The 72,089-nt window shown below is 41.5% G+C and overlaps 1 protein-coding gene across 1 annotated transcript; it reads right to left on the reverse strand.

Moving 5' to 3' along the window:
* Positions 1-31,298: 31,298 nt before the first annotated feature.
* Positions 31,299-60,291, reverse strand: ipmk.L (inositol polyphosphate multikinase L homeolog). The gene is given in 6 exon segments (NM_001094242.1): positions 31,299-32,694; positions 33,770-33,851; positions 41,710-41,882; positions 48,035-48,131; positions 51,088-51,173; positions 60,006-60,291. Coding segments are annotated over 6 exon segments (1,209 nt in total). The 5' UTR covers positions 60,154-60,291; the 3' UTR covers positions 31,299-32,071.
* Positions 60,292-72,089: the final 11,798 nt, after the last annotated feature.

Genomic DNA, 72,089 nt, shown 5'->3' on the forward strand with positions numbered 1-72,089 from the left:
CCTATGCTCCCCGTGTGTGTCATACTCTGCCTGCCCTATGCTCCCTGTGTGTGCCATACTCTGCCTGTTCTATGCTCCCTGTGTGTGCCATACTCTGCCTGCCCTATGCTCCCTGTGTGTGTCATACTCTGCCTGCCCTATGCTCCCTGTGTGTGCCATACTCTGCCTGTTCTATGCTCCCTGTGTGTGCCATACTCTGCCTGCCCTATGCTCCCTGTGTGTGTCATACTCTGCCTGCCCTATGCTCCCTGTGTGTGCCATACTCTGCCTGTTCTATGCTCCCTGTGTGTGTCATACTCTGCCTGCCGTATGCTCCCTGTGTGTGTCATACTCTGCCTGCCCTATGCTCCCTGTGTGTGTCATACTCTGCCTGCCCTATGCTCCCTGTGTGTGCCATACTCTGCCTGTTCTATGCTCCCTGTGTGTGTCATACTCTGCCTGCCGTATGCTCCCTGTGTGTGTCATACTCTGCCTGCCCTATGCTCCCTGTGTGTGCCATACATTTTTGCACACAAGAAAAAGAATAAATTGACGTCTGCCAACAAAAAGTGGAACAAATCAAAAATTTCTGCCCAAATATTAATTAATTTTTTTTCTTGTTTTTACGGTATTTGTACCAAACAACCTGCCTAGAGTGAACCTGGGGACTGACCAAGCATCATGTCCGAGGAAGCAGATAAACATAAAGTAAGGGCTAAGGAGTTAACTGGCGCTTTAATGGAGGATTAATGGCCGTTTATCAGCTCTGTGTTTTCATTGCACAGGCAGCCATTTGTTTGTTTCATTCCCTTTTCATCTTTCCTGCGCATCATTAATTCCACGTACTCTGCTCGCTGCGCTGCTCTCATTTACACATTCATCAATACGTCGGCATCAAAGTAAATAAATGCCAATGGCGGCAGGTAGCCGCGGCAGGGAACCTGGAATTTGGAGCAACAGAACTCATTAGGACGGAGTCCAAAGAATCCTCATTCTTCGTTGTTGTACCAGGTTAAAAGAATTAACGAGCGCTTCTCTGCCCTGGCTACAAGCTATTTAGCTCCCAATTGTTTTAGTTCTGTTTGTTTTATGTTGTATTTATTATTCATACCTAGCACTCGGTATAGAGCTTCGATTCATGTCAAAGAATAGATACCACTCGTTTCCAACTGATCGTCGCAAACATCATGGGCCTCATTTACTAATAGTTGGGCTCAGTGTTATGTACAACAACCCCTTGTAGAGAAGACTCCCACCATTTCACTTTGGGCACTACCATGGAGCCATATTTTGAAATAAACTTCATAAAATCTGTGTGCATGTCCACATTAGGGTTAAAGTAAGTTAAGGTTTGTACACAGGGTCGGACTGGGCCGAAAAAACCCATTGGGCCCCTGGCCCCGTCCCCATGGGCCCCTGATGTTCCCCCCAGGGCTGCCATCAGGGGGGCACAGGGGGTACAAGTGTCCAACCTGAAGGGGGGCCCTTCACAGCTCCGAACAGCCGAAGTCCCAAAGTGCAGAAACGACCCGAAGTCACGAAAACAGTCGAAATTGAAGTCTTGAAGCCACAACTTCAATTCTACTGAACACCAATGTGTGGTTTTTTTTTTTTTTTTTAATCCCCTGGCAACCATTGTATTATTTTAATACTCTAAAGATCCCTGCCACCAATTTTTTTTAAAAAATATTCTCTGGGGCCCCAATTTTTTTTTTACTTGTAACGGAGGCCCCGGCACCAATGTTTTTTTTAACTTGTAGGGGGGCCCTAACCACCAATTTTTTTTTTTTTAAAAAAAAAAAACTTTTATGGGGGGCCCTGGAGCCAATGTTTTTAAAAAAAAATATTCTCTGGGGCCCCAATTTTTTTTTCTGTTTGAAAGAGGGGCCGTGGCACCAATGTTTTTTTTTAACTTGTAGAGACGCCCTAATAACCAAGTTTTTTAAAAAAAAACTTTTATGGGGGGCCCTGGCGCCACAGTTTTTTTTAACTTATAAGGGGGCCCTGACCATCAATAGCTTTTTATAACTTGTGTGTGTGGGGGGTTACCTTTTTTTAGTGCTGATGTCTGTGTGGTCTTTTGGGTGGTGTCCAGTGGGCGGGATCTGGGATGGGGCACCCCACGGGGCCCCGTGATTGCTAATGTCTGCCGTGGGTCCCCCACCAATCATGGCTGCATGGAAAAATAAGCACTCGCTGGCGGGGTTGGGAAGGGAGCAGAGAAGAGTTGCAGGTGGGGCGTGGGCTGTGGGGGTGGCATGATAGCAGTTATTTTGACACATCGCATGCAACTGCGATTTCTGGGAGAAAAAACTGCATTGTGGGGAGGTAAACATGGCAAACTTTGTCTGAAAACCTCACTGACTGCATCTGGAAAGTAAATCAACTCTACTGCCAAGTCCATGGTTGTGGTGGCTCCAGGGTCCCTCAGTGTCAATAGGCAATTGTGCATGAGGCAGGACTGATGCATTGGTGCTCAGCGCCAACTGTGGAAGTCCAAGAAGTGTGTTTGGCCACAAGTACCACAAATATGCTCGTAAGGAGTTGAGAAAGAACTTTTATTTTTCATGTTTAAATAGTTGGGCAATTGGGCAGGGTCTGTGCACTTCCTCTTTGGCCCAAGAACACCAAGCAAAGCAGGACTGTCTCGTGCACCTAGTGCTCACTAACTTAAAGGGATACTGTAATGGGGAAAAAAAAATGAATCAGTTAATAGTGCTGCTCCAGCAGAATTCTGCACTGAAATCCATTTCTCAAAGGAGCAAACAGATTTTGAGATCTGACATGGGGCTTTGCCCCTGGTCATGTGACTTGTGCTCTGATAAACTTCAATCACTCTTTACTGCTGTACTGCAAGTTGGAGTGATGTCACCCCCCTCCCTTTTCCCCCCAGCAGCCAAACAAAAGAACAATGGGAAGGTAACCAGATAGCAGCTCCCTAACACAAGATAACAGCTGCCTGGTAGATCTAAGAACAACACTCAATAGTAAAATCCAGGTCCCACTGCGACACATTCCGTTACATTGAGAAGGAAAAACAGCAGCCTGCCAGAAAGCATTTCTCTCCTAAAGTGCAGGCACAAGTCACATGACTTGGGGCAGCTGGGTAATTGACAAAATGTCTAGCCCCATGTCAGATTTCAAAATTGAATATAAAAAAATCTGTTTGTTCTTTTGAGAAATGGATTTCAGTGCAGAATTCTGCTGGAGCAGCACTATTAACTGATTTATTTTGGAAAAAAATTTTTTTCCCATGACAGTATCCCTTTAAGATTTCACTATCTATCTTTTCCTATCTGCCATTGACTCTCCACTCACCGACCAGTTGATGTTCCTTCAGCCACGCCCTCCCATTAAGACAGCTCAGCTTGGGCGGTGCACCTCCTTTTATAGCCCTTCTGTGTCCTACAATGGCCTCTAGTGGCTGGGGCAGAAATTACACTTAAACTAAACTAAAACTCTAAACACAAATTACACCCAAAAATTTGTCACTCAAAAAGATAACATTCCACTCACATAACACTCTCATCACTTTACCCCCCACCCCTTACAAGGGAATTGAGAGCATTCAGGTGGAGGTTAGAGGGAGCCTATGGGGCTGGAGTGAGACAGACTGGGGAAGCTTGTGAGTTGTATGTGGACACCAGGGGCTTAACTATAGAGGAAGCAGACCCTGCAGGGGGGGCCCAGGAGGTATAGGGGCCCCATGAGGCCCTAATTCATATACAATTTCAATAAATATTGGAGAAACAAGTCAACCTCTAAACATTTTGGGGGCCTGAAAAATAATTTGCTGTGGGGCCCAGTAATATCTAGTTACGCCACTGGTGGACACAACAGAGAAGAGTAGAACCCTAGAGTGACTAAAGTAGAAGAGTCCATGGAACGGCTAACGCTAGTGTTCTGTTCATCCACATGACGTGACACTGGAGGCTTAGTAAGAGGAACGCTGTGTGTGAGAAATTGAGAATTGTAGAGAAATTTTGGCAAACTGTTCATTGTCAATATCCCACAAATGCCCCGGTCTGTAACCTGCCTCCCTGCAAGAAGCTCTTTTCAATAAAAGTGTGGCCCTATCCCATGATTGTGAATATTTCCACTTCTTACAGTAAAGGCCGTACACACACACATCTGTCTGTAACGACTAAAGGAAACTTCTCCCTAACGACCTGTCTGGGCTTTTTATAATTGATTTCATTACTAAATAACCCTGATCAGCCTGGCGCATGTCATGGTAAGCGCATTATGTTTATCTCACCTATTACTTTTATTATTATGACATCCCCTGCCATCTTTATTAGGCCTGAGAATTTAGATTGCCGCATTATGCACAGAGTGTGAATTAATCTCCATGTTTCTTGCTTGACTTCCCCCGACAGCAGCTCACAATAGGATCCTTTATTATTCCTTCCCTCTCGTTCACAACTTTTTGCCTTGATGCTCTGTTCTGTGTTACCGTCTTGTACTTTGGCATCAGCATTATAGGAAAGGAAAGTGCTGATTGGAGGACTAACATTGGTTCTGATTTATCTATTCAGCGATCCCCAACCTTTTTCACCTGTGAGCAACATTCAGAAGCAAAAGGAGTTGGAGAGCAACACAAGCATGAGAAATGTTCTTAGGGTGCCAAATACTGTAAGTGATCTCTAATCTCTCTGCTTTAGTTAAAAAATGTGTACAAACCGGACTGTGTGCAGTGAAATTCTCCCTTCATTTACTGCTGTGGATAAGAATTGTCAGACGGTCCCTAACTGCTCTGCAGGGAAACAATCATACTTATGAACAGCAGGGGGAGCCCTTGCCTTACTTCCCAGCCATGCAGAACTCAAGCAGCTTTGTTTGTTTCCCTGTAGAGCAGTCGGCGACTGTGTAGAGATTTGTATTGGATTTTATTTTTGCCTTTACATCCCCTTTACTGTTTCCAACTCCAGCTGCAGGGACAAAGTTCATGGAGCCAGATTTAAACAGATAAACTGGGATTATATTTGGAGGATTATTTTGCTGCAGCCACTGGTTCTGCAGAGTTGGAGAAAGTTTGTATTAAACAATACAAAAACTATAAAATCCACATTAGATCACATGACAACACAGGAGCCAGTGCAGTCTGTATATTCTGATTATTAATCAGTCTTGTTGTATCGGCTTCTGGCAGATATTATTTGACTTGTGCTGTTCTGATAATTTATGACCCCTAAGCAGCCCAGACCACACTGAGCATGTGCACAGTCTTGGTCTTGCAAAGATGAGTTACAAGATGGTGACCCCCTGTGGCCAACTTTGAAAGCATACATTATTTGTTTGATTAGGCTTGTGGTGCAGTAAGTTCATGTTTATGTTTAGTATACAAAATACAGCATTTCTAGCCTGATTCTATTTTAGACTTAACTACCCTGTTAAGGGCTCATATACATTAGGTGCAGAATTGCAACCTTTTAAAGTTAAATGTTAGGATGTTTTAGAATGGCAGCAACTTTCCAATTGGTCTTCATTTTCTCTTTTTTTATAGTTTTTTAATTATTTGTCTTCTTCTTCTTTCTCTTTCCAGCTTTCAAATCGTGGGGGGGGGTGGTCACTGACCCCATCTAGAAAACAAATGATCTGTAAGGCTACATTACAATACAGGAGTATGAAAGATAGCTCATAGTCAACATATCTGCTGTGAAGATTATATTATTCGGTAGTACCAACAGGAAAGATCAGTATGCCCAAGTGTACTCAAATGGCTGTTGACCCCAGCTATTGTTCAATGAGAAGACTAGTCTGGCATCAATCCAAGGTCCACCAAGGAAGTCACTAGGTCTAAAACTCATAGCAACCAATCAGTGGGAAGTATAACTGGACCCCTGTTTAAAATCTAACATGATTGGTTGGGTATCTAGATGTATGGTCCCTCTAAGATGGGAGACCCCAACCCTTTTTACCCATGAGCAACATTTAGATGTAAAAAGAGTTGGGGAGCAACAAAAGAATGACAAATGATCCTGGATGGTGCAAAATAAGTGCAATGATTGGCTATTTGGTACTGTAAGTCCTATATGGCCTGGCAGCCTACAGGAGGTTTTATCTGGTTTTAAAGGAGAAACAACCCCCTTATTATAAAAAAACCCTACCCCCCACCCACATAGACCCCCCTACCCCCAGCCTAGCTGCTACCCCCCGGCAAATGCCCCTAACTTTATACTTAGCCATTGGTGCAGATTCAGGGATTGGGGGTTCACGGCAGCCATCTTCCGGATTTTGGTAATCTGAGAATGAGACTTGTGGAGCGGCGCATGCACGGTTGGAACAATTTCCCGGTTCGTGACAACTGTGTGTGCACCGAAATGGACAGAAATTGCCGAATCGCCGGAAGAAGACACGAAGACTCAGAAGATGGCCACAGTGAACTCCGATCCCTGAATCTGCATCGAGGGGTAAGTAAAAAGTTAGGGGCATTTGCCCGGGGTAGCAGCTAGGCTGGGGGGAGGAGGGAGGTAGGTGGGAGGTAGGATTTTTGTTAAATAAGGGGTTTGTTTTTCCTTAAAGCAACCAAAACTTGCTTTCAAGCCATTAATTCAAAAATAAGCACCTGCTTTGAGAGCAACATCCAAGGATTTGGTGAGGAACATATTACTCATGAGCTACTGGTTGGGGATCACTGCTCCAAGACGTAGATCGGTTCCATTCCCTTCAGTTGCTTCCCTCTTGCCTTCCAGAGCTTTTGGTTATTTGTAGCAGCTGATATACTCAAGGAGAACCTAATGAGTTCCTCCACGTGATCACAAAAGTGATTTATTCACTTACAACGGTTTCCCGGCCTTTAACCTTCCTCTGAAGTCCTATTCTCAGAAGACCCTCCACACCTCCAGTTTGCCGTTCAGTTCAGCGAGCAAAAACTAAAAGAGCTGACGCGCACTCGGCAGGAGCAAATGTGACAGTATAAATTGGGCTTTTTGCCTGGCAGACAAAACTCGTCTACATTTGCTTCCTTGAACTACTTCACCCTGTCACCTATCAGAAACACCGGCCTCTCATTAAATGGAAGATATGTCTGAGACTGACAAAGCCTTCCTGGGGTAAAGTGATACATGTTCAGCAAGGCACATTGTGCTATTGTGAGACTCATTACTGATTAGAAGCAACGGAAAAGGCTAAGGGGGGAAAAAACACTGCTGCGAGGCCCTGCGGACTTATTTTACTGTCTGGTATCATGAATTTGTGCTTGGAAAGGTGAGGCGGAGACGGAATTCTTCCCCTCCTTATACTAATGGAACTGGCTTGAGTTGCCATAGATACCAGCTGCCCCCCCCAATAAAAAAAGAATTTCTTATTGATGAATTACTGCTGGTACCATGGAATAAAATAATAATAAAGAAAGCTCAAGTTCTGTTCTGTAATATTTGTAATATACTGAAACAAGACTTTAACTCTTTACACGTGAATTAAAGGATAAGTAAACCTTAAAAATAAGTGACTGTAAAATTAATGAGGGTGCTCTTCTTAGCACTTTTGCAATGCACACCCTTTATCTATTTTGTTTTAATTCCAAGATATTAAGGGATACATGTACTTTTAATATGAATGAACTTTGTTACAACGGCGCCACCTGCTGGTTATTTTCTGACCATTCTGACCACCAAGTAGTCAAGGAAGTTGTCAGGAGAAAGAAAGAGGCTGCTCTGATGTTCTTCTGCTTAGGAAAGATTTGAGAAAGGTTTCTAATTTTATTCCTAAGCAGAAGAACATCAGAGCAGCCTCTTTCTTTCTCCTGACAACTTCCTTGACTACTTGGTGGTCAGAATGGTCAGAAAATGACCAGCAGGTGGTGCTGTTGGAACAAAATTAATTCTTAGGAAAAAAAATAGAAACCTTTCTCACTTGGTGATCAGAAAATGACCAAAAGGTGGCGCTATTGAAACAAAGACAATTCATATTAACAGCACATGTATCCTTTAATATCTTGTAATTAAAACAAAATAAATAATAAATGTACATTGCAAAAGTGCTTAGAATAGCCCCCTCATCAATTTTACATTTACTTTAAGGTTTACTTATCCTTATCCATTAAGGATACAGGTTGAATCTGTAAGATAAAAAGGTCTGTTTTTTTGCTCATTAAAATCACGTTTTACAGGAAGAAACATCTCAGAAACCTTTAAGGGGCTCAGGGAGTCGGTATGTGAAATAAAACCACAGTAGGACCTTTTTAAGTTGATGGTGATCCCAAGTCCAAGATCTGTTAGTAAAATAATTCCTTTAGTGAGCAAAGAAGAGTCATCTGATGTTTCTCTAGTGAGTTGTACATCACTAGATGTTCCTCTTCTGACCAACTTCATTTGCCGGCAACTATGGGCGTTTGACTGAAATGTACAGCAGGTGGCGATGTTGTTTCAGATTTTCATTAAAATCCCATTTTATTTTAGGAAGGAACACGTCAGAAAACTTTCAGGGGCTCAGGAGTCTGTATAAGGAATAAAACCCTTGCTGTTAAAGCTTGTCCCACAGTAGGGCCATGTTACGATAAGATAATAATAACAATAAGTCTATATTTTTCCTCATTATAATCACTTTTCAAAGGTAGAAACCTTTTAAGTTAATGGTGATCCCAAGTCCAAGATCCATTAGTAAAATAATTAATGTAGTGAGCAGAGAAGAGTCAAGATGTTTCTCTGGTAAATTGTAAAGGTGGACGTAGGCAGGCCGAGAAAAGCTGGCGGGTTATTGGTCAGTATACGGAGCCCTCTGGCAGGCTGAAATTTGGCTTACAATTCCCAACAGATGGAGGTCATTGATGCGGTCCTCAATCCCACCCTTCTGCATTCCCCCTTAGGGCCCATGATTGGATCAGTCCAATAGCTCCCACTCAAGGTGTGATATTCTGAGACAATTTGCAAATGGGTTTCATTTTATTTTATTATTTGTGTTTTTTGAGTTATTTCGCTTTTTATTCAGCAGCTCTCCAGTTTGCAATTTTAGCAGTCTGGTTGCTAGGGTCCAGATTCCCCTAGCAACCAGGCAGTGATTTGAATAAGAGACTGGAATACGAATAGGAGAGGCCTGAATAGAAATATGAGTAATTAAAAGTAGCAATAACAATACATTTGTAGCTTTAGGGCTCTTACACACGGCGTTTTTTCCTGTGCTCCCCTGCATTGCGCTTTCTTCCGTTCAGCCGCAGGGGAGCGCAGGAGTAGACACAGTCAATTATTATGAAGGGGGCTGTACTCACACAGACGCATGTAAGTGGCAAATGCAGGTCGGACGCAGCATGTTGCATTTCACCTGCGTTCGGCGCATACATGCGTCTGTATTCATAATAATTGACTGCATCTACTCCTGCCCTTCCACTGCGGCTGAATGGAAGAAAGCGCAACGCAGGGGAGTGCAGGTAAAACCGCCTGTGTGTAAGAGCCCTTAGAGTAAGGGAACACAGGCAGATTCGGGGAGATTAGTCGCCCGGCGACAAATTTCCTCTTCTTCGGGGCGACTAATCTCCCCGAACTGCCTCCCCTGCCTTCCTGTCGGCTAAAATGTAAATCGCCGGCGGGATGGCACTCGGAGCGATTTGTTTTCTGAAGTCGCCGGACGACTAATCTCCCCGAATCTGCCTGTGTGCCCTGACCCTTACAGAGCATTTATTTTCCAGATGGGGTCAGTGACCCCCATTTAAAAGATAGAAAGAGTCAGAAGAAGGCAAATAATTCAAAAATATATATATGTATATGTATAACATACTAAAAGTTAACTTAAAGGTGAACCACCCCTATAATTTCCCAGAGACCTTGGCTTTCACGTTCATTATATACAAGATAGAGAGATAGAAGAACATCAGAGCAGCCTCTTTCTTTCTCTTGACAACTTCCTTGACTACTTGTTGGTCAGACTGGTGGGAAAATGACCAGCAGGTGGCGATGTTGTAACAAAATTCATTCATATTAACAATACATGTATCCCTTAAAGGGATACTGTCATGGGAAAAATAATTTTTTCAAAATGAATCAGTCAATAGTGCTGCTCCAGCAGAATTCTGCACTGAAATCCATTTCTCAAAAGGGCAAACAGATTTTTTTATATTCAATTTTGAAATCTGACATGGGGCTAGACATATTGTCAATTTCCCAGCTGCCCCAAGTCATGTGACTTGTGCTCTGATAAACTTCGATCACTCTTTACTGCTGTACTGCAAGTTGGAGTGATATCACCCCCCTCCCTTTTCGCCCCCAGCAGCCAAACTAAAGAACAATGGGAAGGTAACCCGATAACAGCTCCCTAACACAAGATAACAGCTGCTTGGTAGATCTAAGAACAACACTCAATAGTAAAAACCCATGTCTCACTGAGACACATTCAGTTACATTGAGAAGGAAAAACAGCAGCCTGCCAGAAAGCATTTCTCTCCTAAAGTGCCGTTACAAGTCACATGACATGGGGCAGCTGGGAAATTGACAAAATGTCTAGCCCCATGTCAGATTTCAAAATTGAATATAAAAAAATCTGTTTGCTCTTTTGAGAAATGGATTTCAGTGCAGAATTCTGCTGGAGTAGCACTATTAACTGATTCATTTTGAAAACAAATTTTGTTCCCATGACAGTATCCCTTTAATATCTTGGAATGAAAAAATAAATAAATAATGAATGTACATTGCAAAAGTTTTTAGAATAGCACCATCGCGATTTTTACATTCACTTTTATTTTAAGGTCTACTTATCTTTTAAAGTCTAACTAAAGAAGTAGCTTGAAATGTTGCACATGATGTTTTGTGCTTCTGAACCAGCCCAAGGCAACCACAGCCCTTTAGCAGTAAAGATCTGTGTCTCCAAAGATGCCCCAGTAGCTCCCCATCTTTTTTTCTGCTGATTCACTGCACATGCTCTGTGCTGCTGTCACTTATTGAGCTTAGGGACCCACTTAGAATATACAGTACACATAGAATAGAAATGCCACAATATAAGGCTGATTAGTAATTAATACACATAATTACTACATGGCAGCACAGAAACCAGTGCAATTAGCATCAGAATTTAATAATCAGCAAACCTGTAGCATCAGCTTATATTACAGCCAGGGAAGCTCATTTTCTGCTGGATAATTAGTGACGAGCCCTAAGCTTAGCTTCTCAACAGCTGCTCAGAGCCCACTGAGCATGTGAGTGTCACAGACTCTTTCCAAGATGGTGACCGCCTTTGACAAGTTTGAAGTCCTGGATCATTGCTGCTATTGACAAGCTGAAACTTTAGCCTCGTGCAATAAGTTCACTATATAAAATATGGCATTTTTAGCCACATGATTTTTTAGGGTTTACTTCTCCTTTAAGCCAGCATTTCCAGGCACGTTACTAAGGCCCTGGAATGATACATGACCGTATGAGATGAGTCCGTCATTTATTTATTATGTTGCTATCGACTCCTATGAGGCCACACACAGCAGCATCTCCTGCACCCACTGGGGACCCCCTGCCAATCAACCTGGGAAAAACAGATCCATTAATCAAGTGCAACACATAGAGAACTGGCTCAGAATCCAGGACTTGTTATACAATATCAATAAGAACAACACCCGCATCCATAGCGAGAATTAGTGTAATATCAGAGTGACAGCAGGAGGGCCCTCGCTGCTCCAACCTTTTTATTGTTCTGTGTGTTTTCCTGTAATATCAAGTTGCTAATTACCCGCCGGCCTCTAGAACTCATTAGGATCATGTGACTGATGATATTGCAAGTGACTACACAGCAGTATTTTACACGGCAGCGGATACTGAATACTGTGATCCATCATAGGACAAGTATCGACTCCTCAATAAGGCCAAGCTGGGGGTATTCCCATCTCATGTCCCCTCTGCATCGACAATGAAGCACAACTGTTTGCACAACATTCTCATTAGGTGACACTGATATAAAGATATATGTAATAATAAAAGTACAAAGTTTGCTACAGGTGTAATCACCAATAACAACCAATCACCACCAGGTATAATTTAATAGTCACCTGACTGAAAGCAAACACCTTATTAGTTACTACGGGTACTTCTGGGCAAATGTTGTGCCTTGTATTATTTATGGGGGATAATGTTGCTGTTGATATCTTGCTCTACTGTTACCATGTTGTGATTCTGTCAACAACTGCCCAACTGTTACCATTTTGCCTACAGTCAAATTTTTCCCCTTTTTGACATCTTTCCGTACTGTCAATTTGTACTTTACTGTTAATATCTTTCTCTACTGTCACCATCGGGCCCTACTGTCACCTACTGTGGACATCCTGCACTACTATCACCATCTTGCCCTATTGTCAACACCTTGCCCTACTGTTACCATTTTTCCTAAGGTCAGTAACTGCCCAGCTATTGCAATCTTGCCTACTGTCATCTTCTTTCCCCTTTTTGCCAGTTTTGCCTACTGTTACCATTTTGCCCTACAGTCACAATCTGGCCCTACTATCACCATCTTGCCCTAGTTTCACCTTATTGCCCTACTGTGGATATCCTGCCTTACCATCAGCATCTTGCCCTGTTGTTACCTTCTTGCCCTACAGTTCACATCCAGTAGTACTGCTTCCATCTTGCTTGGATACTGTCACCACCTTGCCCTACTGTCATCTTTTTGCCCTATTGTCACCACCTTGCCCTACTGTCACCCACCTTGCCCTACTGTCATCTTTTTGCCCTACTGTCACCAACTTGTCCTACTGTCACGTTTTTGCCCTACTGTCACCACCTTGCCCTACTGTCATGTTTTTGCCCTACTGTCACCACTTTGCCCTACTGTCAACTTTTAGCCCTACTGTCACCACCTTGTCCTACTGTCACCACTTTGCCCTACTGTCAACTTTTAGCCCTACTGTCACCACCTTGCCCTACTGTCACCACCTTGCCCTACTGTCATCTTTTTGCCCTACTGTCACCAACTTGTCCTACTGTCACGTTTTTGCCCTACTGTCACCACCTTGCCCTACTGTCACGTTTTTGCCCTACTGTCACCACCTTGCCCTACTGTCATGTTTTTGCCCTACTGTCACCACTTTGCCCTACTGTCAACTTTTAGCCCTACTGTCACCACCTTGACCTACTGTCACCACCTTGCCCTACTGTCATCTTTTTGCCCAATTGTCACCACCTTGCCCTACTGTCACCACCTTGCCCTACTGTCATCTTTTTGCCCTACTGTCACCACCTTGTCCTACTGTCAACATTTTGCCCTACTGTCACCGCCTTGCCCTAATGCTATCTTTTTGCTCTACTGTCACCACCTTGCCTTACTGTCAACATTTTGCCCTACTGTCACCACCTTGCACTACTGTCTTTTTGCCCTACTGTCACCACCTTGCCCTACTGTCTAGTTATGGGCGAATTTATTCGCCAGGCGCCAGTTCGTGGCAAATTTGCACGATTTGCCACCAGCGAATAAATTTGCGAAACGTCCGCGAAAATTCGGCCGAAAAAATTCGACGGCATCAAAAACGGACGCCGGCGTCAAAAACGAGACGCCAGCGCCGTTTTGCAAATTTTTTGCTGTTTCGCGAATTTCGCGTGAAATTTGCTAATTTTGCGGCGAAGCGAAACGGCGCAAATTCACCCATCACTACTACTGTCATGTTTTTGCCCTACTGTCACCACCTTGTCCTACTGTCAACTTTTTGCCCTACTGTCACTATCTTGCCCTAATGTCAACAACTTGCTTGTCACTATCTTGTTCTATTGCTGCCATCTGGTCTACAGTCACTTTTTAGCCCAATTATACCTGCTTGATTATATTTTCCTACCACTATGTGGTCACCCCTGGGCTGTTGCCCCTATTGGGACCCCCTTAAGACAGTTGTGTGTTGTTAGTAAAGGGGTGGGGGGGGCATTATGATTGATATAAAGCGTAGCTTGAGTTGAGTATAAATGTCAGAATGACATGTAGAAATCTTGCCATGAAGTGGTAGGTCGCTGTGAAAGATGATGATTTTCTATAAGCAGACTCACTACTAGAGATGTTTTTGTGGCTGACAGAGAAATATGAATTATATTTTATATACTATTATATATATGTAGGTCTCAGAAGGCAGGGGTGTGCAAGTGCAGACAGGATGATTAAGACTAAGGAGTGTTGAGATGTGGGACTGTTGCTGCCAGTTGTATCATTAGGGTTAAGCAATCAATAGAGAGAACATCAGCGCATGCATCAGGCTCATCATTAGTATGTGAAGCTCGTCACCAAGTGTCTCGGAAGTAACTACTTGTAAAGCCCACTGATCAGAGAGCTAACAAGGCCTTCCTAAATGTCAGCCCCGCTCACGCCGGCTTTTATTCCCTTCGATTTCCCGCAGTGTCGTAAAGGACACTTTGTTTCGCCTCATTGATGGACAAGGGGGCCTGCGGGGATGGCATTTTACCGAGGGACGGTATCAAAAGGTTTAAATGACTGGAACAAAAATCAGGTTGATCAATATAAATATTCCGGCAAATGAAAGGGATGGAGAGCAGAGGAGTTTATTTATCCACCGAGAGATTCTCGTCTGTAGCTCGCGAGGAGCGGCTAATGCATGTCACACTGAGAACGAGAACGTTGGGCAGGACATTGTTAGTGGAAATAAAATACATTCATATGGGGGGGGGACTCCTAATGCTGTTGCAGAACTATAATTAACTGAATTAGAACCAACAGCAACCTGCAGGCAATATTCCAGGGCAGTGATTCCTTGCTGGAAAAGGAATAGGGGTTAACTTGACCTTTCTTAAAGAGATGGTTCCCCTTTACGTTAACTTTAAGCATCTTATAGAACAACCAATTGTAAGCAACTTTTCTATTGGTCTTCATTATTGTTTTTTTTTTATAGTTTTTGAATAATTTGCATTCTTCTTTTGACTCTTTCCAGCTTTCAAACGGGGGTCACTGACCCCATCTTAAAAACAAATGCTCTGTAAGGCTACAAATGTATTGTTATTGCTACTTTTTATTACTCATCTTTATATTCAGGCATCTCCTATTCATATTCCAGTCTCTTATTCAAATCAATCAATGTTGCTGGGGGAATTTGGACCCTAGCTACCATATTGCGGAAGTTGCAAATTGGAAAGCTGCTAAATAAAATGCTAAATAATTGAAAAGACACAAATAATAAAAACCAATTGCAAATTGCCTCAGAATATCCCTCTCTACAAAATACTAAAAGTTAACTCAATAGTTATCAATCCCTTTAATTTACCAATCCCAAACATATATTAAGCCATTGTAGCCATTTCTAGCCTGCAATTACCAGCACCCTCCCCAAAAAGGGTTAAGTGACTAATACTCTACAACTAAAGCACCCCAAGAGTCTGTTCACCCCATTCTCCTGTTGCAATAATCACTCAATAAGGGACCTATTGCTCTTTTTTTTTTTTTTTTTACAATTTTGTACTTTTCTGTTTTTTTAAATTCTCTAAAACTGTTAAAATGCTTGATTTATTAAATGTACAAAAACCATGAAAAAATGGCACCACAAAACATCGCCAAGTAAAATGAGTCAAGGTCCAATAGAAGTCAATGGAAGCTGCGCTGATCCCACCATAGGCTTCTACTTGCCTTCGTCCTATCAGGCTTTAGATTGTCCTCTTCCTACAAGGCTTCTCCTTGTGCTCTTCCTACCACATTCTTCTTCTTGTCCTTTTCTTATCAGGCTTTAGATTGTCCTCCTACCACCAGGCTTCTTCTTAACCTCTTCTCACCATGGGCTTCTCCTTGTCCTCTTCCCACAACAGGTTTATCCTTGTTCTCTTCCTATTAGGCTTCAGATTGTCCTCTTCCCACCACAGCCTTCTCCTTGTCCTCTTCCCACCACAGGGTTTTCCTTGTCCTCTTCCTATCAGGCTTCTTCTTGTCGTCTTCCCACCACGGGCTTCTCCTTGTCCTCTTCCCACCACAGGCTTCTCCTTGTCCTCTTCCTATCAGGCTTCAGATTGTCCTCTTCCCATCTGGCTTCTTCTTGTCCTCTTCCCACCACAGGCTTCTCCTTGTCCTCTTCCCACCACAGGCTTCTCCTTGTCCTCTTCCTATCAGGTTTCAGATTGTCCTCTTCCCACCATGCTTCTCCTGGTGACTCTTTTTTCCACTCTAGTCCTTATCTTCAGGGCACTTCACATCCAATTTAAAGGGAATCTAAACAACAGCTCTTAGCAGGCAGACCTGTGCCCGACCCAAACCCACTGACCAGCATCCTGACCTGTACCCAATATGTTCCACTACCTAGACCCGCTACCCGACCTGGCCCACAAATAGTTAACTGACATTCGGACCTGGGAGCCCACAAAGCCAGACATAACATCACTGTGAGCTGGAAGTGACATCACACCGGAGCCTAATAAGATGGGTAAGGGGACAAATTGTGCCTCAGGGGGAGATGAAAGGGACCTTAGCCAGATAACCAGGTGCGTCACCCGCTGTCTGCCAATAGGATAAGGTAATCTGAACTTTCTGCCCAAAACCCGACTACTTTTCAGGAATTCTGCAGGCACCCGACCTGCTGCAAGACTCTGATCAAAGCTACATCACATTCACATTTTCTAATTTTCTTACAGTTTGTGAGATATTAGCAGTTTTAAACTGCCATTACTAGGCTTCCAGCCCTATAGCGGGTGTCGAAGGTCAGAGTGTCAGCGACCCGAATTGTCCAGGCACTTCCTTAATTCAGTTAACCTTTGGGTTGCTGACTCTTACTTGAGCCAGAATAAGTAGAATAAGTTTAAAACTGCAAATATCTAAGAAACTGCTTGAAAGAAAAAATTAAGGTAAACTGCAAACCTGCTCAGGGAAGCACCCTGAGTAAATTTACTTCAATTCTATTTTGGGGGGGGGGGTCTTATCTACTGTTTCACCCTCAACCTACTAGGAGCTGGTAATTTGCTGGGTCCTGGACACTCACCATATTCTGGGCCCCCAAAATAATACTGTTCTATAGGCATTGATTGAATGACGCCCACCATTACCTAAAACAAACCAGTATTGTTCCTAAGCTCTCAGCTAAGGATTCTGGGTATTGTAGTTAAGCAACAACTGGCCCTAGTAAACTACTGGTATCACTGCCCACGACCAGGACCAAGAAACAACACCCTATACATTACAACGTACAAGAACTGACATTCAGAACATGCAGGAGAATATTAATTCTAGATGACATTTGGCAGATCATGTAATACATTTGGCACACCAGCTAAAAAATCTTGGATCTCATTCAATTTTGCCACAGACGTAGCCTAACGGCCACATAACGTATCGTCTCTTTAAATAGACATCAATATCCGACGACTATAATTCACCCTGATTAGAAAAATCCAAAGGAACAAATTAAATCAGATCAGTTTGAACGGGAAATATTTTTTATGATAATTTATTAGAGATTGTGAAATGTTATTAAGAGGCGTATTTATCATTTTTATAGGGGGGGGGGATTTGTATCATTGCAGCGCAGGGTAAAGCAGAAAATACAGTTACATAAGGGATGGTGGAGTTAATGGTCCTTTATGGAGACACAGTGACACCTAGTGGTAACTGACAGCAACAGCCTGGAAAAAAACATGGTTCTGTTTTGTTCAATGTAGAATTCTGAAATAATGAATATCCTCATCTGACCTGTCGCCTGTCAGTTCTGAATGGAATTCTCTGCCGCAGTTGTAAAGCTCATCATCATTCCGTGACTAGTTCTGTACAAGGAATTATGTCCTGTATCATTGCAGGGAGACGCTGGTTTGTAACCGACGTCATTTAAGTGGGATAAAAGAAAATATTTCCAGAAAAAATATTTTAAAATGCATGCATGGCGAGGGGATTGGATGATATACTTTTTAATAAACCTCTCTTGAAACTGGGGGCCACCTCTCCCCTACACTATAACCAGCACTTGCTCAGGCACCCCAGGGTTATGGACTCATGATAAAGGAAGGTTCTGAGCCAAAAACCTGGTATGTGCATTCTAAAAACTTTAGGAGAAAGATGTGAAGTTTCCAAAAAGTAATTAAAAGTAAAGATAATTTTTACTAGGACATAGGAAAACATGGCCTAATGCATTTCGTGCCTATCGGGGCACTAATTCATAGCCTACTTATATCCTACGACTAAGTGGTCAAAAGATGGACTAATGCATTTTGTGACTATTGGGGCACTTACTCATAACGTACTTACAGCCTATGAGTAAATGCCTCAATAGGCACAAAATGTGTTAGGCCATCTTTTGGGCACTTACTTATAGACTATAAATAATCTATGAATAATTGGACTATGAATAATTGTTCCAATAGTCACAAAATGCGTTAGATGGCCTAACACATTTTGTGCCTATTGAGGCACTTACTCATAGACTATAAGAAGCTCGTGAGTAAGTGCCCCAATAGTCACAAAACGCATTAATCCATCTTTTACTCATAGGCTATAAGTAGGCTATAAGTAAGCTATGAGTAAATAGGCTATGAGATGGCCTAACACATTTTGTGCCTATTGAGGCACTTACACATAGGCTATAAGCAGGTTATGAGTAAGAGCCCCAATACCTACAAAATGCATTAGATGGCCTAACACATTTTGTGCCTATTGAGGCACTTACTCATAGGCTATAAGTAGGCTATGAGTAAATAGGCTATGAGTAAGTGCCCCAATAGTCACAAAATGCATTAGATGGCCGAACACATTTTGTGCCTATTGAGGCACTTACTCATAGGCTATAAGTAGGCTATGAGTAAGTGCCCCAATAGTCACAAAACGCATTAAACCATCTTTTGGACACTTACTCATAGGCTAAAAGTAGGCAACAAAAAAGCTCTCCAGTAGGCTTGAAATGCGTTACGCCATCTTTTGGACACTTATTCATAGGTTTTAAGCAGGGTATGAGTAAGTAGGCAAAGAGTAAGTGCCTCAATAGGCAAGAAAACTGTTAGGTCATTTATTTCTATGTCCTAATACATTTTTTTATAGTTATAATTACTTTTTCCCTTGATTTTTTTGGGAACTTATTTGTTGAGTTTTTACCATGAACCCTTAGAGATACCATGAGATTCTTACCAATGTCTTCTCCGCTGCTCATCTTTGAAGTTATTATGTTCATTCTAAAACTAAAATCTCAGAAACCACTAACAACAGAATCTGATTGTAATGTAACTGCTCGGAGGAGCACCCTAGATGCTGTGCTTACTGCCAGGGCCTGTTACATGATTGATAAACCTCACAGCACTTTAATCCAAAATATTAGGGGCCCTTTAATGGAACAAATAAGAGGCAAGTGGTGTAACATCCCCCCCCCCCACCAGCCAAGTGAATCCATTTGACTGCGGTTACAGAATTCTCACTGCGCACAAACAGTCCATGAACTGAACTGAATAAATACAAATTGCTTGTCTGATCTAAGCTGATAATATTTTGCCTTAAATACACATTTAGCATGAGAAACAATCACTGTAACCTGAGCCTCTGTAAATATCTGCACAGACTACTGAGCTTCTCATCATCACATACAGAAATATATTCTCTACTATCCCTGAGAACTAGTTTTCTCACATAAAAAATTATATATATAGATAGATCTGTCCAACCTGTAGTTATTTAACTACATCTCACTATACCTGCTATCCCACAGTCACACTCCCTTCCCAGAGACTATTTTACCACTGTTACTATAGGCTCCATCTCTCCCTACTATACCTGCTATCCCACAGTCACACTCCCTTCCCAGAGACTATTATCCACTGTTACTATAGACACCATCTCTCCCTACTATACCTGCTATCCCACAGTCACACTCCCTTCCCAGAGACTATTATCCACTGTTACTATAGGCACCATCTCTCCCTACTATACCTGCTATCCCACAGTCACACTCCCTTCCCAGAGACTATTATCCACTGTTACTATAGGCACCATCTCTCCCTACTATACCTGCTATCCCACAGTCACACTCCCTTCCCAGAGACTATTATCCACTGTTACTATAGGCTCCATCTCTCCCTACTATACCTGCTATCTCACAGTCACACTCCCTTCCCAGAGACTATTATCCCATTGTTACTATAGGCACCATCTCTCCCTACTATACCTGCTATCCCACAGTCACACTCCCTTCCCAGAGACTATTATCCCACTGTTACTGTAGACACCATCTCTCCCTACTATACCTGCTATCCCGCAGTCACACTCCCTTCCCAGAGACTATTATCCCACTGTTACTATAGACACCATCTCTCCCTACTATACCTGCTATCCCACAGTCACACTCCCTTCCCAGAGACTATTATCCCATTGTTACTATAGGCACCATCTCTCCCTACTATACCTGCTATCCCACAGTCACACTCCCTTCCCAGAGACTATTATCCCATTGTTACTATAGGCACCATCTCTCCCTACTATACCTGCTATCCCACAGTCACACTCCCTTCCCAGAGACTATTATCCACTGTTACTATAGGCACCATCTCTCCCTACTATACCTGCTATCCCACAGTCACACTCCCTTCCCAGAGACTATTATCCACTGTTACTATAGGCACCATCTCTCCCTACTATACCTGCTATCCCAAAGTCACACTCCCTTCCCAGAGACTAGTATCCCACTGTTACTATAGACACCATCTCTCCCTACTATACCTGCTATCCCACAGTCACACTCCCTTCCCAGAGACTAGTATCCACTGTTACTATAGACACCATCTCTCCCTACTATACCTGCTATCCCACAGTCACACTCCCTTCCCAGAGACTAGTATCCCACTGTTACTATAGACACCATCTCTCCCTACTATACCTGCTATCCCACAGTCACACTCCCTTCCCAGAGACTAGTATCCCACTGTTACTATAGACACCATCTCTCCCTACTATACCTGCTATCCCACAGTCACACTCCCTTCCCAGAGACTATTATTCCACTGTTACTATAGGCACCATCTCTCTCTACTATACCTGCTATCCCACAGTCACACTCCGTTCCCAGAGACTATTATCCACTGTTACTATAGGCACCATCTCTCCCTACTATACCTGCTATCCCACAAGTCACACTCCCTTTCCAGAGACTATTATCCACTGTTACTATAGGCACCATCTCTCCCTACTATACCTGCTATCCCACAGTCACACTCCCTTCCCAGATACTATTATCCACTGTTACTATAGGCACCATCTCTCACTACTATACCTGCTATCCCACAGTCACACTCCCTTCCCAGAGACTATTATCCCACTGTTACTATAGGCACCATCTCTCCCTACTATACCTGCTATCCCACAGTCACACTCCCTTCCGAGAGACTATTATCCCACTGTTACTATAGGCACCATCTCTCCCTACTATACCTGTTATACCACAGTCACACTCCCTTCCCAGAGACTATTATCCCACTGTTACTATAGGCACCATCTCTCCCTACTATACCTGCTATCCCACAGTCTCACTCCCTTCCCAGAGACTATTATCCACTGTTACTATAGGCACCATCTCTCCCTACTATACCTGCTATCCCACAGTCACACTCCCTTCCCGGAGACTATTATCCCACTGTTACTATAGGCACCATCTCTCCCTACTATACCTGCTATCCCACAGTCACACTCCCTTCCCAGAGACTATTATCCCAGTGTTACTATAGGCACCATCTCTCCCTACTATACCTGCTATCCCACAGTCACACTCCCTTCCCAGAGACTATTATCCCACTGTTACTATAGGCACCATCTCTCCCTACTATAACTGCTATCCCACAGTCACACTCCTTCCCAGAGACTATTATCCCACTGTTATTATAGGCACCATCTCTCCCTACTATACCTGTTATACCACAGTCACACTCCCTTCCCAGAGACTATTATCCACTGTTACTATAGGCACCATCTCTCACTACTATACCTGCTATCCAACAGTCACATTATCATAAGCTTAATAATGTCCCTACTACAGATGACAGACTTACAGCCAAACTAGGACTGTGCAGTAATTGCCTGATCTGCTAGTTAGTATTCAAGTCAAGGAAGGGGCAATTGCCAATATTTAACAAACACTTGTTTACCTGGGAATCATGTGCCGTTGGCCTTACATAATCTCCCTGCAGTCTACAATGGCTTCAGAAATGCCCATTCATTCTCTCTTACTGTCTGCTCCTCGTATATTTATATATGAAAGTTTATACCTGCTCCTCGTATCAAGGGGGCAGATTTATCAAGGGTCGAATTTCGAAGTGAAAAAAACTTTGACATTCGACCATCGAATAGTCCGACATTTAAAGTCGAAGGATTTTTAAGAAGGTACAATTCGTACGATTTTACAAAAAAATCCTTTGACTTCTCAAAACTTAGCCAAGTACTGGCTATAGGTTCTAGGAGGTCCCCATAGGCTAACATAGCAATTCGGCAGGTTTAAGGTGGCGAAGTACTTCGATTTTCGAATGCTCGAATTTTCAATTACAATCGAAGTCGAATTTGGCCTATTCAATGGTCGAAGTACCCAAAACTTACTTCGAAATTCGAAGTTTTTTAAATCTAAAATTCACTTCGACCTTTGATAAATCAGCCCCTATGTGTTGAAGTCACTTCTTTAAGGTGCTAAAGTCAGTTGTTTCTCAGTCAAGTTTTTTTTTTAACAAACAATAAACAGGACACTATTATTGTTCTCTAACTTGCACGTCTGTGTAACTGATTTAGTGAGCTTCAGGCCTTGAACTGATTTCAACCCAGCAGAAGTGCATTCCCTTATCTGTTTGCCATAGATACTAGTGAAATAAACAGGGCAGGATTGACTTGGCTTTTAATTTACGTTATAAATCTGTCCAACATAGAAGGACATTTCTAAAAGTGGAGTTAGGAGTTAGTGGGCTGGGACACCAGGTTATGGTAACATTACAGAATCTGATATTCTTGGCAATTTTGTGTTTTATACTCTGCGGCACCAGTTTGGAATATTTTCTTTTTTGTTTCAGCCCAATAACGCCCCCCATGCTCAAAGCCAGGTCCATATAGAATGGATTGAGGAGATGGAAGTCAAAAAACTTGACTGGTCTACAGAAAGCACTGACATCATATAAATGGAACACGCCTGTGGAATGAACTGGAAGCCAACTGTGATTCCCCAACATCAGTGACCAACCGCACTAATGCTCTTGGCCTGAATGGAAGCAAATCCCACCAACAATGTTCCAACATCTAATGGGAACCTTCCCAGAAGTAGAGAAGATAACATTCAATTTATAAGGGTGAATCTGCCCAGGAAGAAACCTTACCACCCAGCAACCCAAAACACTGTTAAATATTATTTTCTGTAGTCCTTTAAGAGGAACCTGCCATGCTTTATAATTTACTGTTTTTACAATGGCGTCTCCTATCGGATAACTAGGTGGTGTAAGGGATTTTTACAATGGTATCTCCTATTGGATAACTAGGGGGTGTAAGAGAATTTTACAACGGTATCTCCTATTGGATAACTATGTGGTGTAAAGGATTTTTACAATGGTGTTTCCTATTGGATAACTAGATGGTGTAAGGCAGGGGTCAAAAACACTGTAACCAAAAGGATGTGAGGATCTCCAAAAATAAAGAAGCAAATGTAAAAAGTAGAAACATTTATTAGGACATGAAGACCTAACGCGTTTCGTGCCTATTGGGGCACTTACTCATAGGCTATAAGTAGGCTACAAGTAAGCTATGAGTAAGTAGGCTATGAGTAAGTGCCCCAATAGTCTCAAAATGCATTAGCTGGCCTAACACATTTTGTGCATACTGAGGCACTTACTCATAGGCTATAAGTAGGCTATGAGTAAATAGGCTATGAGTAAGTGCCCCAATAGTCACAAAATGCATTAGATGGCCGAACACAGCCTATGAGTAAGTGCCCCAATAGTCACGAAACGCGTTAGGTCTTCATGTCCTAATAAGTTTTTCTACTTTTTACATTTGCTTCTTTATTTTTGGAGATCCTCACATCCTTTTGGATAGTGTTTTTGGTCTTTACACCTTGGGACTGAGGTGAACTGTGAGTGCATTCTCACTTATTTTTTTCCATTATATTTTTGTATTTTTATTTAATACTTATTTGTTGAGTGGTACCATAGATATTTTTTGCCAGGTGGCAGTAGCACAAACCTAAGTATTTTAAGTAAGGCAGGGGTCCCCAACCACCGGGTCGTGGACCAGTGGCGGCCACGGGCTTTGCCCGAACTGGCCCCCCCCCCCACTGGTCCCAGCTGCAGTCTATAATAGTTGCAAAAACAATGAAAAAGGCCCTAATTACCTGCAATCCGAGCTGTGCGAAGTCAAAGTTGTAAAAAATCGTAAACATCGTCTTGCTTGAAACAGGTCCGTTGTGCAAAAAAGGTTGGGCACTACAAGTGTAAGGGATTTTACAATGTGTCTCCTATTGGATAACTAGAGGGTGTAAGGGATTTTTACAATGGTGTCTCCTATTAGATAACTAGGTGGCATAAGGGATGTGTACGTAGAGGAATCCTTCAGGGACAACAGGTACAGAAAAGGGGTACATGAGCAAGATCAGGGTGATGATGACGAAGAGTCTAGGTCTGGCAGAATAGGGATGCTGTGGCTGAAGAATCAAAACATGTTTAAGCGGATAAGGGATGGAGCGAGTGAAGAACCGGTTACAGGAAGGACTAGGAACAGGACTGGAATGGAGCAAGAACAGAACAAAAGCAGGAGTAGGGAACAGGTCAAAAACAAGGTGATGGTATAGACAAAGGAAGAAACAGAGTGATAGGGACCTGCCACAATGCTGATGTACATAGGCCAATACTCAGGCCCAGGAAGTGATGAGGGGGGTCTTATATAGGATTTAGATTGGCTAACCCTATCCAACCAATAAGGTAACTGGGACCAGATAGAGTACAGAGCCAGAAATCAAGAGGTTCCTGGTTTGAATCCCAGCAGAGCCGTAAAGGTGGCCATATATGTCCATGTCCAAGTAGATGGAACGCTACCAGTTAACCAAAACTTTCTTTTGGAATCCGAAATTGTTGGAGAAACCCCAAAAACCATACAAACGCCAAACAAAATCAAGGACAAGGTTTATTTTATAGATCCTCTGACATACATTGTGTTTATACACCTTTAATAGCAATGTAGATATGCCAAATATACAGCTATTTTTTTTTTTTTGCCTAAATATCACGTACATTACAAAAGTTGATTCATGGTCTGTTAAAGATTCCTTTCGAAAAATAAATGATCCGTTTAGTATACGCTAATATCGTATATATAGGTACATGTAGTGGCAATAAAGAAACGTCACCCGAAAAAAAATCAAGAGATCACAAAAAAAAAAATTATATTACACCAAGTTAAAGTACACAACGTACATTCTTTTATCAAGTACGACATATTTTTAGTACTGCAGTTTTATGAACAGTTTCGGAGAAAGATTCCGGTGCAGCTCCCATCTCTTTCATACAACTTCCAGTACATGTCCCAGAGTATTAAAGTGTCTGTGTGCACGCAATTTCATCATTTAGGTGCAAACATAAACCTTGAATCGTTTTTCACGAGAGTTCTATAGTAAACAATTCCATGTTAGCATTTTTTGCTTAAAAATCTTAGATTGAATTTAATAAAGGGTAACTGTTCTTACGTTTCCAGCAGATCAAAGCGCCCTAGAGAAATGGAAAAAACATGATGCTACAAAAGCAAGTAAGAGGGGACTTACAACATGTTGTAGGGTTGAGCCTACTCCAGGCATGGCCAGAGATAAACAGAATCCATATAAGAAAGATAATTACTCATTGATGTTCTATAAAAATTCAGAGTCCTCTATTCCTTAACACAACCTCCAGCTAGAGCTGTAGTACCGCTACTATTTAGAGCCATATTGGTCCATGGTTCGCAGGATACATTTCACAGCTCTGTTGAGTAGCCTTAGAATTAGAAATTCAAACTAAAACGCAAGTGTTTGATCAACTTGGAGGTATGGGGCTTCAAAACAAGTTGTTGCAGTAGACCTCAAGGTTGCAACTGACCCTGGAAATGTGTTGGCCAATGGAAGCAACACAACAAAGGCTCTTGGGGATTACTACATATATTTGGAATTGGGTATAGATTTGTTCTACTTTGGACATTGTATTCATCAATAATCACCAACTGCAATACCTCTGAAGCTTATAGAAATAAAGATATTTTATTAGGTAAAGGAGCTTTTTTTTCTTTCTATTAACTACTTGTATCACGTAAGAGATACGCAACATCAATTGAGTTCAGTTTTTGGTAACAACGAACCAGAAGGCACTGAAAATTGGAAGAACGCAAAATTTTTCTGCTTTCTGCTTATTAAAAGACAAAATATCATATTAAGGTCTGACCTTTAATTAGGTTTAAAGAGAGACTTAGGGGCAGATTTATCAAGGGTCGAATTTCGAAGTGATAAATACTTCGAAATTCGACCATCGAATGGCTTTACTTCGACTTCGAAAATCGAAGTCGAAGTTTTTTTCACCGAATTTGACCGTTTTGCAGTCGAAGTAACGATGAAATCATTCGAATCGAACGATTCGAAGGATTTCATCCGTCGATCGAACGATTTTTCTTCGACTTCCAAAAAGAAGGTCCCCATAGGCTAACATCGCACATCGGCAGGTTTATTTTGGCAAAGTATTGAAGTCTAAGTTTTTTTACACAGTACTTCGATTATCGAATGGTTGAATATTCGAACGATTTTACGTCGAATCGAAGTTGAAGTATCCTATTCGATGGTCTGAGCATCCAAAAAAATTACTTTGAATTTCGAATTTTTTTTACTTAGAAAATTCACTCTAATTCACTTCGACCCTTGATAAAACTGACCCATAGTGTGACAACAGATTCTCATCACACAGCAAAAAGTTGTCCAAAAATTGGTCTTTTCAACTTTTTCCGGTTTCTAAAGTACTTATGGCTCTGCAAAAAAATACTATAACAAGGAGCAGAGATGGGGCAGCCATGGAAAGAACTCGGCACCACTCTCTTTTGGAACGCGTCCTTTGGTTACAAGACTGCTAGGTGGTGTAAATATATACAAAAACATACAGTGCCCAGAAGAGAGTCTATCCAAAATAAAGATGACCTTTTGATCGGACGACAATGAACACTTGAGCTGAATCTTTCAAAATGTAATAGATTATGTACTAATTTCTCTCTATGTGCAGGCTTTATGACCACAGGTATCAGATCTAACCGTCTATTATTAAAAACGGACTCCGGCCCAAAGCCTGAATGTAGAGAGAAATATTGGTGAAAGGGGGAAAGTGAAGAGCACCTTTATGATTTTAGAAACAGAATAGAATGTTTAACAGATCTCTATGTGCAGACTTTAAGACCACAGGTATCAGATCTAACCGTCTATCATTAAAAACCGACTCCGGCACAAAGCCTGGATATAAAGACAAATATTGGTGAAAGGGGGAAAGTGAAGAGTAACTTTAGAATAGAATGTTTAACAGATCTCTATGTGCAGGCTTTAAGACCGCATGCATCAGATCTAACTGTCTATCATTAAAAACCGACTCCGGCACAAAGCCTGGATATAAAGACAAATATTGGTGAAAGGGGCAAAGTGAAGAGTAACTTTATGATTTTTAGAAACAGTATAGAACTTTTAACATATTTTATTTATTTCTTATTTTCTTGAGATGAAGCCTGTATGAAAGTATTTTCATTAGTAAAAATTTTTGATACATAGTCCAACACAACCTGCCATCTAAAGACATGGTTCACGCAATATTTTAGGCATAGACTGTACATAAATCTGGCCATGTTTCTCCGAAACCCAGCCAATAGGAGGATCTAGCTGATTTGGCTACAGACACCTGCCCCATATCACTGGCATGTGCTAGTATCATACACATAATAGTGGTCTATAGTTGTTTTTACCCTATTTGTAATTAATGAGCATTGTTATGTGAAGAAAGCAATATGTCTGACAAAGGGCTGGTGACTGGCCACTCAATGGGCAGCAGTTGGTATCTGGCAAAATAAAAAGCTAATTAAAATGAACGAGTTAAGACTTCACATTTGGCCGACTAAAGTAGAAGTAAATGTTTTAATAGGCCAAGTATTTGTTTTATGATAAAAAGGGTTTGTTTTCAGCTAACGCAGAAAAAAATTACATAATTTAGAACTAAGTAATTCCTGTTATAAATTCCAGAGTAACTTCACTTTGTAAATGGACATCCAAATCCAAGAAACACATTAAAATGATCCCCTCTGTGCTCCTATTTGCAACACATCTTTTCAAACATGACTGCAGAAAAACGATCGCTGTAGTGTAAAGTACCGGCTAAAAAGATGGAAAAAAAAAAGGTAGAAATATACATTTTTACATCTTAAAAAATAAAACTGTTTCTCGGCCTTATAAAGATCATTTCCTCTGACCTATCATGAGTCTAAGATCAGAAATCACCATTATCGTGTTACCACATTATAAACTCTGGAAAATGATTCTCGATAGTAATTTCCCCAGACAGGAAGACATGTTTTTAAAAAGAAACTCAAATCATAAAATAGTGGAAGAACATGCAAAACCCCTCAAGATTAACATCATCATTAGGTTAGTCTTTAACGGAGAAGGAAAGGTTAAAACCAAGTAAGCTTTATCAGAAAGGTCTATATAAATACACAAGTAAACCCTCAAAGTAATGCTGCTCGAGTCCTCTGTCTTCAGAAACACAGCATTTCTTTCCTTCTATTGTGTACTCATGGGCTTCTGTATCAGACTTCCTGTTTTCAGCTTAAACCTCCAGGGCTTGGGCCTGAGCATGCTCAGTTTGCTCCTCCCCTCCCTGCTTTAATTTGAGCTCAGATTGAGCAGGGAGAGACTCAGGCAGGAAGTAATGTCAGGCTAATATGGCAGCTGCTATCCTAAACACACAGCGACAGTGTCTAGAGCTGTTTCAGGTATGGAAATGCATTCTAAAGAATAAAAATGGCATTCTAGCTTGGACTGCTGTTGCTAATATATTGGCAATAAACTGCCTTGGTAGCTTTCCTTCTCCTTTAACAATGAGCAAATAAACAAATATGGCAGAATATATTTACAATGCATATAGATACTTTGCTATGTAGTCAATGCTTTTCTGCCCATATATGTTATCTTATAGTTTAACCTGTATTCAGACAGAGCTCTGCTATACAAGGTCACACTTGCATGCCCCATGTATTAGATGCCCCTATAGCAGTGATCCCTAACCAGTGGCTCTTGAGCAACATGTTGCTCTCCAAACCCTTGGATGTTGCTCCCAGTGGCATGAAAACGGATGCTTATTTTAGTAATTACTGGTATGGAGGCAAGTATTAGTTGTATATAAATAGATGTACTGGCAGACAGTGCCTCCTATAGGCTGCCAGTCCACAAAGGACTACCAAACAGCCAATCACAGCCCTTATTTGAACCACCCGGGAACCTACAATTGAAGGTGGCTCATGGGTAAAAAAAAAAGTTGGGGACCCCTTCCCTATAGCATGCTTCATCTGGACATCAGTTTAAATCTGATGTTTTAGTCCCCATTGAAATAAACATTTAATTAAAGAAAACAAAATAAAACACAGAAATGCAAAGTTTGTCATTCATGAACTGGGACTATTAAACATTAATCTCTTTCAGAGGTAGAAATTCCCTGCTCCAGTTTTTCAGGGAGGAAGTGGGGGGGGAGCCTGTATTCAAGTACAACTCATACTAAAAAAAAAAAAGTAGGGCTGGATTAGAGAACAGATGCTCCATTGTTTCGCCTCTGTGGTATATAGAATCTGTGCCTATGCAAAGTCACCGTTTATTTTCTTTGGAATATCATACTGAGATGACGGCAAATAGGCCTATTGAGAAAAGGCAGACGGGTATCTGTTCTTTGGAAACAGAAGACTAATTTGTCCGAATTGTGCACCACGCTGCCCAAGGCCTGTCGGCACGACTACGAAAGCTCCTTAGAATACATGAACCCCTCATTCATTTTCCAGCAACTTTGGCGTCCATGATCCTATTCGGAACATAAACATGAATTTTGTTGCATTGGTTTGCTGGTACAGGTATGAGATCAGCTATCCAGAAACCAATTATGCAGAAAGCTCCGAATTACGAGAAGCCCATCTCCAGTAGACTCCACTATAATGAAATAATTAGAATTTTTAAAAAGGATTTCCTTTTTTTTCTGTGATAATAAAACCGTACCTTGTACTTGATCCCGACTATATAATTAATCCTTATTGGAGGCAAAACAATCCTGTTTGGTTTAAATAATGTTTAAATCCTTAGACCTAAAGTAGACTTTAGGTATGGAGATCCCTTATCTGGAAACCCACAGATAATTCAGGATAACAGATCCCATACCTGCACAAGCAAACGTCAAGGATAACTAAAGCTCCAATGGACAATCTCTTCTATTTGCAACATAAAAGGGGTAGTTTACAAGCAGGAAGGCAGTGTGCAAAAAAAACTAAACATTTTTAAAAAATGTGAGCAATCCACCATTGTTTTGCACTTCGCTCTCTTGCTTTGATAACAGGTCTCAGTTTTGGAGCACAGAGACAAATGGTGGACACCCTGATGGACACAGCACTGTATTCAAGTGGGAAGGATGGGGGAAGGCAAGTAGGCATTACCCCTAAAAAAGTGTCACCCTGCCTTCATGTTTTATTTTCCCCTATTTATTTGTCTACTGGAAATATTAAGAGCCGATGTATATATCATTCTCTGATTTAATCCACCAAGCTTCTATTATGGGCTTACTGGCTCGGTACGCCCTATGGAACACAACCCTTTCTGGTATAATGAAAGAAACATTCTCTTCATCGAAAAAACCCCAATTAAAATACCAGTGAGAATCACAGTAACACAGGGATTCTGGAACAATTCTCACCTGGTTTCCGTTTTTGGCATTTTCATGCATTTCCGCCTTTGCCTGCCCAACTAGGAGGGTGCAGTCTGAGGGCTCCGATGTTGTATTTTGAGCAGAATAAATAAATTGTTGCATGCCATAGTCATGTATTGTCATTCTTAATGCTTCGGTTGTGTTAGCATTGCTTATAGCCCAGTTAGTAGATGAGTGGCATAACAAAAATGGTCCGATGTCAGGGGAAATTGGGTCAAACAGAACCCCTCAGTGGTAGTTATAATAGCCTAGGTATTCCCATATTTGGAGCCTCTTTAAAATATGCACCCCCCTTTCTCAAGTTCAGACTGTGGCATCATTTTTGTGCCGTGAAGCACAGCATGTTGTGTGGGTTTTTAAGCTCCTGGATGTCCCTGCTGGTGGGCTCCAAGAAACTTGGACAAGCTGGGGGAGAAGTGGGAACTAAGCTAACCGACCAAAACTTGAAGTGGCTTTAGGATCCCCTTGATTGGACTTCTATATAGAGCTATAAAGTACAGACAAATGCAAAACTATTGAATTCTTTTCCAGTAATATTAGAAGTCTTGTAAACAGTAGGAGGAAACCCAAAACAAAAAGTACAGTGGTTCCTAATGGCTCAGTATAAATGCGGTCAATTTCATTACAAGAATACTATTGTCAGCAAAGAGCAGAGATTGTTATCCTGGGGTATTCCTACAATTGGTGTAAGACACTTCCCAGAATTCTCCAGCAGCTACTAGGTTAGCAAACCCTTACCGAGTGGGACACCTATACATTTGGTGCGGTGAAATGAGAGTTACTGATTTCTTTTCCTTTATAAATATAAATAAAATGAATGAAGGCACAGCTTGTTTCCCCTGGGGAAAGACAAAAACAGCTAATTCCGAGCGGTAAACTAAACGTGGTACTTCTGATCACCGATATTGTTTTCAGTTAGAAGAGTGGTCCCAAACAGCGATTTATCTTACGTGTCAGAAAGGCAGAGCTCTCCATAACGTCCCTTCAACTCCAGTCTTTCCTCTTTGTTTCAATCAGCAGCCCACCGGAAACCGTTCCAAATTCCAGGTCAAGCTGCTTTTCTTGACGAATACAAACCAGTTCATTTTTCCTGAGTAATATTATAAAAGGTAAAACCCTTCCACCAAAGATTGGAGAAAAAAAAAAAAAGGTTAGAATATATTTCAGAATTACGATTAAAAACCCAGTTTACCACAATTACAAGTGCAAATATTCTGAACGGCGTATTGTCCATGATTATCAGGTCATTGGCCACCTACTAAAAACAAAAATCTAAAGATGTGTTTTCAGTCGCGCAAAATACTTTGCAACACTGAAATTAAGCTTTTGAGACCATAAATGTACCCCCCGTCTTTTCCGTTACTCGGGAACACGTGAGCGAAATCGATCATCCGCACATCCACCTGAGGGCCGTCCTTCAGATCAGTCGGAATATGGCAACGTACGTTTTCCAGTTTGGATACAAGGTTTCCATTCAGGTGTTCGTGGGAAAGGTCATTTTGACTTTTTGTGCTGCCGTGGTCTCTACTTTCACCCTCTTGAGACACTTGGCTGTGGTGCCTCTTGGAACATGGCTTTCTCTGAAGGGCACAGATTTCGGCCATGTTTTTTTCTACAGATTCTTCAGTCCCTCCATTTGTTACTGAGCTAAACATGGGAATGTTATTGTTACACTCGCTGTCTGTAAACTGTCCTTTCGGGACTGCCCGTTTCTCAACCAGAGTGCCATCGATCAATCGTTTTGTGGTGTGCGGAGAGGAGCCTTCATAGACAAAGAGCAAGGAGCTTGCATAAAAATGATAATTTTCCTGAAGTTCGAACCACTGCAAAATGCTCTGAACTTTCTGCACGCATTCAGCCACAGCATCTTTTCTCAAGCGAGTACCATTATGAAAGAACTTCGACACCCCTACAAAATAAAAGCATAATGACAATGAGCTGCAGGAGAAGGCCTGAGCTGAGTTTTGCAACATGTAGGGCACAGAATTGCCACATCTCTGATCTACAAGTGAAAAAAAGAGGAAATCCAAAATAATCTAAACAAAATGATTTAAGGGGGTTATTTATTTAAGTTTGAGTTGTGTTTTCCAAGAAAATTCGAGTTTTCCAGTTTATTTTTTTGGTCATTTCGGAATAAATAAAAAAAAAAACACTTGAATTTTCAAGATTTATTATACCTCGACCCTGGAGATTTTTCGAATCCATCTAAATTCATTGATCCATCTAAAACCTGTCGAGGTCATGTGGAAGTCAATGGCAGATGTCCCTTTTGAAGATGTTAATAGTCTGCATGATGTTCGAGTTTTTTTTTCACAGGGTCTTGCTTAAAAATTCGAACAAAATTAGATCGATTTGAGTTTATTCTCGCGGAAAACTCGATTAGTTTTTGGGTTTCAAAATTCGAACTCACAGTCAGGTTTTTTCCACGTCAGAAACCATTTGAGTTGTGAGTTCATTCAAGGTATAAAAAAAAAATCTAACATTCGACCTTTGATAAATAACCCCCTTAGTGTTGGACTCTACATAACATATAGGAACATTGAGGGTTAGGAGAAGGATGTAACCAAAACAGTTGTCCCATGCATTATAGAGAAGTAAATCAGAGCAACCATCCTGAGAAGTGATGAGGTCTGATTAGGACCAGATCGACACATTGATGAAGAGTCTATAGACCCCACCATATGATCTGGTCCGTGGCCATCAGGCCAATTTGGCTACCCACACAGAACCTACAGACTCGTCAGAGGAGGACCACCTTAATGTGCCAATGATCCAAACCAGCAGATCTTGAAGTGTATGGCCAGCTTTAGGGTAAAGGCCAATGGGGAGATTAGCAGCCCGTCATAAATCTGCACAACCACAGGCAACTAATTTACCCAAAATGCTTTCCCATCGGTGATCATGTAAATCGCTGGTGGGAAAACACATGCATCAATAATTAACCAACGTTTACTCGTAACTGTTAGATTAGTAACAAAACCCACCTTCTTTTACGGTCTCCTTTGTCAAGCTCCTCCCATAGTGCTGGTTTTGCGTTTCGTAGCTGTCAGAAAGGACATTATAGACCTACAGGCAAAAGACGAATATTCAGTTAAATTTCTACATTCTTACACCTGGCTGTTTAATATCAATTCCTATAATACACAGCTTGTTAAACAGATAAATGTAACTATCGGCAAGAATTCGATTTTGTTCACAGACAGGGCGCCTCTTGTACTCGCTGCTTTGAATGGGGCAGAGTCAATAGCAGCAGGATTCTAATAGCCTCCCTCCATAAATTTCCCAAAGCATATTACTATTAGCTAGTGTTCCAGCCGATTGCATGAACCCCTCCTGCTAGGAAGGGAACTTTAAAACAAATTCACGGAAAGACAATTTAAATCCTAACAAGAAGAATAAAGCATTTACAACATAAGTCCATGAAATATTATTATACTCGGATGCCGGGAACAGTTGCCTGGTAGGGAACAGTAGCATAAATTGCTGGCTATGTGGCTGTACTGTCTCAAAACAGGTGCACTAGGTACTAGAATATTTACAGGAACCTGGAAATATTTCACTTTATATACCGAATTTCTTCCACCTGGAAATACAAAATGCTGCTAACTGGTTGCTACAGCCCTCAGCCTAAGACACTATGCCAGGTTATGATTGTATAAAAGCTCATTTAATAAGGTAAAGCCTTATTTACTGAACATTTATGAAGTAAATATTAGCATCCTGCTTAAGCACCAAACCGGATCTGCTCTTGGGTTGCTTGTGAATTATCATCTGCTGCAAGACTCGCCTTACAATAAGCGGGCAGTCCGTTGATAAAAGGTGTGTATTTATACAATCCACGGCCTGTGCCAATGTTCACTTTACATTGGCAAACTCTTAGTTGTCTTATCCTTTATGAAAAAAAAATAAATCCCAAGGCCGCAGGTTCATGTCACATCAGGAGATTTGTCATCATGCAATGGTTGCAAGTTGGTTTGTCATCGTTGAATGGTCACCAGTTGGTTTGTCATCGTTATCGTGGAATGGTCACCAGTTGGTTTGTCATTGTCATCGTTGCATGGTAACCAGTTGGTTTGTTATCATCATCGTGGAATGGTCACCAGTCGGTTTGTCATCGTCATAGTGGAATTGTCACCAGTTGGTTTGTCATCAGCATCGTGGAATGGTCACTAGTTGTTCCTATTGTGGACAACGGATATGGCAATACAACTGGTATTGCCAGCAGGTGACAACCATGCAAGTTCACCATACATTTACCAATGGCAGTTGTCCACAATGGTAGTTGTCCACAATAGAAACCAACAGAAAACTTTCATCTACTTTTCCCATGGCATCTGATGCTATGGAAATCATCTGATGGAAGGGTCTATAACAGACCCCTCAGTGGTGCCCGCCAATAAGCATTAAAAAAAACTCCTTCAGTCATCTATAAAATTGCAACCTACTTTAAGAAAACTAGACCCCTATGAGCTCTACAATAAATTTGAGCTGCCCAAGACTTGGGCTCAATCGCAGGAATACACTTGTCTTGAGACATGGCTATGGGGGTTTCTTTGGACCCTCTCATACCGCTTGAGCTTTACGCCAGCATTGCAAGGGGTTCATTGTAATTGGCTGCTCAAAGAAGTAAAAGATTGCCATTAAAGGGATACTGTCATGGGAAAACATGTTTTTTTCAAAACACATCAGTTAATAGTTCTGCTCCAGCAGAATTCTGCACTGAAATCCATTTTTCAAAAGAGCAAACAGATTTTGTTATATTCAATTTTGAAATCAGACATGGGGCTAGGCATATTCTCACTTTCCCAGTTGCCTCCAGTCATGTGACTTGTGCTCTGATAAACTTCAATCACTCTTAACTGCTGTACTGCAAGTTGGAGTGACATCACCCCCCCAGCAGCCTAACAACAGAACAATGGGAAGGTTATGAGATAGGGGCTCCCTAACACAAGATAGCTCCCTGGAAGATCTAAGAACAGCACTTAGTAAAAGCCAAGTCCCACCGAGACTGATTCAGTTACATTAAGTAGGAGAAATAACAGCCTGCCAGAAAGTAGTTCCAGGCACAAATCACATGACTGGGGCAGCTGGGAAACTGACAAAATGTCTATCCCCATGTCAGATTTCAAAATTGAATATAAAAAAATCAGTTTGTTGAGAAATGGATTTCAGTGCAGAATTCTGCTGGAGCAGCACTATTAACTGATGTGTTTTGGAAAAAAACATGTTTTTCCATGACAGTATCCCTTTAAAGTTCAGTAAGGTACTGTGACTATAGTTTTGTTCCAAGACAAATACTAATTTTCTCACACCCAAGTCCTTATGTAATTCACAAGGCATAATCTGCATTGAAAGGCCAAGGCAGCACTTAATACCAAAATGTTTATTGAAGCTTAGGTCTGTGCCAAGATTACAGCCACGTCAAGTTCAGTCAAGGAATAATCAAAGATTTACCCCTTTCTCGTGCAAATGTCTAAGGAGATTGACACTCATTCAGGTGTATATGAAGTGTTACATGGCTAAAGCTGTATAGTTTATTTTAATCTCTTTCTAAGACAATGTTTTCTTTCAGGGAAGGGCGTCTTAGGCGTAGGCTCAGACATAACCATCTAGCTCCTACACCTTCCTTAAGCCATTTATCTGGTCCAGCATAGTTCAAGATAACTTTTGTAAACATAAAACTGAATAAACATGGGCCTTCACGAATATTCCTCAGAGAAAGGTGCATGACAACCATTTGTTTGGCACCAATGTTGAACAAGGACCTCGCTCAACCTGGACTTCTCTCATTGACAGATGGGGTTGGAAAAGAGATCAAGGTAGTGAGGTCCTTCCTCACTAGAACATAGACATGTACATGTAGTTGTAGTTGTGCTAAAATGTTAATTAGCGTCCAGGATGTTAAATCAAAGTTTTTCTTAGTCAATGAGGTGACTGTTTTTCTTAAGATGGCCATAGACCCAAAAGATAACGTTGTACAAATCTTTATTTTTCATGCCATGGCGATCAGATGTTTAGTCGATTTTAGAGACTCGTGAAGTCAAGCTGTGTAAACCGCCCCAAAGAAGTTGAACCACAAAGCAGGCTTGTGACATCTGACCAATTTGTGTAGGTTGGTAGACCCTTACAAATGAATCATTCTACAAGTACTATCATCAGTTATATCTTAATGAACATATTATACAGGGCTTTATTCCCCAGAAGTGCATAAAAAAGGGAGGTTGGACAATAAACCTAAATTCATGTTTTTTAGACTGTGGAAGGACACTGGAGCACCAAGATGGAACCCACACAAATAATGGAAGAACACACAAACCCCCTGCAGATAGTGCCCTGGTCAAAATCAAACATAGACCCCAAGTTGCACCTACATACTTTTAATAAGTTCAATATCAGTTCAAACATATGACTGCATTTGTACATACTGTCCTGTAAAGCTAATCACAGTGCCACCATGGTGTAAAGTATGAGTTACATACCCCACAAATGTTGATAGTGATAGGATTTGGTTCGGGATTCCGGCCGAATCCTTATGTCCAGCCGAACCGAATCCAAATCCTAATCTGCATATGAAAATTAGGGGCAGGGAGGGAAATTGCGTGACTTTTTCTTACAAAAAAAATATATATATATATATTTTCCCCTTCCCATATACAAATTAGGATTCGGTTCGGTATTCGACCAAATCTTTCGTTAAGGATTAGGGGGTTCGGCCGAATCCAAAATAGTTGATTCTGTGCATCCCTAGTTGATAGAAACCCTACATTAGTTAATTCCTTTTGCCGGAGATGGAAATAGTTCAGTGCACAGTCTACAAGCACAAAGTAATCAAATGCCACCTGAAGTCAATGGGAGATAAAAACTTAAAGCTGTTTTTCAACTGGAGGTTGTGGGAATTAATTTGAAATGTGGCATTTACAAGTCAAAACAATTTATAAAATATGACTCGGTACACTTCCAGATTCACCTCTGAACTACAAATATTGAAATATGGGCCTGCTGGAATAAAAATGTTATCGGCGTTGCTGCTTTTTAACAGGAACAATGGCTATGTTAGCTCACGAGTCATAAAATGTTAAGATAGATTGTCTAACCTTTGGAATTACACACAAAGACTCATTTGTTGCTGGCTGGGCTTCTGCATGTGTAGAGGACACTGTATTCATAGATAAACCGTATGCCACCTTCCTAGGAGTGTCTGTACTTACTATGAGAGCTCTGTCACATGCTACAACGATTGTGACTCAACACTTTCCATAAAAGTGCAAAGAGCAAAACAGGAGGGGTGATGAGCTCTGGCTGAGTCGCCAATGATTGAAAATTTAAAGGGATGGCCCACACCAGAACAAAACTCTTGACAGATTGAAGTACATGGCAATGTAATGAGAACTAAAGCTTAAAGGAGAACCTTGTACAACGGGGGGTTTAGTTCTCCATCTTCTGTCCATTCGTATCCTATTCGGGTCTGTTCGTCGACAGGGAGTCCACAGGCGCTTGTGAAGTTGGGGCTTGTCAGGAATCCACTTCAATTACGCATGCGCCTGTAGGCTCCATGTTGGAGAACAGACTGAAGAGGATACGAATGGACAGAAGATAGCTCAGAGGGACTCCGCTGCTCTGGTTTTGGAGCTCAGGATTCCAAATAGGAGCGATAATCTAGGTGATTACACTGCATGGGCACAGAGAGGTAAAAGGGGCAGTTGAGGGAGCTGTTGTACATCGGGGGGTAGAGAAGTAGCTAGAAATGTTGTACATTAGGTTTTGTGCTTCTGTACCAGTTCAAGGCAACCAGCACAACTAGCTTCAGAATATAATCATCAGCCTTGTAGCGTCATCTTATTTTCTGCTTCATGATTTGTGATGACCCCTAAGCTTAGCTTCTCAACAGTTGCTCAGAGCCCACTGAGCATGTGCAGTGCCACGGAGAGCCAAAAGATGGCCTAACAAGATCCAAGATGGAGAACTGCCGTGAACAGCTAAAAAATGGGCATAATTACGGTTACAGGGTCACAAAATTTGTTTGCTGCTGGAAAGTATAAAGGGTATAAAAGGATATAAAATACAGTGGGAGTCATTTATCAAAACAGGGCGAATTTGCCCATGGGAAGTAACTAGGGATACACTGAATCCACTATTTGGATTCGGCCAAACCCCTGAATCCTTCACAAGAGTTTCGGCAGAATACTGAACCCTAATTTGCACATGCAAATTAGGGGTGGGAAGGGGAAACCATTTTTTACTTCCTTGTTTTGTGACAAAAAGTCATGTGATTTCGCTCCCCACCCCTAATTTGCATATGCAAATTAGGATTCGTATTCAGTTCGGCCGGGCAGCAGGATTCGGTCGAATCCTGCTGAAAAAGGCAGAATCCCGAACCAAATCCTGGATTCGGTGCATCCCTAGCAGTAACCCAAAGGAAACCAATCAAATTGCTGCATTCAATGTTTTACCTGCAGCTGCCTGAACATAGGCAATCACTGATTGCTTTGGGTTAATTAATTAATTAATCCTTATTGAAGGCAAAACCAGTCTATTGCGTTTATTTAATGTTTACATGGTTTTCTAGTAGACAAAGTGTGAAGATTCAAATTACAGAAAGGAGAGTCCTACGCGGAACCAATTTCTAAGACCCGGACCTGACCCCACGGCCTGCGACCCGAACCGCAATCTGCATATTTACCCACTTTGACCTGCTACCCGACCCGGACCCACAACCTGACCCGTAACCCGCCAACCAGCATCAAACAGGAAGTGATGGTGCTGCAAACTGGAAGTGGCGGGACATAAACAAGTTTTGTAAAACTTTTAAGGAGTAAAATATAGACAATATTACATAAGGTAAGAAATTTAGATGAGATCCGCAACTCTGCGGGTATACCCGCACTTGAAAATCCTCCCCTCATTCCGCAGGGTACCCATTTTTTTGCGGGTACTCGACCCGCTGCAGGACTCTAATGGAAAGATCCCCAGGTCCTGAGCATTCTGGATAGCAGGTCCCATACTTGTATTGATAGAAATATATATTGCTCCTCTAAGTATACAAAAAAAAAAAGTTTGTTATCTAGTGGTTTTAACTTTTTAGCAAGATTAAGTCCTGCTGAAAGCATATAGATAATACACACAAGAAATCTATTTGTCTGACACATTTTATTTCTTCTCAACATGTAACTGTGGAATTAGGAACAAAAATAGCACCATAACAAAATCGTTCTCATCTACAGAATAGTTTGATATTTTCTGCAAAGAGAATTGGTTCCCTGCAGGCTTATTGTGCCTGACTCCACTCCAATAGCCAAATCAGGATTAAGAACAGTAGGTGTAAAATCTTTGTGTGATGGATAATGTTTGATAATCTCCATTAGAGGTGTTGAAACCAATTCAGTGCCAGGCAAGGCTGTAATTAAAGACCCTTTAGCACTTGCCCCACTTAACAGATGGCTACGGAAAAATGTTCACTTGTTGACTGTATTGAGTCGAAGACGGAGGCATTTATGCTTCGATAATTTGAATATAATATAGTATACAACACTTAGGCTTTATTGAGTTTTGGAGTACCGGTAATATGCAAGAACATTATAAGAAATACACAATGGACATGGTGTTTTGTAATCTAAATATACAAATACACCATCAGCACTAATGAAAACAGTATAAAACCTCCTCTTTAGCCATTCTGAAGCATTCCTATACTAATAGGAGATTGGGGCGAGTGCTATTTCCTACCCTGGGTACCCCTATAACTATAGCAGGGTGACTGTTACCCCAATGTTTCTATATATCTGTAACCTTGTTATGAGCTAAGGGGGCCCAGTCTGAAGGCCAGTTAGGGGGAGATTTGGGGTGAGTGTTTATTTGTACCCTGGATACCCCTGGAACTATAGCAGGGTGACACCCCAATGTTTCTATATATCTGTAACCTTGTTATGAGCTAAGGGGGTCCAGTCTGAAGGTCAGTTAGGGGGAGATTTGGGGTGAGTGCTTATTTGTACCCTGGGTACCCCTGGAACTATAGCAGGTTGACTGTTACCCCAATGTTTCTATATATCTGTAGCCTTGTTATGAGCTAAGGGGGCCCAGTCTGAAGGCCAGTTAGGGGGAGATTTGGGGTGAGTGCTTATTTGTGCCCTGGGTACCCCTGGAACTACAGCAGGGTGACTGTTACCCCAATATATTACAACTGAATGTTTTCTCTTCTTGTATTGCAAGGACTCTGCAGCTCTGTGCATCACAAATGACCCTTTTCTGCCAGCCGGAAGCAATCACTTTGAACATCTACACGGCCATCATAAATACAAACGCCTTGGCTTTTATACAGTTACTCTATCCCATAAGTCATAAAATAACCCCCACCCCAGTGGCGGTTACGGACCATTGTATTATCATGCTATACAGTTACTGATTACGATGCATACTTGCATTTTACACACACTATCCAGATTGGCTGCGAAAATCTCTTCTGCTCCAGGAAAATGGTATTAACAGTATGTTTCAAGGGAACGTGAGGCAAAACGAAGGAAAACACAAGGATAATTTCAACAAATATAGTTGGACCTATGACAAAAACCTTGTGCATCACACTCTGATCTGCAAATTTATTATAGTTTAGTTTTAAAGCGCCAACCTATAATTCATTTACAAAACTTTGCACTGAATCAGATATTGATAAGTCTTCTGTTGCCATTTCAAGATACATTTTCAGTAAATGATATAGGGTGGATAATTACTGCAAGGTACAAAAAGAAAGAAGAAAATATCTCTTAATCTTAATTATTAACATGTAATTTAGAGCGCCAACAGCTCTGTATATACTGTATTACAAGAAACAATTAAGAAACCAAAAAACAGGCAACACTTCATAATGAGTGTTACAGTTTTACAATAGATCCCACAAAGCCCTTTGAATAATAGGACACCGAGAACTTACCCTCATGCCAAGTACCAAGAAGCCGATCTCTTCCATCAGAGGGTACTTGCTGACCTGCTGCTGGATTTTCTCAGCTGAAGCAAACGGGTCGTAGCTTTTTTGGCCTATTTTAATGTCCATGATGCATGGCTTGGTGAATTTCCGGGTTATATCTTCCAGTTTTAAGTAGAGATCTGCAAGTGAATAAATAAATATAGAAAGAGAGATGATGTCACAATGTGAGGGGCTGTTGACTACCCATGGCTAGGGATGCACCGAATCCAGGATTCAGTTCGGGATTCGGCCTTTTTCAGCAGGATTAGGAATTCGGCAGAATCTTTCTGCCAGGCTGAACTGAGTCCTAATTTGCATATGCAAATTAGGGGCGGGAGGGAAATCACGTGACTTTTTGTCAGAAAACCAGGAAGTAAAAAATGTTTTCCCCTTCCCACCCCTAATTTGCTTATGCAAAATAGGAATCGGATTCGTTTCGGTATTTGGCCGAATCTTTCACAAAGGATTCGAGGGTTCGGCCGAATCCAAAATAGTGGATTTGGTGCATCCATGCCCATTGCCCACCCTCCCTGCCCACAGAGCCCCACAGCATTGCTGTAGCCAGAAAGTCTACTGGCAAACAAAAAGAAGGGAGCAAGGCTGCATCGGAGGGCGACTCATGGGCCTTAAAGGTCTGTGATTTTCAGGGGCACGGTTTCCTATGTTTCAATTATTTTTACCTTCTCAATGTGGCCATACATGGGGAGTCGGAAGCTTATTGGGCTGTGTATGGTGCCAGCCAAATGCCCTGCCAGACTGATAATTGCCAAAAAAAAAAAAATCAGGCAGGTTTAATTTTTCTATTGAAGTGAGGCCCACATCTGCGCGTTGATACAATCCTCGTTCCAATGGCCTCCATAGGTCTAATCAAGATCCAGAACGATCAGATCAATCCAATGTTAAGGTGGGCATATCTGTGAAAGAACGATCCTTTGGTGACCTCATCAAATGAGTGGGTTTTTAAACATTATAGTCCTCTTAATTCTCCTTTATAGGCACAACAGCCCATAGCTTCATTTATACCAGCTGGATGGGGTATATATGACCGTGTTGTTTTTTAGACAGGGGATGGTGGCAGGTGAGGACACTTAGCAAAGTCTATAATTTGCAGGTAATGTGCAAAATTGACAAGCTGCATGGTTGTTACAGCAATAGGCTTAGAGAAAGCACAACATCAGATCGAGGAGGTAATAAGCCCAACTTTGGAGGGTGCAGTTCCCATCTGAGTCAATAAGGGAGGCATCTCTGATACAAATGATCGGCATTAGAATCTATTACAAGTATGAGACCCGTTATCTAGAGTGCTCGGAACCCGGGTTTTTCCAGATAAATGATCTACTACAGGTATGAGATCCATTATCTGGAAACCCATTACCCAGAAAGCTCCGAATTATGGAAAGGCTGTCTCCCATAGGCTCCATTTTATCCAAATAATGCACATTTTTAAAAATGATTTCCTTTTTCTCTGTAATAATAAAACAGTACTTTGTACACAATTCAAACTAAGATATAATGAATCCTTATTGGAGGCAGAACCAGCCTGTTGGGTTTATTTAATGTTTACATGATTTTCTAGTAAACATAAGATATGAAGACCCAAATTACAGAAAGATACGCTATACGATGTGTGTGTGTGTGTGTGTGTGTGTGTGTGTGTGTGTGTGTGTGTGTGTATATATATATTTATTTATATTGTCCTTTTACATCTCTTGCCTTGAAACACCATTTTATGATGGTCTGTGTGTTTCTTTAGAGATCACCTGACCAGAAATACTGCAGCTCTAACTGTAACAGAAAGAAGTGTGGAAGCAAAATACAGAACTCTGTCTGTTAATTGGCTCATGTAACCTAACATGTATAGTTTGTTTGGTTTGTTTGTGTGCACCGTGAATCGTACAATCCCAGGGGTTGGCCCTTATTTTTATAAATGGCAGTTATCCATTTATGATTACCCAATGAAACAAACTCATAAAAAAGTATATTATTATGAAAAAGTTTTTTTTACATGAAGCAGGGTTTTACATATGTGCTGTTTTATGCAATATCTTTTTAGAGAGACCTACATTGTTCAGGGGGTATAGTTTTCCTTTAAGTTGAACTTGTATGTAAGTTGAAACATATACATTTACTTATTATATGCAACTTAGACAGATGTTTGCCTTAACATTGTATATTTTTACCTTTCTGTGCTCCGCAGTAGACAATACACGCCACAAGGGATTGGGGCAGGTGGTTTATTAAAGCTAAATGCTAATAAAGGCCAAGCAAACCATAGTATGTTACTGTAATAGCCCCCGTAAGTAAGTGTGAGTTGTGTGTAAGCTGGGTGTATGTAACTTGAGGACTCCCTGTAAACCCAATAGGCTGGTTTTTCTTCCAATAAGAATTCATTATATTTTAGTTGGGATCAAGCACAAGCTACTGTTTTATTATTACAGAGAAAAAGGAAATAGATTTTTAAAAATTTGGATTATTAGGATAAAATGGAGTCTATGGGAGACGGCCTTCCACAATTCTGAGCTTTCTGGACAACGGTTTTCTGGATAACGGATCCCATACCTGTACTATCCTATGGCAAACAGACAAGCCTAGGCTGCAACATATTAGAACATTATTAAATGCAACACTGTAGAACTACTTGCTTGGATTGCACAAAAACAACAACAAAACAGGTTTCCTAAGAACGTAAAGCCGTTGCAGCTGAACTATTTTGAAAAGGGAAGTGTGTGGGTGACATATTTATGGCATTATAAAGAGTGCAATTCTGTAGTAATTTTCGTGCCTGGGACTGTGATTGTGAAACGTAAATGAACCCTGTTGTCTGTTATTGTTTTGTTTATGCGCTTAACTGTTTGTGACTTTTGGTTCTAGCTGTCTGATTCCCGGCATGCGTCAGGCCATTTGCAATGCACTACTGACGTGCAGCATGGGTGAATTGCTTACAAGTAAGAAAAGTAGGGAATGCACCGAATCCACTATTTTGGATTCGTCCGAACACCCGAATCCTTCGCGAAAGATTCGGCCAAATACCGAACCAAATCCTAATTTGCATATGCAAATTGGGGTGGGAAGAGGAAAACATTTACTTCCTTGTTTTGTGACAAAAAGTCATGTGATTTCCCTCCCCACCCCTAATTTGCATATGCAAATTAAGATTCATATTCCGTTCGGCCGGGCAGAAGGATTCCGCCGAATCGAATCCTGCTGATAAAGGCCGAATCCCGAACCGAATCCTGGATTTGGTGCATCCCTAAAGAAACGTATAATCGGTTGTCAAAAGTTACCTCTCCTCCAGCTAAGACTCCAATACCCACAATGCCCTGCTGGGTTCTCCAATATACACAGTAAGTAAGGTAGAAAAAAAAAAAAAAAAAAAAAAAAACAACATGTCCATCAAATTCAACCATTTTAAGCTGATCAACTGCTAGTTGATCCAGAGGAAGGCAAAAAAAAAAAAAACATGAAATGCATGGCATACCTCTAAACATTTTGGAAATAGAAAGAGAGAAAAAGACTGGCTTTGACCACGCCCATTTTGAGGCCACACCCCTTAATTGACATGTTCATTTTACAAAATTTGGTAGGTTATGAAAGCTTGAACACATTTCTGTGCTATTACAGTTTTGCTAATGAAGGTGAATTGCCCTTTAAGCTGCAAGTCACAGTTTCCCCAAAAGACCTGCTTATATTATATTGTTACAATGGTTTCTTTGCTTATCTTAACTTGTGACAAATGTATCGAAGTGCACCTGCCACATATTCTAGGCTCTCTGCCAAAAGCCAAATAAGTTTTAGAAACTTTGTATCTTTTTCTGGCTGTTCAGTGCGGGAGATCAAATAAGAGAGTTGGGACATTTCAGTAACAAACCCGGGACTGAGCTGTCAAATTCGGGACTGTCCCACGAAAAACAGGACAGTTGGGAGGTATGCGTTGCAATGTGAGAACTGGGGCCTTGGCAGTACATTTTAACAGTCAGGAGAAGCAGTGCAGAGCATAAAGAGACTAATACTGCTTAGATGTGCAATATTATTAACAATCATTTATTAATTATATAATGGAAATCTGTGTTTTATGCATGTTTAGATCAATGGGACACAATAACCACTAATAGGGATGGGCGAATTTGACCCATTTCGTTTCGACAAAAATTCGCCCCCGCAAAATGTCGCCGACGCCCATTAAAGTCTATGGGCGTCAAAAAATTGACGCGCGGCGAAATTTTTTGGACGCACAACACCATACAAGTCTATGGGCGTCATTTTTTCGGCGAAACAAGGCGAAAAAATTCGCCCATCCCTAACCACTAAAGTTATATATTTCTCTCCTTCTATAGCCTCTCTTGGAAACAAGAGAACTGCATTGGGAACAGGGTGGGAGATTGAAATGGCTGCACCCAGTGTGGGTCCCTTATATCCGGAACACAGGGTAAGGAGGGGGTGGTGAGGGTTCAGTTTGACCTCGGTGCAGGATCCTGAAATATTAGGGACACTGTAAACTAATTTTTTGATACAAACCATTCAAAATCACAAGAAGTCAGATATGGTGAAATTGTAAATACTTAATTGTAAGCCAAAGAAAGATAACAAAAAGTTACCATACTGCATGGAAAACACTTATGCAATCTGGCTAATCCAATTCAAGAGGAACCATTTCTTAAATTCCATGCAAATATAGCATTTATTTTTACTGATAAAAGGAGAAGGAAAGGTTAAAATTAAGTAAGCTTTAACAGAAAGGTCCTTTGTCAAAAGAAACACCACATTTCTTTCCTTCTATTGTGTACTCAGGGACTTCTGTATCAGACTTCCTGTTTTCAGCTTAAACCTCCAGGGCTAGGGCTTGAGCATGCTCAGTTTGCTCCTCTCCCCTACCTCTTCCCCTATCTGCTGTAATCTGAGCTCAGAGCTATGAGAGAGCAGAGAGAGACACAGGCAGGAAGTGATATCAGACCAAGCTAATATGGCAGCTGCTATCCTAAACAAATAGAGACAGTGTCTAGAGCGGTTTACTCATGTATGGAAAAGCATTCTAAGGGTGGTGGCACACGCTGTGTTCCGGAGAGATTAGTCGCCCAGCGACAACTCTCCTCTTCATCGGGCGACTAATCTCCCTGAAATGCCTTCCCAGCGGCTAAAATGTGAATCGCCGTTGGGATGGCACTTTGGTTTTCCAAAGTGAGCCAACTTCGGACGACTTCGGAAAACGAAGTGATCCGGCCAGAAATTCACATTCGAGCCGGTGAGAAGGCATTTCAGGGAGATTAGTCCTCCAAAGAAAAGGAGATTTGTTGCTGGGCGACTAATCTCCCCGGAGTGTGTCACCAGCCTAAAGAATAAAAATGGTGTTCTATCTTGCACTGTTGTGGTTAATCTATTGGCATTAAACTGCCTTGGTAGCTTTCCTTCCCCTTTAAAGTGATACAGGTATGGGACCTGTTATCGGGAAACCCGTTATCTATAAAGCTTGAATTACGGAACAGCCATCTCCCATAGACTCCAATTTAAGCAAATAATTTAAAATTTTAAAACACATTCCCATTTTCTCTGTAATAATAAAACAGTAGCTTGTACTTGATCCCAACTAAGATATAATTAATCCTTATTGGAAGCAAAACCAGTCTATGGGGTTTATTTAATGTTTACATGATTTTCTAGTAGACTTAAAAGGGAAGGAAACCTAGTCGGCGCAAACCCCCCACCCCCCTCCCGTTTGTTGCCCACCCTCCCTCCTCCCCCCTGGCCTACCCGTCCCGCTGGGCAAATGCCCCTAACTTGTTACTTACCCTTCTGCGCAGGTCCAGTCCACGGAGTTCATTGACGACATCTTCTTCCACGCGATCTTCTTGCTGCTTTGAACGGCGCATGCGCAGTAGGATCATTTCGCCGGTACGATCTACTGCGCATGCGCGTGACTTTTGGCGCATGCGCAGTAGATCCGTACCGGCGAAATGATCCTACTGCGCATGTGCCAAAACGCCGTTCACAGCAGGAAGAAGATCGCGTGGAAGAAGATGTCGTCGGTGAACTCCCTGGACTGGACCTGCGCAGAAGGGTAAGTAAAAAGTTAGGGGCATTTGCCCAGCGGGACGGGTAGGCCAGGGGGGAGGAAGGAGGGTGGGCAACAAACGGGAGGGGAGTGAGGGGTTTGCGCCGACTAGGTTTCCTTCCCCTTTAAGGTATGGTGATTCAAATTGCAGAAAGATCCCTTCTCCGGCAAACCCCAGGTCCCAAGCATTCCGGATAAGGTTCCATACTTTATAAAGTAAAAGAATGTGCAAGTCATAAAAATTACCATTTGCAGATCCTGGAGGGGACCAGGTGCCAAAATATTTTGGCAGAAGCTTCTGGAGGTCGAGGAGATGACTATTAGTGCAATCAGGTGAAAAAACCTGCGATGAGATGAGAAAAAGAAATAAATATCTAGACATTGAGTTTAACCAGTAACAGACATTTCATTCTGAGGCCACATCTGTATAATATTAAAGTGACGGATCTAGGACCTATTTTCCCATTAGCACTGCACAACATAGTAGCACCTCTGCTGCGGAGAGGAAAGACAAGCAAGGGCAGTTTCCAGAAAAACTCCTTTTTCAAAGAGAAACTCAGGGAGGCCCATTTATCAAATTCTGAAAAAATGACGTACTAATTTTTCGGATTTTCACTGGGAAAACTCAGATTTTTTCAGATTTTAGCCCAAAAACCACCACAATCCTTGGATTATTGCACGAAACCCAGTGCAGATCAAAATATCTTAGGGACTTCTCCCATTGACTTATATACAAACTTGGCAATTCTGAGATGCTGGATTTTCGGATTCTGACTTTTGCCATCCTTGGTGTATAATACACTAAAAATTCGGATTTTATAGCATTCAGAGTTTAATAAATAACCTCGTTAGAAGTAATCGAGCACAATAACAGTCACTAAAAGTTAAGTGACTGTGACTGATAATTTACTTTTTTATATGTAATAGAATAGCCCATTCTAAGCACCTTTTCAATTGGTCTTCATTATTTATTTTTTTATAGTTTTTTAATTATTTCCTTTCTTCTTCTGACTCTTTCCATCTTTCAAATTGGGGTCACTGACCGTATGTAAAAAAAACAAATGCTCTGTAAGGCTACAAATGTATTTTTATTGCTGCTTTTTATAACTCATCTTTCTGTTGGGGCCTCTCCTATTCATATCCCAGTCTATTATTCAACATAATGCAGGGTTGCTAGGGTAACTTGGACCCTAGCAACCAGATGGCTGACATTGCAAACCGGAGAGCTGCAAATTATCTCAGAATATCACTCTCTACATCATACTAACAGTAAATTTAAAAGTGAACAACCTCTTTATTAATGTGTACGTTCCACAGTCTAAGCACAGGACCCCCTTTAAAGTGGTCCACTCACCATTCCCATTACCATTACTTTGTGCAATTGTTTAAACAAAAATATGAAAAGATGCCTTTATTTATGATTTGCAATTATGGGGACAGTATTGAGTTTTTCCCCTTTGGGAGGCTGAAGGGGCAATTGACCTGCTAGGGTTTTGTTTTCCCTTCTTAAAGGGGTTTTTACCTTTGACTTAATTTTTATATATGGTTTATTCCCACCAGCGTGCTTTTAATTTGGCAGATTAGAGAACCCTGTTGGATGACCACAGCATTGGTTCAATGAAGGTCTTCTCCCAACCGTTCTGGATAAGCCTACATTATGATTGGATTGTTTGCCAGGGACTAAATACTAGGCAGTACAAACAGCCATACACATTTCAAGCACAGATGCACTTAGCCTTAGGCTTTCCCTTTAATAACCCATTAGCCAAAGCTCTTCTCGTTTCTAAAGCTGGCCATAGACTCAAAGATCTGCTCGTTTGGCGACATCGCCAAACGAGCGGATCTTTCCCCGATATGCCACTAAACAGCATGGCTATATCGGGGGTAATTCGAACGTTCGGCCGTATGGCCGAACAATCTAATTACGATGTGCCAAGGGGCTCTGACGGGTCGGTCGGTTAAAAATCCAACCTTCCCGATCGATATCGTGGCCAGATATCGATCGGGAAGACCCGTCGGAAGCCCCCCATACACGGGCAGATAAGCTGTCAAATCGGTCCAAACGACCGATATCGTCAGCTTTATCCATGTATGGCCACCTTAAGTCGAGCGATGGAAACCATTTTCCTTCCTTTCACGTAGTAATATCATGCTATTGGTCTGATGCTGAAACTCAGGCCTGGACTGGGATCCAAAATAAGTTCTGGCATTTCAAGTAGACAGAGGCCCAAAAAGCCCCTCACAGGAACAAAACATAGTGACTGTCCCTGGCATCTTACAGCAGTCTCTCTGGCATTTGCCAGGATCCACAGATTGCCAGTCCAGGCCTGCTGAAACCCCAAAAAACAGAAAAGGAGGTTACTAAGTGCACTTGCAGTTCTCCAAAGATAAAGATCTGGGTCTCGCACAACTGATGCACTGAATCCACTTTTTTAGGATTCGGCCAAATCCTGAGTCCTTTGTGAAATATTCGGCCAAATGCCTAACCAAACCCAATCAGAACCATAATATGCATATGTTAAATTTTTGGCTCTTGTTTCAGTGACAAAAAGTCACGTTATTTTTTGGATTCAGATTCGGCTTGGCCAGGCACTTGGATCCGGATTCGACTTGGCCAGGCACCTGGATCCGGATTCGGCTTGGTCAGGCACCTGGATCCGGATTCGGCTTGGCCAGGCACCTGGATCCGGATTCGGCTTGGCCAGGCACCTGGATCCGGATTCGGCTTGGCCAGGCACCTGGATCCGGATTCGGCTTGGCCAGGCACCTGGATCCGGATTCGGCTTGGCCAGGCACCTGGATCCGGATTCGGCTTGGCCAGGCACCTGGATCCGGATTCGGCTTGGCCAGGCACCTGGATCCGGATTCGGCTTGGCCATCTTAGGGACTCACTCACAATATACAGTACACATAGAATAGAAATGGCACAATATAAGGCTGATTAGTAATTAATACAGATAATTACTACATGGCAGCACAGAAACCAGTGCAATTAGCATCAGAATTTAATAATCAGCAAACCTGTAGCATCAGCTTATATTACAGGGGAAGCTCATTTTCTGCTGGATAATTAGTGACGAGCCCTAAGCTTAGCTTCTCAACAGCCAATCAGAGCCCACTGAGCATGTGAGTGTCACAGACACTTTCCAAGATGGTGACCCCCTGTGACAAGTTTGAAGTCCTGGATCATTGCTGCTATTGACAAGCTGAAACTTTAGCCTCGTGCAATAAGTTCACTATATAAAATATGCCATTTTTAGTCACATTGACTTTTAGAGTTTAGTTTAAGGGGCAGTTACCATGGAATAGAAGTTTAACTCCCTTGGTCCGCGTGGAGGTGGCTGTAGCTGTTTGAGGACAGTCCCATCTGGATGCTGCAATATACCTACAAAAACAAAGGAGAAACTCCATACATTAGTTCAATGATAAATATTTTGTAGAGAACCTTCTGCATGTGTTTATCACAGTGTGCCACATTAGGGGAGCAGATTATAATAATTTTCCAACCATTTTCATCAGTGTAGTAGCCAAGTACTGAGTATCTTTTGAATTGGCCCCAGAAAGCAGTCACTGCTTATGGCTGACATGGGACAACCAGCCCAAGCCTTTACGAACCAACCACGTTAGTGACGATTCGGTCACAAAATCTGTAACACAACCTAATAGGCCTTATGATACCCACAACTACTTGAGCCCACAACCCAGTTTTTCCATTGACCCAAAGTGCAGCCGATATAATGGAGAGGCCCCATCACTGACATCATCAAAAGGAAGGAACATTGGGCTCTCCTACTCAATGTAACTGAATGTGTCTCAGTGGGACCTGGATTTTACTATTGAGTGCTGTTCTTAGATCTACCAGGCAGCTGTTATCTTGTGTTAGGGAGCTGATATCTGGTTACCTTCCCATTGCTCTGTTGTTAGGCTGCTGGGAGGGGGGGGGGTGAAGGGGGTGATATCAATCAAATTTGCAGTACAGTAGTAAAGAGTGACTGAAGTTTATCAGAGCACAAGTCACATGACTGGGGGCAGCTGGAAAACTGACAATATGTCTAGCCCTTTAAGCTAAATTTTACATGAAGTTTCATTCTATTGAATAAGATGAAGAATGTGATGGCACAGATTGGGAGACTATACATACCCTTTGCTCTTTAAACAAATCCATTAGAAAAATACAAAAGAATAGTAACCATTAAATATTATATTTAGGGGTTATTTATCAAAGGTCAAGTTTTTGAGGTTTGTGAGCTGTTTTATACTAGGTATGCACCGAATCCCGGATTTCGGTGACTTTTTGTCACAAAACAAGGAAATAAAAAACGTATTGCAACCTTTTCCTTTCCATCCCCCAATTAGCATATACAAATTAGGATTCAGATTCGGTTCGGTAATCGGCCGAATCTTTCATGAAGGATTCGGCCGAATCCCAAAAAGTGGATTATGTGCCTCCGTATTTTATACCTCGAATTAACTCACAACCCTAATGGTTTCTAATTTATGAACAAAAACTTGAATCAGTGAATTCTGGGTGAAAAACGGAAAACTCAAATTAATCAAATGAATGAAACCCACCAAAAAAACTCTGAACATCATGAAGACTACAAACATCTTCAAATAGTTGAAGGGACCTCTGCTATTGACTTCTACATGACCTTATCATGTTTTAGCTGGAGTATTTATTACACCCAAGCTATTTCCAGGTTCGGGTATAATAAATCTCGAAAAATTCTAGTTTTTGTTTTATTTTTTTAACTGAAAAATACCCTTGAAAACTCAAATTTTTCGGGTAAAAATCAACTCGACCTTTTATAAATAACACAATTGATGCACATATAAATGCATTAAAAGCTCTTAATAACAGCAACTTATAAGCTATAGTGGTACTTATCTGTTATCTACTGTGTATCCTGTGCTTGAATGGCTGCCCCCATGGCTACACAGCAGCTGGTTTATATAAACTATAGTAGTACTTATCTGTTATCTACTGTGTATCCTGTGTTTGAATGGCTGCCTCCATGTCTACACAGCAGCTGGTTTATATAAACTATAGTAGTACTTATCTGTTCTCTACTGTGTATCCTGTGTTTGAATGGCTGCCCCATGGCTACACAGCAGCTTGTTTATATAAACTATAGTAGCACTTATCTGTTATCTACTGTGTATCCTGTGCTTGAATGGCTGCCCCCATGTCTACACAGCAGCTTGTTTATATAAACTATAGTAGTACTTATCTGTTATCTACTGTGTATCCTGTGCTTGAATGGCTGCCCCCATGTCTACACAGCAGCTTGTTTATATAAACTATAGTAGTACTTATCTGTTATCTACTGTGTATCCTGTGCTTGAATGGCTGCCCCTATGGCTACACAGCAGCTTGTTTATATAAACTATAGTAGTACTTATCTGTTATCTACTGTGTATCCTGTGCTTGAATGGCTGCCCCTATGGCTACACAGCAGCTTGTTTATATAGACTATAGTAGAGTTTCTGAATCCAAGTTTTACAATTGCAGCACTACAGTACAGTATAGTATATTTTCATTACTTTCATTTTTTGGTGTTACTGTTCCTTTAACTCAAGGACTGCTGAACGTGAACGGTTCATTGGCTGCACAGGGACAATGCCATTTCTAGTTATTCATTACAAAGGGGAGCAGGCGGTGAAACAGATCACACTCCCTACTATAGATTTGTACAGCAAACTTATTTTTTCCATATTTGAATGATTCATTTTAAATTTACCCCAAACAGACCTCTTTGCATTATTAAAAAACCTGTGTGGGTAGCAAAGGTGGGGAGGTGTGAAACTTCGTATTCACACAAACTTCTCTGTCCAAACCACAACGTGTGTGTGTGGGGGTGTGAGCATGGAGAAACCCCATAAGCATCTATATTAACTGCTAATTCTGCCAGACACTGGATTTTGACGCCATTTTGCACATTTAGGCAGTTGGACACGGCAGTGTTTTGCTTGATGCCACAGATTCTACCTTTACCTGTATTTACATTTACAGCTGGTTGAATTTAGCAGAGAAAGCAAAAAGAGATAAGAACGCTTAGCTGACCCCAGGGCCACTTAGAAATCATGGGGCCCCATACAACAACATTTTCGGGGCTCCCTGGGCACGCCAACAAGCCCCGCCCAAGATCCCGCCCACTCCAAATCACAGTTGACCACACAGACATCAGCGCTGAAAAAGGTAACCCCCCACACACAAGTGATAAAAAACTATTGGCGCCAAGGCCCCACTTACAAGTTAGAAAAAACTGGGGCCCCAAAGAATATTTTTTTAAAAAAAAAAAAAAAAACATTGGTGACAGGGGCCTATAGAGTATTAAAATAATACATTGGTGGCATGGGGATTTAAAAAAAAAAACAAAAAAACATTGGCGTTCAGTTATGTGACCTGTTACAAGAATGCTAGAGACCTGGGGTTTTCCAGATACCAGATCTTTCCGTAATTTGGATCTTCATACCTTAAGTCTACTAGAAAATCATGTAAACATTAAATAAACCCAATAGGCTGGTTTTGCCTCCAATAATGAGTAATTATATCTTAGTTGGGATCAAGTACAATGTGTTTTATTATTACAGAGAAAACCAAAATCACTTTTAAATATCTGGAATATTTGGATAAAATGGAGTTTATGGGAGATGGCCTTTCCGTATTTAAGAGCTTTCTGGATAAAGGGTTTCCGGATAACAAATCCCATACCTGTACCTTACAACTACTCTGAGCTGCACATAGAATTATAGCATGTGTGGTGTTAGTCCTGCCAAGAATTATGATTAACCCCCCCCCCCCCAAAAGCAAAGCTGCCCGAGTTCTAATCCAGGTGGGAGCAGTTGTAGTTAAAGTCAGATAAGACCGGAATGGTTTGGGAATCTCAGGCTCTGCCTGGACAGTAGTTGTAGTGTCTCAATAGTCAAACTGAATCATTTCCTGAACATTCCAGTTCTATTTCAGCTCCCATTCAAGTGAATTGGCCCACACAGTTGCAAAGGGGCATTTATTTAGTCATAAAGGAGCTGAAGCATAGAAGGTTTCACTGCTATTCTGGCCTAACAGTACCAACTAATTATATATATATATATATATATATATATATATATATATATATATATATATATATATAGATATAGATATAGATATAGATATAGATATAGATATAGATATAGATATAGATATAGATATAGATATAGATATAGATATAGATATAGATATAGATATAGATATAGATATAGATATAGATATATATATGGAGAACGGACTCTATCAACATGTTGTTTCAAGAGTCAGAACAGAAAGAGACAGACTCACTGATTTCAATAGCAGTTAAAGATTTTCTACTCGATGAACTTCAGTCCCAGGGTGGAATGTTAAAGGAACAGTTCAGCGTGAAAATAAAAACTGGGTAAATAGATAGTCTGTGCAGAATAAAAAATGTATCTAATATAGTTAGTTAGGCAAATATGTAATGTATAAAGGCTGGAGTGACTGGATGTGTAACATAATAGCCAGAACACTACTTCCTGCTTTTCAGCTCTCTAATTCTGAGTTAGTCAGTGAGTATAAGGGTAGGACTCCACATGCGATTTTGTCGCGATCCGACGCACTGCGACAAAACGCATGCGAATTGTCACATGCGCCAAAAATAAGGTAAGAGATAGAATTGTCGCAGCGTTGATCCAACACAACGCGCAGCGTCTGCATCAGACAGTCGTGTCAGATCAATGCTGCATTTTGTTGCAGCGCGTCGGATCGCGACAAAATCGTTCATGGAGTCCTACCCTAAGGGTGGCCACATGGCACATGACTGTTCAGTGAGTTTGCAATTGATCCTCAGCATTCATCTCAGTTTTCAAAGCAACAGATATGACCCATGTGGCCCCCCTTCAAGTCCCTGATTGGTTACTGCCTGGTAACCAATCAGTGAAAACCAAGAGAGATGAAAAGCAGGAAGTAGTGTTCTGGCTATTATGTTACACATCCAGTCACTCCAGCCTTTATACATTACATTTTTGCCTAACTAACTATATTAGAAACATTTTTTATTTTGCACAGCCTATCTATTTACCCAGTTTTTATTTTTACACTCAACAATTCCTTTAAAGGGGGTTGTTCACCTTTAAATTAGCTGTTAGTATGATGTAGAGAATGATATTCTGAGACAATTTGCAATTGGTTTTAATTTTTTATTATTGGTTGTTTTTGAGTTATTTAGCTTTTTATTCAGCAGCTCTGCAGTTTGCATTTTCAGCAATCTGGTTGCTAGGGTCCAAATTACCCTGGCAACCATAAACTGATTTGAATAAGAGACTGGAATATGAATAGGAGAGGCCTGAAGGATAAGTAATAAAAAGTAGCAATAACTGTACATTTGTAGCCTTACAGTAGAGTCCTGCGCGGAACCAAATTCTATGAACCCGGACCCGACCCTACATTTTTACCCACTTTGATCCTCTACGCGGACCCGCAACTGCCTTATCCGTAACCTCCTTCAAACAGGAAGTGATGGTGCTGCAAACCAGAAGTGGCGTCATCAAAAGTGGACGGGGACAAAAACAAGTTTTGTAAAACTTTAAAAGGATTAAAATATAGACAATATTACATAAGATAAGAAATTTAGAGGAGACCCTCAACCCGACCCGCAGGTAGACCTGCACCTGAAAATCCTCCCCTTGTTCCGCAGGGTGCCCAATTTTTTTGCGGGTACCGACCCGCTGCAGGACTCTACCTTACAGAGCATTAGTCGGGGACAGTGACCCCCATTTGAAAGTTGGAAAAAGTCAGAAGAAGGCAAATAATTCAATAACTATTTTTTTTAAAAAAAGGAAGACCAATTGAAAAGTTGCTCAGAATTAGCCATTCTATAACATACTCTAAGTTAACTTAAAGCTGAACCGCCCCTTTAAACCTGATGTCCAACAAGGGATATAGACCTACATCATCCCCGTGCTGTGCTACAAACATTCTTCTACAAGAGAACTGGCCAACTGAGTGTAGCAAAGGGAAACATGAAAGTTCACGGGCCATTCAGAATAGTCTCAATGAGAAGCAGTGATGACAACGGTATAATTAGGGTAACAAAAAAGAAATAGCAACCGATGCACAAATACCCCGACGCTGGCAATTCAGCAGAAGCTCTGCCAAGGTAAATACTTGCTACTCACACTCGTGTGTTTTACAGGACTGCACAGTAATGGGACACGTGTCACCCTTATAGGTTCCCCTTCATCTCTAACTTCAACTCCCAGCACTCTAACTCTTCAGCATTAAAGTTTACTTTTAGTATCTTATAGAACGGCTAATTCTAAGCAACTTTTCAATTGGCCTTTCTTTTATTTTTATCGTTTTTCAGAGATTTGCCTTCTTCTGAATATTTCCAGACTTAAAACGAGGGTCACTCTCCAGTCTCTTATTCAAATTGCATGGTTGCTATGGTAATTTGGACCCTAGCAACCAGATGGCTGAAATTGCAAATGGAGAGCTGCTTATTAAAAAACCAAATAATAATAATTTAAGACCAATTGCAAATAGTCTCAGAATATCTCTCTCTACGTCATACTAAATGCTAATTTAAAGGTGATAAACCCCCTTTAAAGGGGTGGATCACCTTTATGTCAACGTTGAGAATGTTATAGAACGGCCAATTGTTAGCAACTTTTCAATATTTATTTTTTAATGTTTTTTTTTTTTTTAAAGTGGTAGTTCACCTTTGATGTAACTTTGATTATGTTATTGAACGGCCAATTCAAAGCAACTTTGCAATTGTTTTTTGTTTCTTTTTTTAGATAGTTTTACAGTCATTTGGCTTTTTCGTCTGACTCTTTGCAGCTTTCAAATGCGCGTCGCTGACCCCCTTCTAAAAAAACAAATGCTCTGTAAGGCTACAAATGTATTGTTACTTTGTATTACTGATCCTTCTATTCAGGCCTCTCCTATTCATATTCCACAATCTTATTCAAATCAGTGCATGGTTGCTAGGGGAATTTGTGCTGAAGTAGGAAAAAGCAGCATCAAGGCAGTATTTTCAAACTGCAAGTGTTTCATTTATTAGCAGTGTAAACACTACGGGGCACATTTATCAAAGGTCGAAGGTTCAAGTTAAAAAAAAACTTTAGTTTACTTTAACTTCGAATTCAAAAAGACCAATCGAATGGAGGTCGAAGTTTTGTTTGGGGTCGAAGTGGGCCAAATTCGGCGTACTTCGAATCGTGCGACCATACTTCGAATTGTGCGCCGGTACTTTTGATCTCCCAAACTTCCCCAAATGCCTCCATACAGGTTCTAGGAGGTCCTCCATAGGCTAAAACAGCACTTCAGCAGCTTTTAGGTGGCGAATGGTTGAAGTCGAAGTTTTAAAGAGACAGTACTTCAAAAAAAATTCGACCTTCGAATTTTTTTCGACTTCGGATCGAAGTATGACTATTCCCTAGTCGAAGTACACAAAAAGATAGCTCGAAATTCAAAGTTTTTCACTTCGAAACTTCACCTCGACCGTTGATAAATCTGCCCCTACATGTTTCGGGTACAACCTTTCTCAAGTGTATAGAAGCGCAAGGTATCATGGGACTAAATACCCTCCTCCAACCCTCAGGTTTTAAGAACCAGCTAGCCGTTGAATTTTCACGGAACTCCTGCCGTGGAAGTAATAATAATGTTAAAAATATTGAATTAATTTTAAATATTTGAAATATATACAGGAGTTCCGTCTTAACTATGCTGGTGCTGGCCTACTTAATTCATGTTGGAATGATTTTAGCAATAAGATTGGAAGAGGATCCTGAATTGGAGGAGGGTATTTAATCCCATGATACCTTCTATACACTTGAGAAAGGGTTGTACCCGAAACATATAGGGGCAGATTTATCAAGGGTCGAATTTCAAAGTAAAAAATACTTTGAAATTCGAACATCGAATTAAAATACTTTGATTTCGAACTTTTTTTTTTAATCGAATTTGGGTATTCTGCGGTCGAAGTAAAATCGTTCGATCGAACGATTAAATCCTTCGAATCAAACTATTTTATCGTATGATTTTACTTAGACTTCAAAAAACTTAGAAAAATGCTATAGAAGGTCCCCATAGGCTAACATAGCACTTCGGCAGTTTTAATTTGGCGAAGCATTGAAGTCGAAGTTTTTTTTAAAGAGACAGCACTCTGATTATCGAATGGTCGAATATTCAAACTATTTTACTTCGAACCGAAGTCTCCTATACGACGGTTGAAGTATCCAAAAAATTCCCTCGAATTCACTTCGACCCTTGATAAATGTGCCCCGTAGTGTTTACACTGCTAATAAATGAAACACTTGCAGTTTGAAAATACTCACTCTCTACATCATACTAAAAGTTATGGCAAAGTTGAACAACCCCTTTAATGATTTGCCTTCTTTTTCTGACTCTTTCCAGCTCGCAAATGGGGGTCGCTGACCCCTCTAAAAACAAATGCTGTGTAAGGCTACAAATATATTGTGATTGCTATTTTTATTACTGATCCTTCCATTCAGGCCTCTCCTACTCATATTCCAGTCTCTTATTTGACTTAATGGATGGTTTCTAGGGGAATTTGGACCTTAGCAACCAGATGGCTGAAATTGCAAACTGGAGAGGTGCTAAATAAAAAGCTAAATAACTCAAAAACCACAAATAATAAAAAATGAAAACCAATTGCAAATCATCTCAGAATATCACTCTCTACGGCTTACTAAAAGTGAATTTAAAGGTGAACAACCCCTTTAAGTCATTGGTGGACATTAGAAGTTGACATTAAACACCAGCTGGAGGCAGTAAATTAGAGAGCCTGGGTACAAATCAGCGGGAGCCCCACCAACAGAAGATAGTCTGTAATCAGCAGAGCATGCTGGGAGTTGTGGTCACACTCAGAGACATCTCTACTAACACTATAATGATCTCAGGGAGCAGAAGGTCTAACATTGCCTGACAGAATATTGATGTGAGAGCAGCAGGTGAACAAAGCATGCTGGGAGTTGTAGTCCTAGCCATGTATGTATCCATCAACACCAGCAAAGCTTATAAGCAATAACACAATAAGAATGACAGCAGCAGCAAGCAACAGAGAATGCTGGGAGTTGTAGTCACAGACAGGACCCACTAGCAGCACAGTAACCAAAGAGAACAGGGAATGCTGGGAGGTATATAAAGGCAGCAGGGAATGCTGGGAGTTGTAGTCGCAGTCACCCGGATACTCACCGACTTTATCCTTGCCGTACATATGGCCGGCCACCTGGTGCGAGAGCGGAACGCAGCCATTCAAGAGCCTCTCACCCTTCTCTGCGCTCTGTGACTCCCCCCCGGGCTTGGAACGATGGACGAGGCCCGTGAGCACTGGTGCTGCCATGCTGAGGGAGAGGCGATTCTCAGGGGGGGGTCCCCGACTTGTTCTCAGGTGGATTCTCCGCCGCTGCGTGTTCTCCTCCCTGTGCTGCGCATCGCGCCCCCTCGCGGTGAGAAATGACAAGCGAGCGCTAAACTACACACATCCAGCCACCGCCGCGGGCTGACGGGTTCTGACCCACTGCGTCACCGCCTCATTCTCCTGCCGCCATTGGTCACGCCCACCGAAGCGTCACAGCGGACTCGCCTCACGCGGCCGCAGCTATTGGGACTTGGTGGGCGTGGCAGGGGCGTTATCGGCGTTGCAGGGGCGTGGCGAGACATGCAAAATAGCTTTGAGTTCAGCCGTGCATGAGTGTTACAGGACAGCACTTGCTGCTTTTAAAGGGGCGGTTCACCTTTAAGGTAACTTTTATTGTGTTATATTGGGTTTTCATTATTTTTTTTTTATAGTTATTTGCCCTTTTCCTCTGACTCTTTGCAGCTTTCAAACGGGGGTCACTGACCCCTTCTAAAAACAAATGCTCTGTAAGGCTACACATTGTATTAGTTACTGTTTATTACTCATCTTTCTATTCAGGCCTCTCCTATTCATATTCCAGTCTCTTATTCAGATCAGTACATGGTTGCTAGGGGAATTTGGACCCTAGTTACCAGATGGCATAAGATGCAAACTGCAGAGCTGCTGAATAAAAAGCTAAATAACTCAAAAACCACAAATAATAAAAAACGAAAATTATCTCAGACTATCCCTCTCTACATCATACCGAGGGGCGGATTTATCAAAGGTCGAGGTGAATTTTCGAATGAAAAAAAAATCGAATTTCGAGCTATTTTTTGTGCACTTCGACTAGGGAATAGCCCAAATTCGATTTAAAATTTGAAAAAAAAAACGAATATCGAAATTTATCTTGTACTGTCTCTTTAAAAATTCGACGATTTGCAGTCAATTGGTTAACTTTGAAAAATTAAAGTTATTTAGGGGAAAACGTTGAATCCCCCCAGACCCCACACCATAGTAAAAAGCCACTCAAACATGGCTGCTAAAACATAAACGCTTAAAATCCATTGTTGGCCAGGCCCCCCCCCCCCTTACAAGGTAAAAAAAAAATTGGTGGCAAGGGTCCCCATAGACAATTTAAAAAAATCCATAAAGGATTAAAATAAAACATTGGTGGCCAGGGATTTAATTTAAAGTGGTCATGTCACCCAGACACAAAAATCTGTAAAATAAAAGTCCTTTTCAAATTAAACATGAAATCCAATTTCTATTATTTATTAAAGCATTCATAGCTGTTGTTCAGCAGCTCTCCAATTTGCAAGTTCAGAAATCTGATTGCTAGGGCCAAAATTCCCCTACCAACCATGTATTGATCTGAATATGAGCCTGAAATATGAATAGGAGAGGCCTGAATAGAAAGACGAGTAATAAAAAGTAGCAATAACAGTACATTTGTAGCCTTACAGAGCATTTGTTTTTTTAGATGGGGTCAGTGACCCCCATTTGAAAGCTGGAAAGAGTCAGAAGCAGAAGGCAAATAATTCAAAAACTATACAAAATGAATAGTGAAGACCAATTAAAAAGTTGCTTAGAATTGGTCATTCTATAACATAGATAGTTAACATAAAGGTGATCCACCTCTTTAAGCAAACACACACACATATATATAAAGGTTTATATCCCCTTTAACCATATACTTTAATGCAGGAGTGCCCATACTTTACTACTGCGAGATCAACTTTTAGTAATGTTGTCCCGTCAGGATCCACATCCATGAAAGCATTGTTAGCATTCTGTTCCATGGACAATATTACTAAAATATTGATTTATGAGAAACTGTTTATATTTAAACATCTATTTCTTCTGTAACCTCAACATAATAAATATCTGAATGAAGAGCATGAAACAGGAGGGTGATTGAGACAAGCTGTTGGTTGACTTGAGATCTACTGATCCCCAGCTGAAGGCAGAGACACACGCTGCTATTTCGGTAGATTAATCACCCAGCGACAAATCGTTTCTTCTTCGGGCGACTAATCTTCCCGAACTGCCTTCCCTCTGGCGATTTACATTCAAGCATGGCACTCAGATCAATTCGGCTTTCCAAGCGCCCGAAGTTTCCTCGTGAGGCAACTTCGGGCGACCTCAGAAAACGAAGCGTTACGAGTACCATCCCGCGGCCATTTACATTCTAGCCGGCGGGAAGGCAGTTCGGGGAGATTAGTCGCCCGAAGAAGAAGCGATTTGTCGCTGGGCGACTAATATCTCGAAATAGCAGCGTGTGTCTCTGCCCTAAGGGTAAGGCCACACGAGGAGATTCGGGGAGATTTTGTCGCCTGGCGACACTGAGGCAACTTTGGGCGACTATTGAAAATGCATCGCCGCGTGTGCATTAGTGCAGGCGACTTTTCATTGCAACCTATGGGGGAAAACGCTGAGGCAGTTCGGGAAGATAGTCGCTCAAAAGACGAGGCTATTAGTCGCCAGGCGACAAAATCTCCCGAATCTCCTCGTGTGGACTAGCCCTAAAGGTCTGCGGGTAGATCTACCTTTTGGGCAGCCCTGCTTTAATGGAATCGAATTCCACTAGAGTGTTGATCTTACAGACATACATGAAGTTGAACACTTGCACAGTCCCTGTTGGGCCCCGGGGTGATATCTGGTGTCAGTGCAACACAATATCCAAGTGTTCAGATAACTCCAGCGTGGCCTCCCTGGCTCCGGTACAGCGGCCACTGATAAAGAATTCACGCTCGGAGAAACTTGCACAAAGCCGCTCACAGAAAGACAAACTTCACACTTGCTCACAAAGACGTGCATTGAATGAAGTGACACATTTGTGCCGGCCACAACCACTAACTAAACATCTCACACCCACTAGTTTCACACTCACACCTCAATACCTGACCACTGTCAGACCAGCCTTCATGGGCCCATCAGGAAACCTCAGCCCCAGGGGCCCACTTTTAGGGGCAGATTTACTAAAGGGCAAAGTGACTAACACTGGCGTGACGTCATTTCGGACCTTCGCCGATTTACTAACGGGCACTGGCGTAACTTCACTAGCGAAGGAGATAGACTCTAGCGGTACTTCGCTCCCTAACGCCAGGCGAATTTGTGCTCTGGCGAATGGACGTAACTACGCAAATTCACTAAGATGCGGATTTTACTGAACGTTACCTCTTGTGCCAAACTTGCCTTCCCCACCTCAGACCAGGTGAAGTGCAATAGAGTAGATAGGACTTCCTCAAAAAATAGTTTACATTTTTCCCAAAAAACACTGGCGTCTTTTCCTTTTTTCAGGGTGATAGGCTGCAAAAGAGCATACATTTTTTGGGGGGTAACGGGTTCCCCCATACATTTTCTAACATATGGAATATTAACTATACACTGGGCTCATGTGTAGGGCAATATAACATCTCTATTTTTTTCCCTGGGCTCGTGTAGTGTAATGTATTTGCTGCAACATATACGTCCGTTCAACTTTAACTTCGCGCCATATACAAATTAGCCAATGCCAGGGCCGGAACTAGGGGTAGGCAGAGCAGGCACGTGCCTAGGGCGCAAAGTTGGGGGGGGCGCCTTCTCTGCTTCTCCTACCCCCTAGTCCGATCCCCGCTTGCAGATGAATCCGGCGTGTGCACTGCGTTGGCTTTTCGCGCATGCGCGCATTCACTTTTTTTCTTGCATGCGAGCATCCGGTATTTCTGCGCATGCGCACATTTGGTATTTCTGCGCATGCGCGTCTGTGGAGCGTTCTGTCCGGCCAGGCAGCCTAGGGCGCCTGCCCGGGTTGGCCCGGTGCTGGCCAACGCTAGCACAACTTCGCTTTGCTTGGCGCCGTAACGCTAGTGAAATTTCACCTGTGTTCGGTGCCCTGGATGCAACTTCGGGTTTTTGTGAATTAGCGTTGTCCTAGCGAATCTACGCCTGGCGAAGTGTTCCACTGTGAGCGAAGCCGTCGCTGGCAAATTTTCTGAGGTTACTAAATTTGCCTCTTAGAATTGCCTCCATATATATATATATAAATATACTATATGTATTCACCCTTATTTTAGTCTCACAAAGCCTCTATTCTCTTCTTCCTTATTGGCTACTATTCCCATTTCCCCAAGGGGGGCAATTACAGAGGCATAACTAGATGTTACTGGGCACCACAGCAAATTAATTCCAGGGACCCCAAATTATCAAGAGGTATATATTGAAATTGCTCTTTATTTGGTCCTCATATGGCCCCCTATTCCTCCCAGGCCCCCCTCTGCTTCCTCTGTGCTTTTGCCCCTGGGCAGTTACATTACTGTACATGTGCTACAGTGAGTCCTTCATTCGATACACTCAAGAGACGTAGTGCTGGCAATCTAACCGCAGAAAGTCTCTTTTCTGATTGGATGAACAGGCAGGAGTTTCAAACTCCCGTGGGATTATCCAGCTCCTGCACGGCTGACTGCAGCAAGACTGTAAGTGCTGAGTATGTAAATGAAAGGAGTAAATTAGAATCAATTGTCAGCAAGGCCTCCGAACAGGGTTTGTACAATAAATACCATTTAGCAGCATTGTATGTGAGTTTGACTATTGTATAATCACCCAGGTGTAACTCGGAAATAGAAGTGGCAGGATAAACATCTCCTAGAAGGGGGTAACAAGACCTACAACTGTAGGGTGGATCACCTTTAAAATAACTTTTATTATGTTATAGAACATCCAATTCTAAGCAACTATTCAATTGGTTTTCATTATTTATTTTTTTAAAAGTTTTATCGTTATTTGCCTTTTTCTTGTGACTCTTTGCAGCTTTCAAATGGGCGTCGCTGACCCCTTCTAAAAAACAAATAAGGTTACAAATGTATTGTTATTGCTGGTTTTTATTACTCCTTTTTCTATTCAGTCCCTCTATTATTCATATTCCAGTCTCTTATTCAAATCAATGCATGGTTGCTAGGGTAATCTGGACCCTAGTTACCAGATGGCTTAGATGCAAATAGAAGAGCTGCTGAATAAATAGCTGAAAAAACACAAATAATAAAAAATGGAAACCAATTGCAAATTGTCTCAGAATATCACTCTATACGTCATACTAACAGTTAACTCAAAGGTGAACAACCCCTTTAATAACCCCTTGCTACATTGTTTCAGGAAGCAGAACCAGCAGTGCCGAGAGGGACAGATAAATACAGCTTCCACTTGCAATAATAATAACTTTCGAACCACATAGTTCATAAATAGATATTATTTACAGACATATTTTCTTTAATAGTATTTGTATTTTTTTAATTTATTTTCCATTTAAAATGGGAGTCGGGTCCGGTCAAAACCTGCATGATGAGGTCCATATTTGCCTGAACAAAGAAAATGACCAAACAGTCCATAGATACAGGAAAAATAGTATGTTAGCTGTGTGTTGCTATCTACAGAGGAAATGACGTGTGGTTACTGATAGCGGATCTGAGTGGTGTTACATACAGTGACAACCAGAACCCCCGTGCGATTGTGTCTTTCCTGTCCCTGGCACTTTGTCTCTCCGCATGGGGATCTGTTTTCTGGTAAACACGAGGGATCATGGAGAAAAAAATTAAGGAGGTGCATTAGTAGCTTTTGTTACAGTTACAGTACATACCATCTCTAAGGTTCATGGCACACAATGTGTATTCTCCATCAGTATTTTTCAGCCAGTGATGAAGTACCCAAATCCAGAGCTGACTGTGACACCCTACTATACCTGTTATCCCACATTACACTCCCTTCACAGAGACTATTATCCGACTGTTACTATAGGCACCATCTCTCCCTACTATACCTGCTATCCCACAGTCACACTCCCTTCCCAGAGACTATTATCCACTGTTACTATAGACACCATCTCTCCCTACTATACCTGCTATCCCACAGTCACACTCCCTTCCCAGAGACTATTATCCACTGTTACTATAAGCACCATCTCTCCCTACTATACCTGCTATCCCACAGTCACACTCCCTTCCCAGAGACTATTATCCACTGTTACTATAGGCACCATCTCTCCCTACTATACCTGCTATCCCTCAGTCACACTCCCTTCCCAGAGACTATTATCCACTGTTACTATAGGCACCATCTCTCCCTACTATACCTGCTATCCCTCAGTCACACTCCCTTCCCAGAGACTATTATCCACTGTTACTATAGGCACCATCTCTCCCTACTATACCTGCTATCCCACAGTCACACTCCCTTCCCAGAGACTATTATCCCACTGTTACTATAGACACCATCTCTCTCTACTATACCTGCTATCCCACAGTCACACTCCCTTCCCAGAGACTATTATCCCACTGTTACTATAGACACCATCTCTCCCTACTATACCTGCTATCCCACAGTCACACTCCCTTCCCAGAGACTATGATCTCACTTATTTTAGCTTATAAAGGACAGTATGAGAAATGACTGTATTTTGGAGCTCTGTGTGTACAAAAAATAAACAGATGGAGGGCCACAGGTTGGATCCCTATACACTCAAAAATCTAATAATACTTAACTGGTATTTAGTTCCAAGTGCTTTTTCTAACCAATAGACTCTATTTAAGGCTAGGGGCCCAGGACAAATACTCTCTTTGCCAAAAATTTACATTATTACAGGTTTTTATGTGAAGTGTCTTTTGGTGAAGATCTAAATGCCCCGGCACAGCAGAATTCCCCCCCCCCTCATCTCCTAGAATTGTATGTGCAGCTTACGGTTTAATCGCTCTTAATTGTTCTTGATTCTGCCCTTCTGTGTAACACAGGGAAACAACAATGACGAAAGTGTTAGTATTCGTGATGTAACATTACCAGCTGTGTTACTAAAAAAACTTCACATGAGTTTAATGCCCGCACAGACTGCCAGGAGCTCCGGAGCCCTGTCCAATTTTACACTCTCCCATCTGTTATTCGCTGCACGGCCTCGGCATATTAGTCTTGCGCTGTGTTTAAGTGGAACTCGCCAGAGAGCGCACATCATTGCTCTTCCCTAAAGGGCAAGTGAGTTTTTAATAAATAATAGTGACGCCCAAAGACACTCGAAAAAATCAGAAGCAGAAGGCAAATAATTCAAAAACTATAAAAATTAAAAAAAATGAAGACCAATTGAAAAGTTGCGTAGAATTAGCCATTCAATAGCATACTTTAAAGTCAAATGCTCAGATTCGGGGAGATTAATAACTTTTCAGTGTGTGTATGCGCAGAGCCTGTATTTGCAATTACAATCTTAATAGCAAAGGTATATAAATGCAAATACCATTATGTACATTGGAGTTTTATGGTTTAACAATAATTCAGGACCCCAGTCTTCTTGGTACTAAGTCCTTCACTGTAGTTTAGCCACTCTGTGGTCCCTGGAACGTACAGGACTTAATCATCTGATGCTGATCCAAAATTCTAATTATAATGCGCCACCAAATTTGCTTTGGCGCTATAACAGGATGACCACATGTGCATAAGAAGGCTGTAAAATACTGGTTCACCTTTAAAGCAGAGACACACGCTCAGATTCGGTAGATTTAGTCGCCCGGCGACAAATTTTCGCTTCTTCGGGGCAAATAATCTCCCTGAACTGCCTCCGAGGTCGCCCGAAGTTGCCTCAAGAGAAAACTTCGGAAAACAATGTGCTCTGAGTGCCATTCCACCGTCAATTTAGATTCTAGCCGGCGGGAGGCAGTTTGGAGAGATTAGTCGCCCCGTAGAAGAGGCGGTTTATCGCCGGGCGACTAAATATCTCCAAATCTGAGCGTGTCTCTGCCCTAAAGGTCAACCAGTATTGTACAGCCTTCTTATGCACATATGAGTGGTCTAGGACATCCTGTTATAGTACCAAAGCAAATATGGTGGCGCATTATAGTTTTGGATCAACAGCAGACATATGGAAGGGCAGGGGGGAGAGGCACAAACGAAAGGGCTGCATGAAAGGATCGACATGGGGAAGAGAAGCCTGGGTGAGGGGAACAGTGTGTTGGAACAGATAGGACCATACTGACAGAAGACGCTTAGGGGTAACTAGTGGTTGCTAGGTGACATCACTTCCGGAAGTGACGTCACAAACCAGGAACTTGCAACCCGAAGAACAGGAAGAGACTCACAGTGGCGCGCAGTCAGAGAAAAATAAGCTTTTCTACTGCTGCAAGATGGTGGGGCCCCTTAGAAAACTGCGGTTTCCATTTTTTTGTCTTTCCTTACTAGGAAGCATGATGCAGCTGCATATTGGATGATAGTAATGTAAGTACATTGACTGGGACTGGGTTCTCTAAAAGGTGTTACTGGCCCTTTAAGTCCTGTATGTTCCAGGGACTATAGTCGGGGGACCTGGCAAATTCACTAGCGTTGGGCATTTTCGTTACTTCGCAAATTCACTAAAGGACGCTGGCGTAACTTCGCACCCTTACGCCTGGCGAATTTGCGCAACGGACGTAACTACGCAAATTCACTAACGCGCGCATTGTTCTGAACGCTACCTTTTACGCTAGATTTCCTTCGCCACCTCAGACCAGGCGAAGCGCAATAGAGTAGATAGGGATTGCTTCAAAAAAAGTTACAAATTTTTTCTAAGTCCCAAAACACGCTGGCGTTTTTTCTTTATTATGGGTGATAGGCTGAAAATGATTGAAAAAATTTTTGGGGCTCCCCTCCTTCCCCCCTACATTTCCTAACTCATGGCACCTTAATTATACAGTGGGCACATGTGTAGGGCAAAATAAAAATTTTATTTGATGTTTTGAAGGTTTCCCAGGCTTGTGTAGTGCTGCTACGAATACTTCCATTGAAATTTGAATTTGGCGCTGTATGCAAATTAACCATCGCTCGCGTAACTTCGCTTGGCGAATTAACGCTAGCGCAACTTCGCAACCTTACGCTACCCCTGAGCTCAACTTCGGATTTTAGTGAATTTGCAAATTCGCCAGCGCAACTACGATTCTTAGTGAATGTCCCACTTACCAAGTCTGGACTGAGATTCAAAACAGGCCCTAGCATTTCAGGTACCCAGAGCCCAAACAGGCCACACAGCAGCCCAAACCAGCCCAATATATAGTGACTGTCTATGGCAACTTATAGCAGCCCCTCTGGCATTTGCCAGAACCCACAGATTGCCAGTCTGGGCCTGCTTGGTACCAAGAAGACTGTCTTTTAATACTGGGGTTGTGAATTTGTGTAAAACCATAAAACCCCATTGTACATAATGGTATTTGCATTTCTATGCCTTTGCTTTTAAGACTGTAATTGCAAATACAGGATCCGCACCTACACACACTAAAAAGTTATTGCTTCTCAGACAGTAATAAACTGTATTTTCTAGTGACACTTCCCCTTTAACTATAGTTTAGTTTCAGCAGCAGAACTAGCAGAGAAGGGTGTTTATGAATACGGTGTAATACATTCACATACAGGAATGCTGGATTGTTTGGACATTGCATACACATATGGATTGGGAGCACACACTTTGTATCCACTCCTATAAATATTGTTTAAGCGGAGGCAGAAATATTTAATCCAGTAGACTTTTCTTTTGTTAACACTCATTCAGCTTTGACTACATTGTACATTTAAGGTGATCTAATCTCAAATAATGAATGGATGCAGGCTCATACTGAATGCTTCTTTAAGCACTTTTGTCATTTATATTCATTTTCTATTGTTAGAGATTTTTTAGGTATTTGTATTTTTAGACTGCTAATTGCAAGCTTTTCGCTCAACTGATCAGCAACCCAAGGGTTAACTATATTCAGGAAGTGCTGACAGTTAGGGTCACTGACATTCTGGGCTTTTTCTCCTGGTTTACTGAAATTTCTATGCATTACCAAAAAATGTATTTAGCACAGGATGAAGCTGATGAATTTATTTTGATTTTACTTCAACCTTTTTGAAAAATAAAGCCATTTTATCGACGGGGTGCTGTTTTATTGTCTACCACAAAATGCATTTGGTAAACTCAAAATGTGTACTTGGAATTTCTGCTAAAACAATTACCTTTTTAAACACAGGATACATGATATGGTCATAAAAGTCATTTTGTCAGCACAAAATAAGCACAAAAAATAATTTTGTAGTTAGGAAATTGAAGTTGTCAGCACAATATTCTGTGACCAAAAATTACATTTTCTCAGCACAAATAATTCTGTAATTACAAACACAAATATTCTTTTATAGATACAACATAAATGTGTTAATTTGTATGCTAGTGTTCACAATTAAGGGGCACATTTACTAAGGGTCGAATATCGAGGGTTAATTAACCCTCGATATTCGACCAGGAACTAAAATCATTCGACTTCGAATATCGAAGTCGAACGATTTAGCGCTAATACTTCGATCGAACGATTATTCGTTCGATCGAACGATTAAATCCTTCGAATCGAACGATTCGAAGGATTTTAATTCATCGATCGAACGAATATCCTTCGATCCAAAAAACATAGGCAAGTCTATGGGGACCTTCCCCATAGGCTAACATTGAGTTCGGTAGCTTTTAGCTGCCGAACTAGGGGGTCGAAGATTTTCTTAAAGAGACAGTACTTCGATTATCGAACGATCGAATAGTCGAACGATTTTTAGTTCGAATCGTTCGATTCGAAGTCGAAATCGTAGTCGAAGGTCGAACTAGCCCATTCGATGGTCGAAGTAGCCAAAAAAACACTTCGAAATTCGAAGTTTTTTTTATTCGAATCCTTCACTCGAGCTTTGTAAATGTGCCCCTAAATATTGTAAGCATTATACAGTATATATATATATATGTCATATTCACACAATAGGGCATATTTACAATCTGCTGGTTGCAGCATTTGTTGCATTCTATTAAAGCAGGGATCCCCAACCTTTTTCACGCGTGAGCCACATTCAAAATGTAAGAAGGGTCGGGGAGCAACATAATCATGAAAATAGTTCCCCAAGAATGCCAATGAAGGGCTGTGATTGGCTATTTGGTAGCCCCTATGTGAACTGGCAGCCTACAGGAGGCTCTGTTTGGCAACACAACTGGTTTTTATACAACCAAAAGTTTCCTTGAAGCCTGGAATTCAAAAATAAGCACCTGCTTTGAGGCCACTGAGAGCAACATCCAAGGAGTTGGGGAGCAACATGTTGCTCACGAGCTACTGGTTGGGGACCACTCTATTAAAGGAATACTGATGCATTTTCAAAATGAATCAGTTAATAGTGCTGCTCCAGCAGAATTCTGCACTGAAATCCGTTTCTCAAAAGAGCAAACAGATTTTTTTATATTTAATTTTGAAATCTGACATGGGGCTAGACATATTGTCAATTTCCCAGCTGCCCCCAGTCATGTGACTTCTGCTCTGATAAACTTCAATCACTCTTTACTGCTGTACTGCAAGTTGGAGTGATATCACCTCCTCCCTTTCCCCCCCCCCAGCAGACAAACAAAAGAACAATGGGAAGGTAACCAGATAACAGCTCCCTAACACAGGATAATAACAGCTGCCTGGTAGATCTAAGAACAGCACTCAATAGTAAATGCCAAGTCCCACTGAGACTGATTCAGTTACATTAAGAAGGAGAAATAACAGCCTGCCAGAAAATAGTTCCATCCTCAAGTGCAGGTACAAGTCACATGACTGGGGCAGCTGGGAAACTGACAACATGTCTAGCCTCATGTCAGATTTCAAAATTAAATAGGAAAGACTCTGTTTGAGAAATGGATTTCAGTGCAGAATTCTGCTGGAGTAGCACTATTTACTGCTGCGTTTTGGAAAAAACATGTTTTCTCATGACAGTATCCCTTTAAACACGTGTAAGTCATCAATTTGCAAGTTTCCCTGCTTCGACCTGTAAGGTGCTTTACACAATCTCAGTACATACAGAATTTTGTCAGCCCAAAATGCTCTCTGTGAATCCAAAAATAAATTATTGTCCAGCACAAAAATAATTGTGTTCATTATTTTCACGTTTGCAACCTTCGTTTTGTGCTTGTTAAATTA

The sequence above is a fragment of the Xenopus laevis genome, chromosome 7L, assembly GCF_017654675.1.
Source record: "Xenopus laevis strain J_2021 chromosome 7L, Xenopus_laevis_v10.1, whole genome shotgun sequence".
Lineage (NCBI taxonomy): Eukaryota > Metazoa > Chordata > Amphibia > Anura > Pipidae > Xenopus > Xenopus laevis.